We start from the raw sequence: 72,089 nt of genomic DNA on the forward strand, positions 1-72,089 counted from the left end.
ATAAGCAAATTTAACCCTAGAAATTGTAGCCAAACGGCCAGACACAATGCTGACACTCATATTAGCATATTCAATACACTTAGAGTCGTAGGCTAACCAACAGACCCCATTTGACCTTGAGCAAGCTAAACGATGTAGCATATACCCTAGAGACTAGAGGAAATGGCCAAGAATTGAGTTTAGAGCCCCATTAGGTCAAGAATTGAGACAAGAGTGCGAGAGCTACAATTGTCACTTTATATTCACACCCACAGTGCTTTTCAACACTTGAAGTGCACTTTAAGAAAAGCTGAATGCCTAATTTTGCACAATGCACAGAAGAGAGCATGCACGCACACACACTGAGTGAGTTTAATTGAGGACTGTTTATAAATAATAAGGAACTTGCTCATACCTAACAATCAGAACAAACCCACTGGTAGGAGAAGACCCTAAAACATAGTTAGGTGATAGGAAACCCCAAGTATAAGACCAAGCACGGACGCGACCCAAGAGTCAGATGCTGCAAGGGCTGACACCATTGGAGGAGTGGATCCACTCGACTTGATCAATCTCATTGACAACTTGGCGGAGCACGAGACCGCAAATATGGCAGAGTCAAGCACCAACCACAGACATGGCGAAGAGCTTGACCTAGGCGGTTTCCCAGACAGAAATCTAGTGGCTAGTCACCAATTATGACCTACAGACCTGGACATAGCACCATGGTAGGATGTCCGAGGATATCATAGTAGACCTCAAAGAGGAGAGGAGACTAGCGTAGGAAGCTTTGAAGGGTAGCATAGCGATCTACAATCAAGAACATCAAGCCAAAAACTTGCAACAAAACATAGAAATGCGCGAGATTCAGTGAGTGTTAGCCCTAGCAAGCAGAAATAGGATAGGCCCTAATGTAGAGAGGGAAAGTGCACTAGAAGGTGATCTCACATTGAGCAAGCTTCTTACAAAGTGAATGCTAGAGAACTCGTTAGCAGAGCAGAGCGCCACCGCAATAATGGTAACCTCATTGCTTGCAGGTTTAGGTGTCAACCAGGGTTCTAAGAGCAAATCAAGAATCCCTATTGTGGCTAAGCAGCTAAACGAAGGACCCATATAGTTTCATAGAGTAGTTCGAGCAAGTCTACGAGGCCAATGGCCTCACTAATCTTACTTTGCACTCACAAGCTTTCGATCCATGCTTAGGAGATAAGGGTAGGACTTGGTATAGAGTCTAGATGCTACTAAGTGGTTTGGCTTCAACAACCTCAAGAGTCTCTTCATTAAGAGATTCTCCAAGCTTGGGTAATATGAAAACCTTCTAGTGCGGCTGATGAACGTTAAGCAGAAGGAAAAGGAGGACATAAGAGACTACGTCACCCACGTACAGAGTCTCTTCAAGAGGATCCCAACCGGTGAGTGACCCACCGAAAGAGCGGTCTCTACAATCTTCATCAATGGGATAAGGAGCGAGGAACTCTACAAGGCCTTGGCAGACAATTCAAGTTTGCAATGAGATGCGCTAGCTAGGGTCTTTGACGAGACGATTAGAGTGGACGACTAGCTCAAAGAGAGAAGCTCCAAGAGCTCGAACCGAGAGGAGACAAATGCTAGAAACTCTAAGAGAGTTTCAATGTCAAGTGAAAGATCAAGCCCAAGTACTCAAAATAAAGGGAGGGGCATGGATGCAAGTCAAGAGCTAGCGGAGATGAAGACGGAGCTAGCCAAATTATAGAAAATGATGAGACGACCAACATGCCCTCACATTCAATGCGTATATTGTGGCGAAAACCACATATCGGCCGAGTGTCAAGACTTGAGGTCTCGACCTTGTGCCAACTGTGGTAGGTTTGGTCATGATGTCATGCACACTGTAGACTATCGAGGAGACTCCCGTACTCGCAACCATATGGATAGCCTTACCTAGCGATTAGGCTGTGAAACTTTTTTGGGAGAGGAGACCCATTGACTCTCTCAGCACCTAGCAACATCAAACCAGTCATTCCTAGAATGGAGATAAACCCCACAGGCATACCTAGACCACCTGGACCCTACGTGACCCATCCATCGAGCGACGCTCTGGTCCATTATGTGGAGGAGCCAAACAACAAAGAGCCTTATGTACACCCCTACATATCGTATGACGAAGAGAGCAATGCAATCCTTATGGATTACCCACCTGTATCGGTGATGGCATAAGGTAGAGGTAGAGGTAGAGGCTTTGGAGGGCAGACCCAAGAACCAAGGACTTGTGGACACCCAAGACATATCTCCTCACGGTGCCCTGAATGGGAGCAGGCTAATCGGGAAAAGGCTGGGAAAAGGCCAATCTTAGATGCCCAGAGTGTGGAATCACTCACATGTTTGTTGAATGCCCTAGACGAAGACCACCCTCTAGTGTAGCAAATGAGCCATATGTACCATTGGGGTTGTTTAGAGTCGAGACATTTAACAGAGAGGACGCACCCATCCCTTTGCATGTCATGACTTGCACGCAGAAAAAGTAGGCCGACATATCATCACCAAGGCCCAACAACTTAGATGTAGCCTCAATTGAAAAGAAAAATCCGTAGGCAAAGGAGAAAGAAAGCTAACGATAAGGTCACACTAAAAATCGAAAGTGCCACGACGCTACCTATAAAAAAAAAGTGAAGGATACAAAAGCAGAAATGTCAGCTCCAAAGATGACCAAGAAGGGGAGTGCAAAGGTCGAGGAGTACCCAACTCAAAGTGCCAACTCAAAGCCATCAAAAAGGTCAAGGAGTGGGTGAAATAAGCCCAAGAGCACCTGAAGGATGATGAGTCCATATTGGAAGATGAGATTGATGATATCTCAAGTGTAAGCACACTAGTCTCACCTCCACGACCAAAGTCAAGAGGCGTGGCTGCACCACAAGCAGTGCCGCTTAAACAACAGAGCCTACACGCTACAGACTAGCAAACCAGTCAGGGGCCATTAGCCACGAAATGTAGAATTAGGAGAGAGGCAAGCAGCCAATGACCTCCTCACCATGCCAATGACCACCCCAATGACTCTAAGTCTAGGAGATCTACTTAGGTAACATCTGATGCTATGGCAAGAACTAAAGCAGTGGATTGAAGGACCAATGGAGCAAGGGGCAATTAATCTACATGATCGTGACGCGGTGACTCTTAGATACCCAGTCCTTGCATGTCAATGCTTTTTGGGAAGGCACTGAATGCAATCTTATCAGTCCTAGCTTTGGGAGACATCACAAGAAAGGGAATCGTAGATATGAGAGCAGGAGTTAGTGTATTGAGCCATGCAATACTCCAGGATTGGGGTAGCCCTCCTATTGAGAATGCTAGGTTCAATGTCACCCTGGCCAATGGAAACAAAGTGCGGCCATTTGGAGTGTTAAAGAACTTGCCGTTGAAGATTTTAGGAATCCAATTCTCTATTTACTTTATAGTCATGAAGGGAGTGGACTATGACATCCTGTTAGGCCGGCCATGGATGCGCAATGCACGGGTTGTAGAAGACTAGGGAAATGGTTTGATCTTCTTAGAAAATACAACAAAGGAAGTAAGAGTAGAGATGGATACATGGAAGACCACACCAATCGACCTGGATGCCATCTCCACCATGCTGGAAGGGGATGCACAGATTAGGAAATCATGCGAGCCACTCACCAAGTATATCCCTTATCCTAAGGATGAGTGAGATTGGATGCACGTGCTAGCCATGATCAATCTGCCATCTCAGATGATGAGGAGTACGAGCAAGCCATTAAGGCAATTGATAAGCCTAGTGGCATGCCCTTAGTACCAGTTTGCATGATGGTTAGGAGCTCAAATGGACAACCTAACCCTGTCAATGTACGAGTGGCCACTATCACGGAAATTGAAGATGAAGACGGGGAAGCCGTAGCTCCGGCTTACCTGCCCATGATTGTCACTACCAAGCAAACATTTTCCATTGATGCATTGATTGATGAGGGTGCTGACTTAAATAACTTGACTCACTATCATTAGACTCAAATTGGCATACCATAGTTACATCCCACTAACGCCAAACTTAGCCCGTTTGGGGGCCGACCATATGCACTTCTGGGAAAGTGTAAGGTTGCAGTCTCTATCAAGTATGAAAGCATACCAATGATCTTTTATGTGTTGTCGTGAATGTGATGGATGTAAGTATGGAGTTGTTGTTAGGACGTATGTTTAAAAATCAAACACTTTACAACGTCGACTACGACTCGCAGTGTATTCACCTTGCTATTGGTAATGTACAAATAGTCACCACTTTCACTAAGGGCAGCATGGCTCCATCAAAGCATGCAAAGCCACTGGTAGAGCAACCCACCACCTAAGGAGGGGGGTTGTAACTTATCACAACCTGCCAAAGCTCAAAGCCAAAAAACTGCTGGAATCAAAGCCAAGGCCCATGCATCATTGTTCAAATGGATGCCTAAACATCAAGGGCCACCACCCAAAAGTGCACAATCACGACTTGGCAAGGCTAGGAACTCGTATTTGAAACCTAGGAGGTAGAGAAGGAACTATAGGCATTGACGAATGGTCAAGCAACGATGGGTCCCCAAGATCTTATTGCAAGTGCAAGGTCATTGCGGGAGGAATGCCTAGATATGGGTACTTAAAGCCAAGATGACCAAGGGCACTACTCAAATGCTACCCGCAACCTTGACAACACTAAGCCACGTGACAAAAAACACCCCAGTGCCATAAATGACTTAGGCTGTGAAGCCCATAGAACCTCAAACGCATTAGACAGCAGAGACTCAACAAGTCTATCGATCAAAGCCACAACTTTCCATAGAGTCTAGTAGTGTGGCATCCCCGACTCTAATCAAGCCCATCACACAAGGTGCCCAACCACACTCTTAGGAACAACCAAAGCCGCAACCATTAGTTTCCACCCATGCACTAGCAGGTCTTAAAACATCCTACGAATGACGATTGATCCTCACATTGGCTAAAGATCCGGTCGAGAACATAGGGGATGACCTGATCACCTACATCAAGCGCTTGGATGCCACGTTCACTCTACTCGCTAAGAGCTATGAGTGTTTGGACCTAGGCCTACTTGATCGATCCTTAGCATTGGATGTCCGCTCCATGCCATGCACTTGGGAGAAATACGAATTCATGACGTTAAAAACTCCCATGATCATAGAGGAATTGATCGCCAATGCCAAGATATCTCGAGACCAAGCCCTCAAACAATGGCTGATCACCTCCTATAGCAAGAGAATGATTACTGCCATGAGCCAAAATTTGGACTTCACAAGCTAGCTGATAATGACTCATCCTTCATACGCAAGTGGTATGCTCTCAGACTCTAGTGGGAACAAGAAGGTTGCCAAATCAAGACCAACACTAAGCAACGACGTGCCATTAAGACCTCCAAGTATGATCCCACATATGTAGCTGCAACTTCCTATAGGGTGTTGACCACCATTCGTAACCGAACCTTGTAAGAGCACATCATGATCCACCCATACTTAGATCAAATTTTGACTAAGGAAGAGTTATACATTGCTAGCAGGATCGGCTCCGGTGACTTCCTCATGGATGTTCTCACCTACATAACTCAAGTAGGCATCCATCCTTTTAACATGGACCGCTATGCTATCTCAAATACAATCTGAACTTCTATGATTGGCTCATGCAAAAGTGAAACACCGCAAGGCAGTGCTAAATGACCTTGAATCCTCAAACCTTAATGCTAGAAAGGATTTTGGGGCAAGGTGGAATCAAACATGTGAACAGGTAAGGTGAATGAAACGCACGAATGAAACCTCCATCAGTGAGACCAGGAGTAGAAGAGAGTGGATAAAAAACAACTCGTGACTAATGAAAAGTTGTAATATCTTTGGAATGAATGGACTGCTTGAAGGAAAAAATGCTATTCTTTGTAATTAAGCATGTTATTCTTCTCTAGAAAGCATTATCAATTCTTGTGCTCACCTTTCTGCAAGAAATTACTTTGCGGACACTAATGGTGACCTATGGCATTATGACATGTACCCACTATGGCAATTCAAGACAAAAGTAGAAAACTTCCATTCTTGGAGGAGGAGAAAGCAAAATATGGCCTCTTGTTGGAGATGAGGGCTTATAATCAATTCAAATTTAGGTATATCTTGAATCTAGAAGACATAGTCGTGGAAGAACCATCCATTTAGCAACTGGTAAAGCAGTGTAAGCTTCGAAAGTACATGGAGGCAGTCAACCAAGCCATTGAGGACTATGAGAAGTGTGCCGAGTTCCTTCGGGTCTTCAACTGAAACTGGGGCACTATCACGGTGCACCTAGAAAATGAAGCTCGCCAACAAGTAGAAATCAAGCTAAGCCCTGAACTCGTATAGAAAGCACTGGCTTACAAAAAAAAGTGGAAAAACGGCCAAAGTGATATGTGTATGACATGCTGAGGGATGGAAAAAGTGATAGTCCATACAAACAATGGCATCAGCCTAGCCGACATCCCCAACCCCGAGGTTCAAATCCAGGCCAAAATGGTGCATGCCCTGTTCTCCAATCAACAATATAATGCATTAATGAATCGAATCAACATACAATGTTGGAGAGAATTGATGCACGGTCCTTTGACGAAGTAGACCTCAATGGCTTTGTGAGGAAGACAATAGAGAAATCAGCAAAAGCATTAGCCATTGGCGAAAGACCTGCTGGGGGAGAGTCCCTGACCTACAAAGCTAGGAAATCGTCATCCTTAAAAACCTCCACCATTGGCTTCGGAGGAATCTTAACAGCCATCATAAGAGAAGCACTAGGGAAAACAGGTCCCTTCCGCACCAAGGACAGGAGTAGTCCAGTGAAAGGACAGAGTGAGGACAAAGGAGAGCAAGAAGCAGAATTTGGCCAAGGGAGGGCCAAGAAGTCAAAGAAAGAGACTCCGCAGAAGAAGGCCAAAGAAGAGAGGGAGAATAAGGATAAAACAAACCTACACAAACCACAAAGTGAGTCCAAAAGCACAAAAGAACAATGAAGGAAAGCAGAAAGGGATGAAGCAAAGAGAAGGAATCCAGAAGAGCTGAGGACAAAAGAAAGAGAAGAGTTGAGGAGGAAGAGGCAGAGCTCAAGAAGGAGGAAGAAGACATAGCTCTGGCTATCCGCCTCTCAATGGAGCAACCTTCAAGACAAGAAGAGTTGGCAGCCATGAGCCCACCCTGACACGAAGGTCCAAGCACTAAATGAACCCAAAGACCTATTGCCCCTAGTGAGACTGAGGGAAAGAGCAAGGGTTTAATCCACCCTATCCCAACCATTTGACTACCTGCCACCCTGGTCACTGCACCCACCTCCTCTACCACTATAGACGCTAGTAATATTGTGGCATGGGTGCAATTCCTAGTCAACGAGGAAACTCAAGGTGCAAGTGTAGGAGCCCTTGTGATGGGAGCAAGAAGACATGCAGCTTCTTGCTGTAGACGCATAATCCAAACGGGACCTCAAAAGACCAAAGATTGAAGCATCTACAAACATTCATCCCTTTGCACTACCCTTGTCCACAACCTACAATGCCTACGTGTAGGAACTCCTTTCACAGTTAAAACAAGAGAAGGAAGACAAAAATATTGTTGTGCTGAGCTCGAGGCCAAAAGGGAGACAATGGTAGCCTCTCAGTTGGAAAGAACCCGTCAAGTGGCCCTCTATCAAAGAGAGAACAAGGAGCTACAAGAGAAGCTCGAGGCCAAAAAAGGAGAAGATGAGAGATGGCAAGCAAAACTCATGGCGGAAACACATAGCCTCATGAGTCTACAATGCAATTTTGATGAGATGGTGACGCTGTACAAGGATTTGCAAAAAGAAAATGAAAAAATTTGAGAGGCCATAGAGCAGCTACTAGTAGTAGTAGAAGAAGAAAGAAGCCAACAACACCTAAAGCATATAGCAAATCTGGAACAAAGACTGGCCTTAGAGCTTGAAGAAAAACAATACTTGGAAAGAGAAATCGAAGAAGAGAAGAAACGGCAAGGGCGTTAGCCTGCAGAGTAGACACAACAAAAGCCTGTAAGACATGATAAAGAAACAGATGACTGGGTCAATAAAAGAGAAGAAAGAGTGAGCGCCTTAGCAGGCTGACTAGCCCTCACTGAAGGCAACAAAGTGCTAGTAGAGAACAGGGCAGAGGCCACACAAATGACATTGGAAGCCCAACAACAAGCCTTCCTCCACACTCTCTTGGATGCCACACACTTTGACGAAGAGGAGGTTGTTGAGTCCTTAAAGAAAAAGATGGAGATCACCCATAGGGATCTAAGGCATGGGCTACACGTTCAAACACGAATTGCAGGGTCCACAGAAGCAAATTCACCACAGCATAGGATAGAAGAGAAGTGAGGGCCCCGACCAAAGACGCAAAACCAATTTTTGAAAGGGGGCAACAAGCAGCGGCTCCTTAAAGGGAGGTTTTTACAAAAAGGATGCCCCCACTACTCTTGTTGACCTCCAATGCCAGCCAAGATATCTATTCTATGGCTAGATCAATGTGGCAAAAAAAAAAAAAAGCATGAAGGTCACAGTCACTACACCTAGGGGTTCTCAAGTTAGCAACGTCCAATGGCTTCGGTCGGCCAGCTCCGTCTCTAACCCCCTAGCCCACTTTAATTCCCCACATCACACTTAGGGCACATCAAGGGTAGGACACACTCACCTATGGTTAGACATGTATCCCTTAGCCATGCATTGCACCTCCAATGATGCACAAACTGGGTCCTCAAGTGTGGGACCCCACCCATGCCCCAACCAACTCCCAGTTCCACTAGCACAAGCACAATGCACCACACAAAAAGGTAGACACACCCCCAGGTAGTGCACCTTCTTTTCTTTTCAAGTACAAAAAAATATTGGAACCCACCAACTTCGAAGGCCCCATCATCCATGCAATACATTCTTGGCTCCCACCACCTCAACCAGTTAATCAACCTCTCCCCAAAACCAATCCCCACAAGGCCCATCATCATTGACTCACAACACGACCACCCTTTTCAATCACAAAATCTTCATCAGCTCAACACCGCAAGTTTCATGGAATTGGCACCCGTCTAGGAGGGGGGTAATCCTATACTATCTGTCACCATGCAACCGAAACAAAGCATAGGTAGACCAAGGAAGCCCCAATCAAAAAGTGAATGAAGAAGCTCATTCGGAATAGTGCAAGAGATGGTAACCTCAGAAACAATGTGGGGGATCTCCAACTACTTTGGCAAGGTCTTCTCAAGGATGAGGGAGGTCCTGAAAGAATTGAAGAGAGAGAAAGAGAGCAAGAAGAAGAGAAAGGAAGACTAGAAGAGGAGACAGAAAGATAGAAAATAGAGGAGAAAGAAGGAGGAAGCCATGGAAGCCGAAGATGAAGGTGAAGATTATGTTCTTGATAATAACTGGTTGCCCTAAACTAGGACTCTTACACCTTATATACCTTGGCGGTCAGTGTGACTGGGTGTCTAACCCCTAGTTTCTATGTAGCCCGCTCGTTACACCAATGTACTAAGATATGTAACTCAGTATTTGAGTTGTGAGCAAGTCATACATACAAAACCCTGAATCCCTTTTGGACGGTTGTCATGAGAACGTGAAAATTTGATGCTTTGCTTATGTTTAATTGACATTTGATTAAATGATTAATCAAATGTGCAATTAAAGGATGCACATGTGTTGCACATGTGAGGTGCAAGCTACTTTTTCACAGTTGAAGGCCGAAGGACCCTGTGAAAAAGATGGGTGTCAAAGGAAAAATTTGTAACAAGTTACACTTGTTAGATTCTAGGTGAATTTTGGTGTTAGTTTACCCCTAGGACCATTAATTGGCCATTAAGTGTCAGTGGTGACACTAGGGACTAGGCATTAATTAATGGATTAATGCTTGTCTAAGGGTCAATTAATGCATGGGACCACTTTGGGTTGCAAATAGCCTAGCCAATTAATTTTTGGATGGGCAAGGTCGATTTTCTGGGCATGGATTAAGGGCTGAATTAATTTTCAAAATTAATTAATTCTAAAAATTAATTAAGTGGCTGGAAATTGTTGAAAATGGATTAAGAAAACTGCCACTTGGTAAAACTTTCCCATGCAAGTGGGGGAAAGGCTAAATAGGGAGGAACGGAGAGGGAAATCTTGTTTTTTCATTTTGGAGCTGTTGAAAAGAGGTGTTGGACTGTTGCTGCCAGCTTTTGGGGCCATTTCCCAACCATTGGAGACTGTTTTGGTGATGGAGATTGCATATTCTTGACCTTGGAAAGTTGGCAATCGTTGCTGATGCACTTTCTCCTGAAGATCATAGTCTTTGATGCTCCTATTGTTATTGGTGCATCTATTTGGGGTTGGTATAGCAGGGCAACAACTGATTTTGATCAGTTATTTGTGACAAATCTCAAAATTTTCTCTCTCTACAGCATTCTCTCATCTCCTTCAGCCTATTCTCACCCGTTCTCAGCAATTCTTAGCCATTTGGAGGAGATTTCAGCCATTTTTTGGGCTAGTTTGTAATTTCTGTAGTAAACCCTAATTTACATAAGAAATTAGGGTTTAGCAACCACCTTGGGATCCATGCCAGAGATTGAAGGCTCAAGGGACTGAAATAAACAACAGTTGATAATTGAAGATTATCAAGGGATTTCAGGAGCCAGCCCATCCGAATTTACTTGGGGCAGCATTTGGCCAACCAAGGGTCAAATTGGAGAAGAAGTCCTGGGTGAATCAAGGGGCAAATGGCCCAAAAGACTTGCTAGTCATTTATGACAGCAAGAGCAATTGGTTAGTAGGAGGAGATTGAAGAATCTCAAGTTGTACTCCTTCCAATTGAATGAAAGCTAAAGAAATACCGCAAGGGGCGCCAATTTTGGGGCCAATAGGGTGTCTACTATCCAATAATATTATGGTAAAGTGTGTATTTCATTTTATGTGCATTTATTCATTGTTGTAATTAACTCTTAAATCAGGTTATCACCACCCATTCCAAGAAGGAAGGCTGGTTTCAGCGGTCATCCCCTTATCCCCTTTTTACATGGCCGACTCTTTGCTAAGGAGAAGAAATGCTCTTCCATTTAGCCTGAAATGAAATATTTGGGATATATTGTCAGTGAAAAATGGATCTAGGCTGAAGGTGAGTGTATTAAATATTGGCCAACACCTACTACCACTACTTCACTTAGAGGATTTCTTGGTCTATCTTCATTTTATTGCTGATTCGTCAAGCATTATGCAGCTATTGTTGCTCCTTTGACTGATAGGTTGAAGAAGGAAGCTTTCTTTTGGAATGCTCTTGCAGATAGTAGCTTCAACCAGTTAAAGGAACTCCTTACTTTTGCTCCTATTCCAGTATGCCCAAATTTTTTGAAGGAGTTTACCATCAACATAAAAATGGCCTCATCTGGTTAAATGGCAAGATTGTCATTCCCTCTAGTTCTTCTTTTACATGAAAATTTATGGGGGAGTTGCATTCTTCGGACACCTTGTAATTTTCAAAACCTATAATAGGATCAACAAAAGCTTCTATTGGAAAGAGATGTGGAAAGATGTCAAAGACTTCGTCATGAAGTGTATGCCTTGTCAACAGAATAAGGATAGCGCACATAAGCTAGGTGGTTTGTTGTAGCCATTACCCATTCCTATAGGCAAATGGACGCACATTACCATGGAATTCATTACTCACTTGATTACTACCAAAAAGGGATGAAATATTATATATGTGGTGGTGGATAGAATCACCAAGGTAGCCCATTTCATTCCAACCAAGACCTAGTTTATTGCTTCTCAAAAGTGGCCAGTCAGTTCATGGAGCAAATTTTTAGACTACATGGATTACCACAGGTGATTGTTCATGATAGAGATTCAAAGTTCATGAGTAACTTTTGGTAGGTAGTATTCACATCCATGGGCACTAAATTGATTCCCTCTACGGCCTATCATCCACACACTGATGGACAGATAGAAAGGGTAAATAAGTGGTTGGAGACTTATCTTAGTCATTTCTATTATGATGTCTCGAATTCATGTGATTCTTGGTTACACTTAGCTGAGTTTGCCTACAATAACTCCACAATTTTTCCCTTTGAGGCTACGTATGGCTATAAGGTGCCCTTACCCACAATCATATTTAATGAAAGAATCAATCCTCATGGGAAAGAAGAATTGGAAAGAATGCAGACCCTTCCTCAGGTAGGGTAAGATGAATCTTAGGAAAGCTCAAGACCAAATAAAGATGTATACATATGGGAAGAAGTGACCTTTAGAGTTCCAGGAAGGAGAATTGGTTTTGTTGAAGGTGCCCAAGTCTAGGTATTCTACTTTGAAAGAGGGATCCAGTAACAAGCTTGCTCACAGATTTTATGGCCCCTATCAGATCCTGAAGCACATCGGAGACTTGGCATATAGATTGGAGCTACCCTCTTCTACTAAGATTCATAATGTATTCCATGTTAGTCAACTCAAGCCTTTCTATGGTGATCTTGTTGATACAGTTGATTAGCTACTATCTATTGATGAAGAATGTCTTATTCAGTACATCCTAGAGGCCGTCATAGGTCAATGTGAGAAGAAGCTTCGATCTCATTCCATCATTGAATATTTGATCAAATGGAGAGGTCTACCACCTGAGGAAGCTTCTTGGAGTCCTAATTACATATTTGATGAGTTTTCCTTCCTAAGGGACACATTGGTGGCGGCTGAAGCTTATTGACTATGGACCCAATTATGGTGCAAACAGGGACCTGACAACAGACTATTTTAGAATAGTTTTTATTCTGCCTAATTTTCAGAATTATACAATCTACATAGGTCAAAGTACTCTTTAAAAGCTATGTTTTGACATGTGGCACACCTCATTTGGATACTTCTACTAGAAGTTAAGACAGATTTGGTTCAGCAAGGTCTGTTTATACAACAAGATGTCTACTTCATTTTGAGCTCATTACTTGAAGACTTTAAGGCTCTAAGTACCTTTGAAGCATTCTTGATCATGTATATAGTTGAGGCCTACTCTTATTCTTCCATTTCAGTCCATATGTCTTGTATATTTCATTCATTTTTCCATTTGTAAAGCTAAAACATAGTATCACTCTGTTCTATCCATCCTTTTTCAGTCTTTATACGTTTGTTTTTTAGGAAAAAACCTTTGGGATGGGATGGATTGTAAGAAGCTAGGAAGAATAAGGATTTAGTGTGTAAATAATATTGATGCCATGTCACACTGACATTGGTATAAAAGGAGGGGACATGTAAATTTTCTCATCTTTTGACACATTAATACATTAATGTCCTTCTTCTCATTACCTTACTCTCAGCTTCAATGGGTTCTTTCTCTTTCATGTCTTTCTCTCTCGTATTCTAGTATTTCTCTCTCCTCATTTCTCTTTCTCTTACTTTTGCACTTCTTCTTCTCTCTCTTTTGCATTCTTCTCTCTCGTCTTTATCTCTCCAATTCACTTTTGCGCACACACACACACACACACACACACACACACACACACACACACACACACACAGAAGGGGACCATGGAGAGAGAGGGAGGGGGAGATATGTGTTTAAACAAATAGTGGAAGCTAAGAAATGTACGTATAGCAAAACATGCAAGCCCCTTATAGATGACATCTAAAATTTAAATGCAAGGATATGGTAATAATAAGAATACAATTGGATTGGCTTAGTGTTCAATTTCATAAATGTGCCTTACAAGTTCCAACACCATAGTGCATATTTAAGTATAGCACTTTATCAACAGGGATAAGCCGGTGGACACCTGTTCGAGGAATCATGCATGTGACAAATAAGCTTGATGCTAGATTGTAGCTACATCCCATGCCAATATGTCTAAACCCCCTCTTGTATGTTTACCATAAATTGGAGACTGAGGAATTTGTGCTAAATTTTAGCTAAACTACACTATTTATGTAGAGATTTGTAAGAATACCTAGAAGACCTAACAAGTGATGTTCCTCCCCATAATCTATATGAGAGAGCACACATTTAAAATGCCAAATCTCCCATGGTGCTTATAGTTTGGTCACACGTTTAGTCACTACTTGCATTTGAAAGTAAAGATGACTATAATTTTAGTAAGTAGGATAGAAAAAAAGCATGTCATATGATAGAAAATAGGCATATTTAGCCTCTCAAATGTCGAGTAGGTCTACATGTGGTTGCACTCTTAGATTGTTGCATTTGAAAGTAAAGGTGACTATAATTCTAGTAACTAGGAGAGAAAAAAACCATGTCACACGATAGATGTTAGTATTTACACAAGTTACTTCTGTGGAATCACTATCAACCCTCAAACGTCCAATAGGTTTACACATGGTTGCACTCTATTGTTAGTATTCACGCAAGTTACTTTTATGGAATCAATATCAACTCTATTCCTGGGAAGGGTGAGACAAGTTCACTCAAGTGGAGAGATTTTGCCACCATTCACCCCAAGTTTAGTGTTAATTTCCCTCTTTGGGAAAATAATAAAGAGAGTGTTTAGAGCATCACTCAAAAGACACATTAACTAATTATAGGAAATTAACACTTGGTTACAGATTTCAGATCTGTAAGTTCAAAGGTGTTTACCAGCGAGTAAACACAAGGTTTATCTGCAAACTGGTTGCAGATTGCATGTATTGTTGAGCAGACAGTGAAAAAGGTTGTCTGGTGTATTGCTGTGCACTACAGGTCAAGAGTTGCAGAAAATTTTCTTGCTGTTGGTATTAATTTTGTGATAATGGTAGAGAACAGTGGAAGCCCCATCATTGAGAAGCTCGACAAGAACAACTACCCTTCATGGAAGTTCCGTGTCACGAACTTCCTTATTGGAAAAGGCCTCTACGAGTTTGTTTCAGGTGAAGAAAAGGAGCCGGAGGTGAGTGATCCTCCAACTGCAGAAGAGACAAAGGCACGGAAGGAATGGAATGCTAAAGATAAAAAGGTCATGTATTGGTTGTCTGCAGTAATTGACAATAATATGCTGGGACATATTAGAAATGCAGAGAATTCATATGTAGCTTGGACCATACTTGAAAGTATGTTTTCTGTAAATATAAAGGCACGAAAGATTCAACTCAAGCAAGAGTTGAATATATTGAAGAAAGGGAAGATGTCTATCAATGAGTATGCACTGAAGGTTAGGAGCATTGTAGATGCATTGGCAGCGATTGATGCAATGCCCGATGATGATGATTTGCTGTCATCTACCTTGGGTGGACTTAACAATGAAAAGGCTTGGAAGTCTTTTGTAACTTCCGTATATGTCAGAAAGCCATTTCCAGATTTCGATGAGTTGGTCTCCCTTATGATCACTGAAGAGATCAACATGCAGAGTGAGACATCTGAAAGAAGTGGTGAACAGGTCCAGGCTTTCTACTCTAGTTCAGGAAGGGGACGTGGCAGGTTCTCCTCAAGAGGTCGTGGTACAGGACGTGGTAGTGACAACCAGCAAAACAGATTGAATCAGTAATTTGGAGATATGCAGGTTTCAGGAGGTCGTGGTAACTTTAGAGGCAGGGGAAGCTTTAGAGGAAGAGGTGGATGGCAGAACAGAGGTTCTAATAGCTTTGGTATTGTGTGTCACTACTGTGGCAAAACAGGTCATATTGCAGCCCAATGTTATGCTAAGAAAGATGATATTCACAGTGGTAAGTTGCAGCAAGGAAACTATGCATCGTCTTCACGACAGAATGAAGACAAAAATGAACGTCTGTTTGTTATGCAGCATATGCTGAATGCTGTTACAGGAAAGGGAACACATGATGATGTTTGGTATGTTGATTCAGGTGCATCCAATCATACGACCATCCATGCAGAATGGTTTGGAGAGATGCAGGATTTGCAAAATGCAGGTTATGTGCAGATGGGTGATGATTCATGCCACCCAATTTCACATGTTGGAAAAGTTTCCTTGTCCTTGCATGATGGTAAGACAAATAGTCTTTTAGATGTATTACATGTGCCATCTATTACAAAGAACTTAGCGTCAGTCGGTCAGATGGTAGAGCAAGGGCTGCAAGTCAGATTTAATGCAAAGGGTTGCTTTGTAGAAGACTTCAATGACAAGTGCAGGTTAGTTGCAAAGGGAAGTAGAGTTGGACGTATGTTTACTTTGGATGCTGGAATTCCTACTATGAATGCTGCTATGTATGCTAAAGAAAAAGGTGTTGTTGCAGACATTGAAATTTGGCACAAACTCATTGGACATGCAAATGTACAAAGGCTGAAATTAATGCAGTTCAAAGGGTTGGTTACGAGTCTGCCTACATTTAGAGTTGCAGAATTTCATAAGGTATGCGAAGCATGTCAGTTTGGTAAGCAGGCAAGAAAACCCTTTTCACATGACAGAGATGTAAGCATAAATATCCTTGATATTGTGCATACAGACATTTGGGGGCCTACACAAAATGTATCTCTTGGAGGTAGTTCATACTTTGTCACATTCATTGATGATTGTTCTAGAAAGCTGTGGGTATATTTTATGAAGGAAAAGAGTGAAGCGTTTGAGCACTTTAGAACTTTCAAGACTGCAGTTGAAAGAGAAACAGGCTTGAAAGTAAAGTGCTTGAGGTCATATGGAGGGGGAGAGTACATCTCGAATGACTTCAGTGATTTTTTTAGGTCTCATGGGATAAAGAGACAGTTCATATGCAGGTATACCCCACAGCAAAATGGGGTTGCAGAAACGAAAAATAGACATATTGCAGAAGTTGCACGTGCCTTGATGGCTGAAAAGAATATGCCTAAGCATTTTTGGTCTGAGGCTGTTCATACTGTTGTTTATATTATGAACAGAACTCCCACAACTGCAGTTCATGGTATGACTCCTGAAGAATGCTTTACTGGCAAGAAGCCTGATGTATCGCACTTAAAAGTGTTTGGCTGCATTGCGTATGTTCATGTGCCAGATGAGTTGTGGAAAAAACTGGATCCAAAGGCTGAAAAGTGTGTCTTTATTGGATACTCTTTAGAGTAGAAAGGGTATCGCTGTTATAACCCTGTCACATGTAAGTTCAGAGTGAGCATGGATGTCATCTTTGATGAAATGAGCAGTTGGTATGAATCTAGTGGTGATGCATTGGATGATGATGATGATGATGATCATGACACTCATGTACAGGCTAAAAAGTAAGAATCACGGACTCTTAGTGGACCAGAGACATCATCTGGTAGTCCTTGGTCTGGGAGACTAAGGAGTAGCTCTACATCTTCAGGTGCATCTATTAACACTACAGGTAAAGACAAAGGAAAGAATAAAGTGTCAGATGGCATTGATGCAGTTCTTGATAGAGACTCCAGTGGCTCAGAGAGATTGGATGATGAGCTTGGCATTCCTTCAGTGAGGACTCTAGGTGTGCAGAGAGCACGCGTCAATGCAAAGACTCCATTGAGTGATCCAGTGGTACGCAGGTCTAGCAGGGTGAGATACCCTGTTAAAAGATTTGGTTTTGAAGGTTATGCAGCTCACCATTATGCTTATATGGTGAAACTAGTTGAGGATGTTGAGCCCACTTGTTTTAAGGATGCTGTTGGTCATACTCATTGGGATGCAGCAATGGATGAGGAGATGGCTGCATTAGAGGCCAATAAGACTTGGGATCTAGTATCATTGCCGAAAGGCAAGAAAGCTATTGGATGTAAGTGGGTTTATAAGATTAAGCACCATGCATATGGTTATATTAGTAGGTACAAAGCTAGGCTGGTTGCAAAAGGCTATGCCCAGACATATGGCATAGATTATGATGAAACCTTCAGTCCAGTTGCTAGGATGACAACTGTCAGATATGTGATTGCTTTGGCAGTAGCCAAAGGTTGGAGGTTGCAGCAAATGGATGTGAAGAATGCCTTCTTGCATGGTGATTTGCAGGAAGAAGTGTATATGGATCAGCCAACAGGTTATGAAGATTTAAAGCATCCCACATATGTGTGTAGGTTGAAGAAGGCGCTCTATGGACTCAAGCAAGCACCTAGAGCATGGTCTGACAAGATCAGAGAGTATCTTGTCAATATTGGCTTTTATGTTTCTGATGCTGATCACTCACTTTATGTGAGAAAGGGAGATGCAGGTTTGGTCATCATAGTCATCTATGTGGATGACTTGATTATTACAGGTGATAGTGATAGTGGGATTGCTGAAGTCAAGGACTCTTTGAAGAAGAAGTTTGAGATGTAGAATTTAGGTGAGCTAAGATACTTCCTTGGCATTGAGGTGATCAGATGTGATGATGGTATATGGCTGTCCCAAAGACAGTATGGCTTGGATATGTTGTCCAAGTATGGTATGACAGCATGCAAACCACTTTCAGTCCTGTTGGAGCAGAATGTAAAGTTGAGTGCTGATGTTGGGGATGAGATAGAAGACCCTACTATGTTTAGGAGAATAGTGGGGAGTTTGATCTACATGACCATTACAAGGCCAGACTTGAGCTATGATGTTGGTCTTGTGAGTCAGTTTATGCAAGTACCTAGAAAGCCACATTTGGATGCAGTTAGACTCATATTGAGATATGTGAAGTCCACAATACATTATGGACTTTTCTATGAGGCAGGTATAGATGTACAGGTGTTTGGATACACAGATGCAGCTTGGGCTGGTAGTATGTCTGATCGAAGATCTACCAGCGGATACATGTTCTCTCTTGGTAGTGCAGCAGTTGCTTGGAGTAGCAAAAAGCAATCTACAATTGCTTTGTTGAGTACAGAGGCCGAGTATAGAGGTGCTGCTGTTGCAGCATGTGAGGTAGTATGGCTGCAAAAGTTATTGGCTGACTTAGATGTACAGGTGGAAGGTGCAGTTGTCATTTCTTGTGACAACATGAGCAGTATACAGTTGGCTAGGAACCCTGTGTTCCATGCGAGGACAAAACATATTGAGGTACACTACCACTTTGTGAGAGAGAAGGTACTAGCAGGTGAGATTGACTTGGTGTATGTCAGCACACAGGATCAGATAGCTGACATCTTCACGAAGGCATTGGGTACAGAGAAGCTTCAAAAGTTTCGAAGCTTACTTGGAGTTGCAGAGATGCAGTTGAGCTTGAGGGGAAGTGTTGAGATGACAAGCTCAACACATGCGGACATTGATGATGGACCGCCTGGTTAGATGGGTCCACACGTCTACACTTAGCACGTTGGTGGTCATTATGACTCTCACATGGCCACTGACTCATTACTTATTATATTCAGATTGTTACACCTATTTACAGTTGGCATAGTTATAGCGCCAGTCGACTAGTGTAGTTGGTTATGCATTGTTTGACTTAGTAGGCCACTTTCCTTTATGTTGTATCTTATCTATACTTTGTGTACATTGAAAAGAGTGTGGAAGAAGAAGAAGAAACCAGCAAGAAAACGTTTTGGCCTCCATCTCTCTTCTTGTCTCTTGAGTGAGCTTCTCCTTGTGCATTCTGTGTGTGTTCGGTGCAGCATCTTGAGCAAGTCCCCCCACCACGTGATTCTTGACAACAAATCATTATAAAACAGGTTGAAAGGTCAGCTTGTTGTGCCGGACAGAAAGGTTATAAGTGCATCTAATGAGATTGGGGACTTTTAGTTCCAATAGTGTTACTCTCTCAATGGGTTCATCCATGGTGATTGCCCAGTGTTACACTCTCTTAGGGTTCATCAATGGTGATTGCTCAAAAGAGAGAGCAAAAGAAAGTCAATTTATGTTAATCTTAAGGGAAAACTTGTCACTTGAGGAGGCATTTCTGGCACAATTTGATAACTTGCAATGCTGCAAGATGCCTTATGTTTTCTCCACCTTTTGTCTTTTTAAGATCTTGGATCTACCAGAAACAGAATATGCTTGGCTCTACCACAATGTGTTAGAGGCTTGGTAGAGGGTGTAAACATATATGGATAAATTATAATGGGCCAAATAGAGTGCATGTGATTTAATTAGATGGGTTATTTTTGTGCAATTAGAGTAAAGTAGATAGTTTTTTCCCTTTGAAAATATCTTCCCAAATTGAGATTATTCTCATGATAATAGACAATCATTCAACATCTTCTAGAGCATTGTAATGTCTCGTGAAATACTTTGAGATTGCCAAATCTCAAGACACTTTCCTATGCACAATGGATTTCTTTATATTATTAGCCAATGGAAACTTCTATTTTTAACATCATTTCATCTGTGAAAGCACCAATCCCCACAAAAATGGAATGCTATAGCCTAGAAAGACTAAATGCTCTAGCCTCCCCCCAAGGCATGCCAAAAATAAAAAGTCGGCATATGTGAATGATGGAAACATTGTGTAAAATGTGAACAAACAAATTAAATCATGCATTTTGGATAGGTGATCGTGTAGAGAGAATGAGTGTATGTGTATATACATAAAGAGAGAAGGGGGCATGAGGGGGAGGGGTTTTGTGGAGGCAAGTAGAAAGCTTGATTAAGAAGCTTGCAACTTCCTAGGAGTGTAGAGTGAGATTGCGAGGACTTGGTAGAAACACTTGAGAAAGGACAACACGTCTTGTTGGATACTTGCATGGCTTGCATGCAGGCCAAATGGATGGGTGAAGATCCTAGTGCTGAAAAAATAGCACATGCCAAGGTGTAGAAAGGTGATACAAATGGAGAGACGGATGTGAAAACCTATGCCACACAATCAAAACATAAGCAACCCGATGTTTAAACCATTGTGGAAGCCTTCTCCTAGGATATTCCCAAGATCTCAAATTCGAGGAAAAAAACAATACTTTAAACATTGAAGCATGTTCACAATGCGGAAATGGAGCTCCCAACAAAGCAGATGTGCAAGAGATATTATGCCTTTTTTGTGGTCAGGTTGTATTTCTATTTTATGGGAAAAGTCCCTATTGATGATATTTTCCAAATGGTTTTGCAATACTTATCAGACTCATTATAGCTTGCACTATTATCACTTTGTGAATAAGGGATTCTATCAAGTTTTGGTTGGTTCATAATGGAGAGGAATTGGATATTGTCTTGTTTGATGGGCTACAAATGAAACTTCATGCATAGCCTTTCCTAGTATGCAACCTGTTTCAGCAGATAAAGTACTTCTTTTGGAGTGTTCTATGTGGCTTTCATTACCAAATCTATATATATAGTGTCGAGAGACTTGTTGCATATGGCTAGAAGAGATCGAGTCTCAGATAGAGACAGTTTCGCTTAGGAAAATTTCAATTTTCAAGGTAGAAAGAGGAAGAGAGAAAACAAGAGTTCAATGATTGGTTATAGGGAAATATATAAGTTCGAAGCATCACTATAGCATCATTGTATCCCATAAAAGCATGCAACCAACAGATACTCAATTTTGAGACTTTCCAACATCATTAACTTTACTATGATCATCTTTGAATGTAGACAAGAAATCATACATGAATATAGATAGCAAATAATGCTTTTATGGAGCAAAATCTGTTTCATGTAGTAGTAGAATAGCCCTCGACCTATTCAATCCATACACTCATGCAATACCATGCACTAGATCAAGATTAAGACTTCTTGATCAGGCCAATACATCAAACTTTTAATTTGGGACAATAGTGGTCCAACATTGCTTCAAAACAATCCATAAACTCTTATTTTTTGGACAATAGTGAATACATGACAACAAAGAGTTTCAAGCCTGCATCGAAATTTCAATTTGCATAACTTTAGAATATATTGCTCATAGAGTTTTCATACTCTATTCCACAAACCATATGGAATCCACCCCCTTTAAACCTACACATCCTTTGGCATGTGCCATCTCTTTTAATCTTCGACATATTCAAGCTTTTCTTCTCCATTGTATTATTTATCTTCTAAGTTGTCATAAACATGATTATGGTCATTTCCTTCTTCTTCATAGGCACTAGCATCCCTTCTTTTTGTATTATAAAATGTGTAAAAGCAAGCTCGATCCCCATCCTTGGGAAGAATTCTCTAACTTCATCTAAATCCAATTCTCCTCTATTTGTAGTCACTTTCCCCACACACCCATACCACATCTTCTAGAAGAAATTTACATACCACAACAATGGTATTCACTCTCAAAGCTAAACCTTGTACTTGATTTGATGTTCTCTTACGAGTGCAATGTACTACATTTGCCAAAGACCCACATGCATAGTCATTGAGGCAATTACCCACTTATAGCATTGCAAGTCGATATGTAGGATGTAGCCCATCATGATAGTGCACTAATGAATACATTTGGCAAGTGGTACAAGTCTCCACAGCCTGTAATACATCTTTGTACATACATTTCCACCAATAAATTTCTTTGATTTTAGCAAATTGAGAGCAAATGTGGCCCAAACATCTCTATGTATAGCCCATAGACATTCATGAAATTCTTTCATAATCTACTGTTGAATTTCTTTATTGCATATTACCTTAGTGAAGTACCATTCCTCAGCTTCCGATGCCCACAAATACCCATTCTTCAAGAAATATCCATATGCCTTCCTTCAAATCCACTTGAAATCTTGATCAATCCATCCTTTTTGCCTTGATAATGTGCTTAAGTAATCACCAACTAGTAGCCATTTGCCATCATACATGTCCTCTAAAAAAGACTCAATAGAAGAAACCTAGCACATATGATCAAGTGCAGTAATTGTATTCCCAACTTCTCCTCCCTTAGAAACCATATCTTCTTCATCTTCATACATGGCTCTAGATAACATATTTGCAACTAGGTTATCTTTGTATGCAATATGATGAAACTTTAGGTTGGGTTTAAAGTATTGATGTAAATAATCCATTGAAGCATAGAAACATTCAGAGTAGAACAACTAGTAACCATGCCAAGTAGAGGAAAGCAATCTATCTTGACAATCTTTATCATACTTTAATGATGTAACCACTTTCCATAACTCTGTTTTGATCTATGGGTACTTTCTTTGATGTTAATTTAGCAACTTGGGATCAAAACTTACAACATACTTGTATCCTTATGTATAATCTTGATCAATAGCCCATCGAATCCCTATAACAATAGCATCAAATGTAACAATGATAGGCCTTCCACTTTTATAATCAAAGTTTCATGGTGTTGGTGCTACTTGCAATAAATATTTTAGATTCTTTATTTCTTTTGCATGTATTTTAGCCCATTAAGACCTTTGATCTTTCCTCAATAATTGGCAAAGTGCATCTACAATAAGCAAAGTGAAAAATTCAAATAAGGTAGAAGCCACAAGCGCCCAAGAATCTACATACTGCTGAAATAGTAGGGAATTCCTCTTTCATCTTCCCAATTGCATCCACCTTAGCTAGACATGGTTTTCTTGCATATAGTCCACACATATGGCCCATAATCAAGACTTCCTAGACTCCAAAAGTTGAATTTAATCTTGAAAGAGTTAGATTTACCTCTTTCAACCGAGTTAAGGTCTTTTCAAAACTACCTATATGATCTTCAACAAACTTTTGAGTTGAGGCATAAAATCCCACAAGACTACATTCATAACATTCACAACATGTGCAACTGAATTAGTTGCCCTATGTGGTAAGGTACATATCCTCCCTGATCCCAAAGGTGTTTTCATTGCTGTTAAATCCTTGCTTTCAATAGCCTATTGGAATTAATCATACCCAAAGTAAAGATCACCCAAGGAGTAGATTGCCCTTCCAGCAAAGGCTCTTGCAAACTCATCCACAATTGCACCAAACCCAATATTTCTGATGGTTACCTAATTCGATGGCTACATATTTTGTACAAACCGTAGATTTGGTACAATGAAACACCTATTTGAATATGGAGTAGAAGATGGCTCCAAAAGACCCATACTTATCTTTTCATTTATCAACTCAAGCAATTTGGATGAGTGAGCATTTGGAACTGGAATAGGTTGCAAATTTCCAAGGCATGTGTGGCACAATAAAGATGACCCTTGGAGCAACAATACTAGGATCCATGCAACCAATGTCATGTGGCTAAAAAGCAAATGCTCTAATATACTTTCATAGCGTCTCCACAAAACATTGCTTCTCTGCATGAGTCAGATAATCCACAAAACCAATTTTCAACTCTTTTAAAGTTTTTGTAATGAATTTGTGCCCAATTTTCTTTGGATCCTAGAGATTTGGCTTTCGAGAAGCTTGCTCTCTCTTTTCCCTACTATTAGCAGATAATGGTAAAGAAATAGGTTTTACTTTCTTTTCCATAGTTTTGCACTTAGTCTCAAACAATGAACTTATGCTATTTCATCTATACATGTACATTCCTGTCTTTCAAAATCTTCAATCACCCTATAAATGTCAAAGGAGCATATTATGATAATTTCATTCCTAAATTTCAATCTAGAACAAGTCAAGGCTACAAGTTATCCCATAGTGTCAATGTAAGATACCCATAAAAAACACGTGTTACATTCATCAGACTCAAGTAAACCATCCTTCTTCAAATCCTTTTGAGCATTGCAAACGTATTGTTTTTCATATCTATGCATATATTCAAGCTTTTGAAATCAAATTGAACCATTTGTTGTAAATGTTGTACATCTTGTAGAAAAAGCATCTATACCTACTAAAGGAGGTGAGAACCTTTGTTTTTCATTACCGTCATAGTACTTCTTTATAATGGCATCTAATGGAAACACATCCTATCTTTGAGGTTATTTGAATTGTTTAGAATTCAAGGGTAAAGGGTCTTATGAAGATTTCCAGGATTTATTTCATGATTGAGACATATAGTGAGAAACTAGACATCACGATTCCCATCATGGTTTCTAATCTTGGTATAGGTAGAACCATCCAAACCGCATCCAACAAATTAGTTTCCATATGAACTGTAATGATATAGAGTTGCAGAAGAATCATGGGGTAAGTCTGTGAATCTTGCACAAAGAAATGTTGCTCATCTTGAACATGGGCCTATGGTGACCTTTACATTTGGACATGCAACATACACTTCTCCTTGTGCATTATTTATAGTTCACATTCTCAAACCATAATTTATATCAAATCGATCATCTAACATTTCAATAAAGACTCCTTGTTACTATATTTATCTTAGATCCATGATCGATCAATGCAATACATGGTTCCTCACAACATCCACTTTGACTAGATTCTCTATAGTAGCTCTGGTCCAATGATGCCTTGAAGAATGACTCTTAGGTATAATTGTAGCTACTTCATCTTCATTGAGTTTGAACATGTCTTAGACCTTGAGTACTTTGGCTACAAATGATTACATTTTCAGTATCTTCCTCTTCTTGTACACCCTATATTCCACATGAAACCTATTCTTCTTCTCCCTACAAAGTAGCATTAATTGATTCTCCCACAATTTGATGTTTTCTCTTGATAATATCTATGATTTCTTCATGAAACTCCCACTTAACAATCCCAAGAATTCCTCCTAAAGTAAATTTAACCTTGTTATTCAAAATTCTTTCTTCTAATACTTTCTTTAAATATGTGGCTATTTCAATGTCAGAGTACAATTTATATGCTAGATTTTTTAGCCTTACTTTTTATTTGGTCCCGTTGCTTTCCCTTTGATGCATTTTCCATGGATACATCAGGTGCAAGATTTACATGAGTTATGCTACACGAAATTAGGCTTTCCACTTCCCTTGCTTGCCCTTTTTAAAGTTCCTTCATTTCCATAATGTGTTTGTGCCTCTCTTCAACAACAACCTCATTATTTTGACTTTTAACAATGTATGTATGTATGGAAAAAGAATCTATAGGATCCTTCCCTACTCGTCATTTTTCAAATGTAATTACCTACATTAGTCAATTCATCCTTGGAAATCTTCCCTCTTTCAACAATCTAAATTACAAAGGACCAAATCTCATTCTTCTTACCAACTGAACCTTCTCTTGTATTAGCCCTCTTTGTAACATTTTCAAGCTGCAAACCATAAATAGTAGCCTCAACATTAGCAAAAGCATGACTAACATACATATCTTCCACTAGTTTTCTCATATTGCCTTTTCCAAAGTTGGTACCAAGCGGCAACCTTGTTTCATGTAAAAGAATCCTACCATCTTTGAAAAAAATAAGATATTTGCTCAAGGTATCCTCATAAGTATCCTAACCTTTCTTAGCATCCTCTATGCTGCCACACTAAATACATATGTACATAAAGTCTTTGTGGTTTGGAGGCTTAAACCCTTCATGGTTTGGAGGTTTAGATCCAAAAGATCCTAGAAAACGGCTTTTCTTCTCTTGCAAACTTACTTGCAAATTTTGCATAGCTATGGTGATAGAAGTTATTTGGTCATTTAGGAATGAGACGGTTCATGGGAGAGCCAGACATGTCAAAGGAATGCGAGCTACTCTTCCTACTGGAATGCGAGCTACTCTTCCTACTGCTTCGAGGTTTTTGTTCTAGCACAAGCTCTAGTTTTAATAGTTATTGTGATACAAGCTGTTTGGTCATTTAGGAACGAGTCGGTTCGTGGAAGAGCTAGACATGTCAAAGGAATGGTAGCTAGTTGCTTCTATTGAGAGGATTTTGTGCTAGCACAAGCTGTACTCACAGTAAAATGAATGCCAAGGAAGAGGCTTCTAAGCTTGGCTTGAAAGTGCCTAAAATTATGTGAACTTGCAATTTTTACCCATGCATGCGAGATGCGTACATTATTTTTTAAATAATACAATATACTCGCATTATCCAAAAAGTAAATTCCTAGGAGTGAAATTTGAATAAGGGGGATACTCCGAGTACGTAGGGCCTTGAGATCCCTTGGAGTCCCTTTAGGAGGGTTGGCTCTGGCGTCACCCGCCGAGGAGGAGTGGGGAAGAAGCCAACGCGTTGAGGGGGCCGTTACTTGAGAGGTCTCCAAAACCTGTTTTTACCATGCAAATTTTTTAATTATAAAATCCGAAAAGAAAATTAGAGAAAAACTTCAAACACAATTTTAAATATAAAAAAACTTGAAATACAATTTTAAAAATAAAAAACGGACGCAGAGATTCCGAGTGAAGAAGAGATTTCTCGCCATGCCTCGCAGCTTCTTCTCTCTCTCTCTCTCTCTCTTTCTCTGTGTCTGTCTATCCGTCTCTCTATGTTTATCTGTCTGTCTGTGTGTGCGCCTGTCCCGCTCTCTACATCCGCCATCCGCCATAGCTCTTTCATGAATGGACGCCGTTTGGAAGGGTCTCCTGACTGGATGGTGGCCGAATCTATTCATCGGCTTAGAAGTCTGTCTGCTGGTTTACTGCGCGTTCCGTGTCGAAGAAGATAGATCCAGCAGCCTCTGGAGCATAGGGCTCGTGGTAACATTCGCCCTGTTGCTGGCGGCAGTACTCGTCCTGAGGAGGAGGAGGAAGAAGGAACTGCAGGCCATGGCTGCGGCGGCCGCGAAGGCAGCACGAAGGAAGGAGGAAGAGGAGCGGGTCCTCCAGGATCTGGAGGCGCGCCTGCCGAGGAGGTTTACCCTAGAGGAGCTGCAGGTGGCGACGGCGGGGTTCAGCAGGAAGCTAGGGCATGGCGGCTTCGGGTCTGTGTATGACGGAACCCTAACGGACGGCAGCCGGGCCGCCGTCAAGCGCCTGGAGAGGCGGGCAGACGGCCGCTCCGACAAGCAGTTCTATGCGGAGGTGGCCGTCATCTCGCGCATCCACCATGTGAACCTGGTGTCCCTCATCGGCTTCTGCGCCGAGGACGACGAGAGGCTCCTCGTCTACGAGTTTATGGAGAACAACTCTCTCGACAGGTGGCTCTTTCCTAAAAGAGGATCGCCCCACGATGACGTGGCCCCCTTGGCCGCAGCCCACGTGTCGCCCCTCGATTGGCCCGTCCGCTTCCGCGTCGCCCTCGAGACCGCCCGCGGCCTCTGTTACCTCCATGAGGAGTGTAAGGAGAAGATCCTCCACCTCGACGTCAAGCCCGAGAACATCCTCCTCGACCGTCATTTCCATGCCAAGGTCAGTCAGTTGTCATGTGAAAGGAACATGTTTTTTAGATTTGATACTAAAACCCTCACCTTAAACATTCAAAAATGCAACTCTAGGAACCTTAAAGTTTAAATGTCAAAACCTGTGTAACAATTCTAATAACAACATAGCTACCATGAGACAATCTTAATTGTTTTCTTTTGGAAAGTTAGGAGTTCCTATTCATAAAAACATATGAACCACTCAAATGGGCTTTATCAAGAGTTTCTAATTGTTTTCTTTTGGAAAGTTAGGAGTTCCTATTCATAAAAACATAAATGAACCACTCAAATGGGCTTTATCAAGTCTTAGAAACTCTAGAGGTTTGTTTTTCTAATTTTGACTACAAAATCTAAATAAACATCACTAAAATAAACATCTCTTCTTGGACTTAAAAACCTTTAACCTTTAGGGACTTCTTTTTCCAATTTGGCAATTTATTTTATATTGAATTCATAAATGTTATCTTCAAAAGTCTACTCATCTCCCTCAAAGGGATGAACTTTCATGTCACTAAATGTTTGTTTTTTGTGAACACTGGCCTAGGTGGCCGACTTCGGTCTTTGTCGGAGTATTGGCCGAGATGCCCCTAACAGCCTTGTTGTCACCACACTTAGGGGCACCCCTGGTTACCTTGCCCCCGAATGGCTTCGTGGGCTTGGTGTGGATAGTAAAGCCGATGTCTATGGCTTTGGTATGGTTGCCTTGGAGTTGGTGAGTGGACGCCGCGTTGTTGACCACTCACACTCTACCTCTGAATATTGGCATTTGCCCACCTTGGCCTTCAAGAAGCTTCGCGAAGGTTCTCCCCATGATATCATCAATCCTGACTTGTGTAATCAACTTGATCGCTTAGCTTTAGAGCAAGTCATTCTCCTCATCAAGGTGGCCCTTTGGTGCATCCAAGAAAACCCATCCTTAAGGCCTTCTATGAGCAATGTGGTGCAAATGCTAGAGTATAATCTCAATGTCACTGAACCCCCTACAAGTTTACATAACGAAGTACCTAAGAGTGATGAGTATCAAGCATTAATCTCCTTTTGCATAGATTCTAAAATCCCAACCATGCCTCGATAAGATGATTCTCGACTTCAATTGGCATATCACACAACACATGGATTGTTAAGCAAATAGAAATCCATGAATTCAAATATGTAAGTCACATTACTTTATGCATAGTTTTGTATGTGCATAACTTTGTAGAGGGGAAGGCATTGGTATTGTATCTTTTAGACTTGAAGAGTCTCTCATCGCTTGAAAAAATCCCTAATCATAGGTTGACACTCACGATGTTCACAAAAACAATGCAAAAAAGATTCCTTGTCTCTCACACTCTCACATAGACATAGCTTGGGTTTTGGCTTCTGTGCAAGCAGTCAACTCAAGTGTTTCTTTAAATAAATAAAATCATATATCTTAATTTGAATTTGAAGCAATCTAGCAATGCAATATTGTAATGTAAAATGCTAGCAAGACATAGATAACATTGACCCATTTTGGTTATGCCCCCTACAAAAAATTTGACTACAATGGTTATCGACACGGAATGCTAAAATAAGTTGTCTCTCTCTATATCTTATTTGGATACTTCTTTTTGCAATCTTTACATGCTTCTTTCGCAATGCTTCAAAATAATGGCACTATGAGTTTTGTTGCTACATGGCTTGGCCAAGTTGAATCATTATTGGAAATACAAACAATCCTAATGTGATGTGGAATGCAAGCTAACATGTGCAAAACCATATATAGCAATGCACATAAGTAATTAATAATAATAATAATAATAATAATAATAATAATAATGCAAAGACATTATTTTGGCTTATGTAGTGAATTCACATGATGCAGAAGTCTTGGGTAATTCACTATATGTATACCCTCTATATCACATGCATTCAAGGCCTATTTATAAATATCTTTATTTGTGAATTTTCATAAATAAAGCATAGCCCTTTTCTATTCAATCTATAAGTAACCCTTTTATATGGGATCCTTTTGTATGTAAAAAATGTGTAAAAGTGGTATTTTAAAAATCCCTTATGTTGATTCCACGTGATACATACATATATTTATGACTGACCTCCCTGGGGCAAAAGGCCATATACACAAATGAAATTTTGGAAATGAGATTTAAACCATACACATAAGGAAACATGGTCATAGCTTTATATTCTTGTAAGACCAATGGCCCTATCAATTTCATTGGTACAATGCTTTGTTATGTTGAATGATTATAAGAAATGTAAACTATCATAATGTTATCCAAAATGCAACTTACCATCAACTCAAAGCTTTATAACAATACAGAGTTTGGTATGCAATTGACATTGTGCAGAATCCTAGCATAGTAATTGTGTGTGTGTGTGTGTTGAACTATGCACCTAAGAGAAAGTTGGCATATGTTCTATCTTCATCAGTTCTGCATCTTGCTTCTGTTGTAATATTAATAAAAAAATTTCCATCTAACATGAAACAAAAATCAATACAACTAAAATAGCTATATCATTCTATAACATAAAGGCTATTTTGCTAATTATATTTAGCTATATGACCTAGACGAAGATCACCAAATTGGAATGTGAGTGCTTTGTTTGAGGTTGTTTCTATCAAGTGCATTGATTGAACCCTCATGAAGTGATATAATTATAAAAAATGCACCTATAGTGTGCCTAGTGATATTTAACATGTATTGGAAAAACATGTTTTGTGGATGCGCATGAATATGATGATGATGTCCATGAAATAAAAGCAGATGGCCTACCATCACAACATATCATTGCATTTTAGTGCATGCAACACACCACTCTATATGCGTGCACCATGTCGATTTTCAGGATAGTGCAAAAAGTGGGCATGGCAAGACATGCCAGGTTTCCACAATCAGATTACTATATGTGAAGGCTCAATCTTTTGATGGGTAGAATTTGTACATATGTGTGACAATAGGTAATGATGCATGCTTTGGAGATTTTTTTGGGTTCGCAATAATCCTTTTTTTGTAGCTATCAAACTTGTTGCACAACCATATGAAGCAAGTAAATATTCTATTCTCTCTAAGAACTATTTATGGAAGAGCGATCATTGTTGAAAAGGTGGTGGCCATTTCTATTCTCCTCTCACAAGCATAACGTGATACATTGAAAGCAATGAACATTTTAGAGTGGAAAAGCTCACTACATCAAATTGTTGGTGACATATTGATGCACAAACCTTGCTTCATGTACTAGATAAGAGATACAAAGAGTACTAGGTAAAAGCACAAACCTTGCTTCATGCACTGGCTAAGAGATATAGAGAGTACTTGGTAAATGCAGGTATTGATAGGGCAACAGTGGTGCAGTTCCAACTCCTACACCCACAATGACTACCACCCCTTGAACAGGACACCACATCAAGGCCATTGTAGTAAAGATGCGTGTATCAATAGGGTGGCAATGGTGTAGTTCCAACTCCTACACCCACAATGACTACCACCTCTTCAATATAGGACACTACATCAAGGCCACTGTAGCAAAGATGCATTCCACCACAGTATGGAGTGCCAAGGAGCTGGCATTAGTCTCAAAGAGGTAATGTTAACCCCTGGTAGTAGTAGAAGAAGAAAGAGCAAGGAGAAAGCACGACACCCAAAGTCAATAAATGAGATTTTTGGAAATACCACTCCACCTAACAATAAACAATTAATTAGTTTCGTAATGTGATTCATTGTAAAATTCATTCTTAGAGAGGTAGACTCAATCCCATGTGAACTATAAAAGGCATTTCATAGAAAATTAAACAAGACTATTTGTAGCCTATGAAAGCAAGTGCTTAAATGCAAAAGAGCCAGCTCAAGGGCATAGTTACAATTATGGGTGCCCAATGTAGAAGGATGCCTAAGGGAAAGAAGAGAGGAAGAAAGTCGTGTATAAAAAGCTTAAATTAAAGTAATAGAGATCATTCTTGTGTGTGTCAATTTCTTCTTGCTCACATTTCCTTCCTTGCTTGCTTCCATTGAGAGAAAGAGACAAAGAGAGCAAGAGAGTGTGTATGTAGTTTGGAACAACTACTTTGCTTGAACTAAATGGATGAGTGCACATTGGTTCATGCACTCTCAATCATTCACTCATGATCTCTCACCCTAGGAGCTTCCTAGCCATTGCAAAGCCTTGTTTACTTGGAGAAGCTACTCTCCTTTCAAGATCAATAATTAAAACTACTAGAAAGAAAGATAGATGGACAAAGGAATCTCACATTGTTGTAGTTTCAGATGTTGTCAATGAGTTCCATGCTTCGTCAGTTCCAGTTGTCGCTCCTCTTTGTAGATCTATGCTTCTTGATTCCACATTCCTCATGCACTCTTAAGATATCAATCTCCTCTGCTTGTCTCTCCAAGTTGAAGCAATCTCACCTCTCTCACTCTCCCTCCCTTTCTATTCTACCTTAGCAATTGAGAGCTAGATTCCCTCTTGTGCAACTTGTACACAATTTTAATTGGCACCATAATGTAGAATGTGCACAAATCAATTTACACAGTAGGAATAAGGCTTAAGTGCATACAAATGAGGAAAGACTAATCATATAACTACAGTGGATTGGATATCTAAGGGGAAGGTGGACACCCTAATTTAAAAACTTATATATAAATGATGAAAAGGAAAGAAACAAAATTTTCATGTGTGTGCACACTTTTGCTTACTATCTTCTTGCTGCTCTATTGTCTATGTGTGAGGATGAAGGAGAGGAAGAGAGAGGGTGTGTGGAGTAAGGGACATGGTGTTGTGAAGCTCTTATAGTTACTTACCAAACTGTACAATCATTAACCAATTCATATATTTGATCAACAAAAAGGACAATTAACATGCTATCAATTCATAAATATACTGTCAACTTTCTTTTGCATAAGTAAAGCTTTAGATTATCAAACAAAAATTAATATCCACATGATAATCTTGTATGAACATATATGAAAAGTAAACTTTTCAAATCCTACTATGAGTCAGTAAATCTATAAGTATCATTTAGTATGATACACAATTAAAGAGATAATTATATTTTCTGATTTAAAAACACATGTAGAAACTATAATTTCCAAATGCAAACTATTGAATATACTAGTATGAGCTAGTATATTTTGGTGAATGCTTAATTGCAATAGACAAAATAGTATGACAAATTGAGAGACCTCATTTCAAGAAAAGTGGAAATTGTTTTCATCTACAAAACTTATAGTGATCTAATACATAAATAGCTTGTCTTAAACATCCATAGCTCTTGTTCATCTTCAAGGTATTGCTCCTACTCTTTGACCTTTTTTCCATCATCACTATAATTATCATCATCATCTTCTTATTCCTTCTCCTCAATTACTTCAACAATTTCAATATCAGCAAGCTCTACAAGTTCTCCTAGTTCATTAGATAGAGGAGAACATGGGCTCCTTAGATGCAGGCATAACCTTCTCAATATCAGCCATGACCTTTGCACCTACTTCTCAATCCTCATCAGACAATTCATGGACACCCTAAATTCACAGATTAATAAATACCACTTGAAGGTCATCTTTCTCCATAGCAATTCAATGTCTTCCTTTCTGAATAGCACACACGATTGTTGTTCCTATTGATGTTATAAAATTTTAATATATTATTTAATTATTGTGGGCTATATATATTTTCAATGTTATTTAGATATTTTTTCTTAGTAGAATAACTATATACACACTTGTTCATGAAAATAAATCAAGCACACAATCATCTTGTATTGAAAATAAGTCAAGCAAGTTATTGATCAACCTTTGTGGCTTTTGATATGAGTTCACCACCATAGACTTGTTGCCATCCACGTGCTTTAGTTTTCTTGTGACAGATGGATACTTAAAGATGTTCTTTGTATTTGTTTTAGTTGCATGTGCTTTGACTCTTTTAGTATCCTATGGTGATTATCTCAAAGCAACTCTTGAATCAGAATTGAGGTGTGTGGTCAATATTGCTCTTCTCTTTACATAAAAAGATACTTAAATTTAGCGTATAAAAAACATCAACATATAAAATAATATAAATTCTTTTGGGTAGAGAGCAAAGAAATGATACCAAATGAAAGATTTTACTCCATGTAATTCATTTTTGAAAGCAAGTGCCACACTACCAGCTTAGACGTATGTATTGTGGAAGACAACAAATCTTAACAATGGAGAATTTGTTATTTTCTTGAAGTTCTTTATCATTTGCAAGACTTATTTGAATGTGAAAGCCTTATCATTAGTAGATCTCGACATGTTAAATCCATATGGTATATCTGCAATTACAAGGGTGAAGTAATGTGGATCTACCAATTTATCTAAGTCATTCACATCACCATGAATAACTTTGTAACTATCTCCTATAGTGGATGATAGAAAGAACGTATCTCCACATCATCAGGTTGTGCTATATGTTGCTCCTTCAGTAGTTTGTGTGATCCCTCTTGTTTTGCTCTCTCCAAATGGATCAAGAACTGTGAAGGACAATCATCACCCTGCAATTTGGCTTGTCTTTTTCTATTTCTTTTAGCTTTGGCTAGTTTCTTTAATAGAAAAAGAAAACCATTATCTCTATACACTACAAATAAGTTAAAATTCAAGACAAGATAAGAAGCATCAATACTTACCCAATCCTTGAATGCTAGGAAGAAATCTTTTAGCACATTCATAGAGCTAGATTCTGGATGAGATGAAACTATATCTGAAAACCTTATGTTATTTTATATATCCCCTAAACATATTTTGTTCTGAAGTTAAGATACACGATTTAAGCTCCCCACATGCCATTATGAGTTCCTCTCCATTAATAGTTGACTCGTCCTTGAACTCCTTGGAATTAGCACTAGTAGTTGGCTCAAGTGTGACTTGTTTCTTAGATTTCTTTTATGGTCTTTTCCTTGATGGAGGTATTGGCCTTGGTGGACTCCTCTTCTTTTGTATAAGGCTACTACCTTCTCTCCCACGAGTCTTGATTTCTATAGGATGAGAGACCTCTTTGGCTTGAATAGACTTTTGAGATGCAGGTACAACATGTGATAGTACATTACCTTGGAAAAAAGAAGAGAGTGCCACAATAAGGTTTTCTTTTTGCTGAACTTCATCTCTCAAAGGCCCTACACTACACTGAGTTTTAACTAATTTTGTTTCATCCAAGCCAAAATCTTGGACCATTGAACCATTAGAAAATTGTCAAGTAAACCATGGAGCTATCTAGATCTACGTAATTACATGACATAATCTTTCCACATTGCTTTGGCTTGTCAATTGATAGCATCTTTAACCCAAGATTTCTTGCAAGGCACAAAATTAGATTTCCTTGGGAAGGATATAATGAATACTATATAGTGCACAAAATTATATGCTACATCCTTGGCAAGAAGAGGTACCCCAACTTTATCACAACTTCTTAATAAATCGAATAGCTTGCTTTGTCTGAGGATGCATTGGCTCCTCCTCAGTACTAGAACTATAATCTAATGTCAAAGAGTCAGATCTAGACTCTACAATTTTATGTATTTGTGGCTCCTCTTCAGGTTTTCACTTTATATATGAGGAATTTGATGGTAGAGGAGGTTATTGTTGAACACCCAAGGGTCAGTCCTCACATCCTTCATTATTCTTGTGTCCTGATGCTTGTGTGGACTTACTTTATTCAGTAGAAGCACCACCTGGAAATAGTACTCTCTTGCTAGGGGTCTAATACTTTAGTTGCTTACCCAAGTTGCCACCATGATCTCTCTTACCACCTTTCTCAACTTGAACTTTGCTACTCTTCTTCGCTATAGTAGTGGGGGAAGGAAAATCAAATGGATTGGAGCTATCCTCTTCAAGAGTATACTCCCACATCTTCTTGGACTTCTTACTACTCTCTTCCTGAGTCCTATCCATGACAACAATGATAAAAAGATAAAAAAGGTGATACACAACATGAAGTTAGTGAAACATGTGGAAAATCAGAGTGGAAGCAAGGATTGAAGTGTGCACAAGAGGGAGAGAAGAGCTCACAAGTACAAGAACAAGTCTTGCTTATTCAGTTGCTCATGAAAGTACAACTTGGGTCACTCTCACTCAAAAGTTGATGTAGACCCCTAGGCTATTTATATAGCCCCAACTGGCTAGGGTTAGGGTTTCCCCTTCCCCTCAAGACCATTCACACCTGCCTGCCCTTATCCACCCCTATATAAGGAGGGTTCATATGCCTATACTCTCAACACCCCCCTCTATGATGCCAAGTGGCATTGGAATACAATTCATAGGAGAATGCCCCACCTCCCCCCCCCAACCCAAATTGGATGCCTTTATAAAACACGCTTACAAGGATGGTTATAGGCAGAAGGGATACAAGACTCAGAAGAGTCGATTGTCTGTGGATTGGGAGGCAAAATTGGCCTCCAATTCCTTAGGTACTTTGGGAACACTGGGACGCTTATTGGTGATATGCCCAGTCTTTTTGCATTTATTGCACTTCATTTTTTCGGGATACTTCTTCTAGCAATTACTTACAATATGTCATTTTTTATGACAAAAGGAGCACTTTGTAGAAGCTGTATGGACTAACACTTGCTCAGGGGAAGTAAATATTGAAGAGCCTTCAGTATGGTCCCTCTTCTCTTCACCTAGGCATGACTGAATGGTACTTGCCAAAGTTGGGTTCGGGATATTAGTAAGGGTAGTAACAAGGGTTGGAAATACCTTCTTTACAGACTTAAGAAGGATGGCAATGGCATCTTCATCATGATTTGGTGCTTGAACGGAGGCCAAAAGTGCCATGAGCCCCTTTATATGTGAAATAAACTTACTTAAATCTTCTCCCTGTTTATACTCCAAGCTAAAAAACTCAATCTTTAGAAAAATCTTGGAGTTCTTCCCTATAGTGCCATAGAGCCTTTCAAGCTCATCCCACTTCTCCTTGGTAGTGGAGAGTTGGTCGATATGATGAATTAAAGATTCATCCAAATGAAGCATGATGATGGCTTAAGCTCTTTCATCGTCTTCTACATTAAGGGGATTTGATGGGTCAATAACTTTGGTCCCTTTTATGAAGGGCTAGTAGCCCCGTTCCATCATTTTATATTTTACCAGGACCTGCCAGGGATGGAAATATTTTCCATTGAACTTGCGGATTTGAGGCCTTACATCTGTATAGGCCATGGCCATTATAGGAAGGTCTTACCTGTTGCCTTAGGCAATGGCAATGTCTAGTCCTTTACAGGTGGCCAAGTACAAACCAAATAATAGAATTGATAGCCCTACAAATAATAACCAATTTTAAAGCTCTAAGGATGAAAAAGGTTGGAAATCATACATATGTAATATCTTGAGGTAAAATTTTGGCGGTCCTATCCTTTGAACAACCCTTGATTTAAGTTTCATTGTTTTCCTAAGTTTCAATGAGGTGAACTTTGACTGGACTTTTGGCTCCTCCCCACCTTGTGGTTTAGTGTATGAGCATTTGGTTGAGCAAGGTCGATAAATGACTTCGACACTTGGTGAAGAGTCCGAGGAGATTTCAATCACATCAATATTTATGTTCTGACATAGGGCAGCAGTACTGATGTCACTAAATGCATTTTCAGTTCTTAGAAGCACTCATCTCAAGATTGAGATGTTTAGGTATTTACCTTGTCAAGCTTGGTGAGACACTTGACTCGTTACCGATGTTGAGAGCACGCTTCTCAGTGAACTTATGATGTCCCCCGAGTGTTGGAGCTACTCACACATTAGGAACACACTTCAAAGCATATGCTTCAATGATTAGAATCACTGTTAATGATTCCAGATTATTGAAGAAAGTGAAAAAATAGAAAGCTTGAAGCTTCTTGGCTATGGCTGCCAACAAACCCACAGTTAAGGTTTTCCTCACAGCAGCCCAGCAGAGAAGGAATTTCTTCAAACTCTCTTAGAGGGAGATGGGTCACTGGGGGGGCTAACAAAGCCCCATGGTAGCTGGGAGGATTGTGATGTCTACAAGTCACGTTGAGCTTTGGGACAAGTTGCTTGCAGATCTGTGTCGATTTCTGTGCTTTTTGCAATGCTGCCCTTCATGTCACCCAATGTCAGTGAGAGATGTGCCATGTTGAATCGCCATAGCTGAGGAGAACATCTCTACAGGAAATCAAGAGCTGAAATGCTCTCCCCAGGTCCTCCAAGAGAGGTGGATCAAGCTGGCTATGGTGGAAAGGAAGATAAATGAGAGGGCAAGAGTTCTTCTTGTGCACTTAGGTGTGTAAAGAGGCTAAGGGAAGCTAAAGGATCAGAGATGGCTCTAATACCATGTGGAAAATTAGAATGGAAGCAAGGATTAAAGTGTGTACAAGAGGGAGAGAAGAGCTCACAAGTACAAGAACAAGTCTTGCTTATTCAGTTGCTCATGAAAGTACAACTTGGGTCGCTCTCACTCAAAAGTTGATGTAGACCCTTGGGCTATTTATATAGCCCCAACTGGCTAGGGTTAGGGTTTCCCCTTCCCCTCAAGACCATTCACACCTGCCTACTCTTATCCACTCCTGCATAAGGAGGGTTCATATGCCTATACTCTCAAAAAACATTATGCTGAAAGTTTGTGCTAATTTGCTAAATCTCGACAACAAGATGTAAAAATTATTACGTAAGATACAGTAAACATGATGCATTCAATAGAAACTTGAAGAAACATGTAACAAACTTAATGTGTTGCATCAAGTACCTGAGTGTCATAAATTAAAATATAAACTCATAGGAAAGAGGATAACTTCTATATAGAAATAGGAGCATAGAAGTCAACTATTTGATTCAATGCATAAATTATTATTGGAAAATGCCATAGTATCAAATGTCAATTTATTCATGCTTCGAAGTTCAAGGTAAGTACTTTCATTTAAGCTAGCAACTTGATGCACTATATAAAGTTGAAAAAAAAGAAATTATACAAAGTTTACTCAAAATATTTATAAACTTGATGCAGTGCTTCAAGTGGATGATGAAAGTGTCAAAATTTTCCACAGAGCTTGATGCACTGTATGCAATCAACACAATATTTGTAACTACTCAATGCATTATATCAAATGAAGAATAAAATTGTAGAAAAATAAAATGGAACTTGGTATAATGCATCAAGTTAATAGAGTATTTACTCAAAATCCAAACCAAATTGATAAAATGAATCAATTAAAGAATAAAATTATCACTACATACAAGAGAATTAATATGTCATGCCAAGTAGGTACTAAAAACATACTAAAAAGTCTAACAAACCATAAAAAAGAAGAAGGGTGAGAGTTGATGATGACCATAATCATATTGATGAATGTAGAAATGATTATAATTATTTCATTCTAGATGCTTAATAAATCTAGAAGCACTCAGATTACAAGTGGACCATAGATAGCAAAGACATGATAGAAGCGATACACAATAATACCAAGGTGGAGAAATAAAGTCTACCTATAATATTGCAAGTATATTCATCTCCATAGCATCTAACAACTTGAACGTGATAATGACATATCCAGAGCAGGATCCATCACGAACAAAGTGAGAAACTCCATGGGTAGTCCACAAGCAAGGTGATGGCTCTTCTAACTTAGCATGAAAGAACAATGTGTGGATCAATGTAATATATTTGAGAAATGTCATGGCATTTACAGTAAAATTGTGATGCATTCCAAAGCTATCATGATCATTGAAATGATGGTGTCAATAGCTACAAACTAGTATTGATTGTGGCTAGAGTTGGACATAATCATCTTAACACTATATTGGGGAATATGGGAATTTCCCATAAGTTTGGGATACATGGTCAAATCTTTGGATTTGTTATAACTTGAACACTATAACTCCAAGTCGAGCGCTCTATAGCTCTATATACTCCATTTTTCAAGCCCTTTCCAATGATAGGTCACATCATATGGTTTTGAGAAACTTATGGGCATGTTATCGAGGTGCCACCTTTTTTAGTATTCATAAAATGGGAATTGGGAGATTCCCAAACTCACTAATATTGTGTTTCTTGATGAATTTGAGCATGACTATCTCAATAATGACACAAAAGAATCGTGAAACCTTACTCCTTAGGTAACGAATAACCAAACGCGTAAGAAAGAGAACTTGATGCACTACATCAACTCACTTGAAAAAACTTGCACCTTTGGAGACTTTTCCAAAAACCTTACCTTAGCAATGCAAACTTAATACACTGCATCAAGTTGGTTGGAAAAAATACTAGATTTGCCACTTTTCGAACTTGGTGACAAAAAAGCAAGAAAGCACAATGAAAAAGCAAGCAAGCAAGATGGAAAAGAAAATAAAAAAGGGTCTATTTTCAAAAAATCACATCAACATCATTAAATTTCAACCAAATTTGGTTTCGGGGTGCTACCCTTGAACCCCTACCGAGGGAAGCTTCAAAAATTATTTCCCCCCTCTTTCCCCCCCCCCTCTCGACCCCATGGCAGCAATAGTTATTAAAAAAATTAAAAAAGAAAAACTTGATGAACTAATTTTGGCCTCTGCTACTAGACATTTTATGTATTAAGAAAAATTTAGAGAATGTAATTAAACTAATTCAATGTAATTTTGTGTACTACAATCAAGTTGTTAGAATGGAAGGAAACTTTCTAGGAAACTTGATGTGTTGCATCAAGCTTACTATAAACTTGATACATTTCATCAAGTGTGGCAAATTGAAACGATCCAAATCTAAATTGAACTTGATGTACTAGATCAAAACTTGATGAAATACATCAATCTAGTTGAAAAGGTAATAAGATTTCAATGAGACTTGATGCATTGCATCAAGTAAGAAAAAATAATTATATTGAAATTTAAGTTAACTTGATGCACTGCATCAATTCAATAAAAAATTTGGCAAAGTTTATTAGAAACTTGATGCATTGCATCAACTTGGTAAAAAAATTAACAAAATTTCTAAGAAAGTTAATGCAATGCATCAACTTGGCTAGAAAATTAGCAAACTCTCTAATAAACTTGATGCAATGTATCAAACAAGACAAAAAATGATATAAATGTCAAGTGAACTTGATGCAATGCATCAATTCATCCAAAAGATTAGCTACAACTCTAGGAAAGTTGATGCACTACATTAACTTAGTCAAAAATGTAACTAACTTTCTAAGCAACTTGATGCACAATATAACCCTAGAAACAATTTAATAAAGTTTTTTTGAAACTAGATGCAATATATCAATTAAGACCCAAAACTAATACAAAGAGTGAGTAAAATTGATGCATTGCATATTCAAATGAAAATTTGGGAAATTTGCTAGGCAACTTGATGCATTGCATCAAGTTAGCTACAACATTTAACAAAATTATGAGGAAATTTAATTTTTTGAGGGTTCCTATCTTGATATTTTGTGTTTGAACTTGATTCTATTCCTCTCTTTTTTAATACTTTATGGTCTTAAATCTATGTACCCTTAACCTCATCATAACCCCCACGGTTAAGGCCTTTGATAGTATATGCTCGGACAATGCCATGCACTAGCCCCAGCCTTGCCTATTAATGAGTATGAACTAGTGCACTAAGCACACCCTCTTGCATTGTACACTAGTGCATTGCACCTTAGGGCAATGTACCCTAGTGCATTACACCATAGTGCACTAACCCCAAGGGGTTCATCTTATAGAACATGTATAATACAATGTGAGTTCAAAAAAAAGGGTAGTTTATTTAGTAAAATAAACAAGATTATATTTATATAAGGGGTTTTTGAATTACAATTTAGAAAAAAATTGTAAGTTTAGTAAAGTAAAAGGGATCATTTTATGGCCTTATAGCATGTAAAGAAAGGGTATTTCTTAATACCCTTTGAATGCATATTATATAGATGGTTTCTTATAGGTGCATGCCAGAGGCACTTAACCCTAGTGCACTAGTCTCCTGATTGTGCAACACCAATGTACTAACCACTAGTGCACGTATCATTGTCACTCACATACCTTTGCACCTTAGTGCACATGCATCAACACACCCTCATGCCCTTGCCCCTAGGTGTACACACCTCATTGCTAAGTTAGCCTTACACCTTGCATCCACCTTAGTGCATTGCGCACTAGTGCATGTGCATGGTGCACCCACCCTACACTAGTGTATCCCAGTACACACATACCATGCACACCATCCTTGCACATAGCCCGACACGCATCACAATCCCTACTCTAAAACTTTAGTGCACATAACTCATCCTTGCATATTTCCCTTGTGCATTAGTGCACTCAGTTAAACCTCATTACACAATGCACATAAGTGCACATGCACTAGTGTATACATGTACTAGTTCATCCGCCCCACACACAACCTAGTGCACATATGCTTGTACACAACACCCTGCACTCCATCCTTTCACAACACTTCACCTAGACATCATAACCTTAAACCCACTCATACATAAGGAGCCTTGCATTGCATTGCATGCAGTTTCTAACACCTAGACCTTTGTGAACATGTCCCTCCCAAAGGAGTTTTGTATGTAGAGACTGGTATTGTAGTACACTCACAGTAGGTGTCAAGATTACTTTCAAGAACACCTCATCTTATAACCCATGTATAGTAATACACTCACAGTAGGAGTTAGGATTACTTTCAAGAACACCTCATCTTATCACCCATACATCACCTCATCTTATCACCCATACACTAGTACATGCGTGCACCCTTAGTCCCCATCCTAGTGCACATGCACACTACAACCATACTTTGTGCTAATACTAGCTTAGTGCATTGCACCTTAATACACTACCCTAGTGTGCATAGGTGTAGTAGTGCACTCACCTTTCACCTCAACTCGTGCACGCATCCATTAGGACATATTATACCATTACACATACTTGCACTCACTCTTAGTACATCACCACAACCCCTAGTGCACTTACCTTGGCACTATCCTAGTGCACACATTCTAATGTACATCCCTATGCACAATCTACCTAGAAATCTAGCATACTCCTAGTGTGTGTACTAGTGTGAGCTCACTATGCACTATCATAGTGGACTCACCCTTGATCTGCCCCTTTTATAGTGCATATTATAGACACCCTATCCATATCTCTTGGCACATAGGGCACACAAATTCATCCTACTACACACTAACCCACCCCTATACACATAAGTGCACTAGAACACCCACTAGTGCACTTATCTTGCACTATCCTAGTGCACACATTCTAGTGTACATCCATGTGCACAATCTATCTAGAAATCTAGCATACTCCTAGTACATGCATCCCCAAACTAGAGTGTAATGTATATACTTGCACCCATGCGCCTTGCATACCCACCCACCCACAATAATGCATGTGTGCACACACATGTAGTGGTGTACCACCCTACACTTAATTTGATGTTCATGCCTTCACACTAGTATAATTCAATCCATATAATTGCACTCTATAATACACCTATACACTTGACCACATCACAACCCTCATTTCATTGCACACTGTTGTGCCCTAGTGTACTACTATGCCCTTAATGCATTAGTCCCCCTTGCACACATGCACTGGTCCCCCATACATGTGCACACACCTTGTGAACTAATCGACCATTTCCACATACAATCCTATGTACTCCTCCCGATAGACATAGTCCACACTATCCTCACACCATATGCACTAGTGCACTAAAATCCCCGTGCACTTACCGCAATAATGCATACTCCTCTACATGCAACTATTGTGTATTGACCCTTTCATATTACCTCATAACACACATATAGTCACACTTGAGTCATGCATCCAATGCCATCTAGCCATCTAGTCTAGTGTATGAGCACTAGTGCACCATGCGCACTAACTTGAGAATAACGCCTCGAGCATAAAACCTCTTCTACACAAAGCATTTAGCACAATACAACCAACACATTAACACACTTCATGTAGCACACAAGTCCTACATACACACCTAGTGCATACAACTTCCATAAAACTAGGTTATTGAACTAGTCAACTTAGAGACCATGGCCACCATACTTAGCATGATGGAAAGAATCAAAAACTCAAGAGGATCCTTGAACAACTTCCAATCTACCATTGGTAGTTTCTAGCATTGCTGTTGACTTTGATGTCTTAAAATTGACCCTCGAGGCTATGGAATGAAAGCTCATAGAGTTGCAAGGCCAAGGTTTAGACACTCTTAATTGGTTGATGGACATCAACAACAATACAAGATAATAGCTTGCATCCATGAAATAAGAAATGGATAGCACCCAAAGGATATTATTAAATGTTGGAGTTGCAATATCCTCACAAGATTCGTTATTGGATCTTGTGTAATGATGTCTATTTGGCCACATAGAAATGCTTCAATTAGGAATTCATATTATTCAACCCTTTGGACTAGGATGAAAACACGCCAGGAACTAAGGACCAAGAAAAGAACCCTCTTGTGGTCAAGAAATTGGGCAAATATTGAGATGGACCACATCACAATCATGTGGTCAAGCAATTGGACAAATATTGAGATGGACCACATCACAATCTTGGGGCACATCAAGGATAGGATATCCCAAGATCTCTCAAATGACTTGTCCCCCTAAGACCTACATAACACAACATAACTTCACACCAACTCAGTCCTCAAGCATGGGACAACATTTAGAATTTACTCAAAATTCGACCCAACTCTACATTGGCACATGCATTAGTCAGTGCACAAGTAAGGTAGACACACCCTTTAGGAAGAGCATAAGTGAACTTATAGATATGATGGACTCCATGAAGATCCCTCAACATTGGTGGCCCCACATCATTCATGATCAATGTCCCTTCATCCATCATGCAACCATCACCCTTCCATGTATCCCTACTCATTACCAATAGAATACAAGCCATCTTCATTTAGCATTGATTTTTACCACTTTTATATAGTTAGTGTACTTTTGGGTAGTCACTTTTTTTAAAGGCCAAGTTTTTACTTTAGCATTGTGCACCCATTGCTTTTTTACTCTTTTGTCACCCACCCAAATTTTTCTCTTTACTTTTGTAGCCACATTGTGGAAAAGGGTTAACATTAGCCCCTCCTAAACAAGTGACATTTAGTTAGCACTCAACATCAAAGATCGTATACTTTAGCTTGCACTATAAATAGAGAATTTTGGGAATATGGATAGTGGAAAGGAGCAATTTTCGGTGTTGATTGTTCTTGCTATATGCACTATAGATGGTATCTCATAAAGAAAAAGAATCCCTATGTTGTCCCAAACTCTTCATAAAACCATGCACTCTTAATTTAATAGCATTTTTTAATTCCTAAAGCATGAGATTCATGGAGGAGAGGCCTACAAAGACTGTGGAACACCTTGATAAACCTTTGTTACAAGAGATACCATGTTGGTTACAGTTATTATAACTGTAAAAAATGCAAGCCTTTTCTCCTCCAATCCTTTATAAAACCATGTATTCTTATTCTAGCAATGATCTAATAGCAGTAGAGTATCATATACATAAAGGAGATGCCCTAAAAGACTTAGAATCACCCTATGAATGCTTTATGATAGTAGATATCCTATTGGCTACTATTATTATAGCATCATACACTATCCAACATCCAACTTCTAAGCGTCAAGCGACTCCCAAGATGTCATTGGATCCACTCCCATTCAGTTTCTCCCTTGTTTCAACTTTCTCATGAGCTATGATGGCCTCTCTAAGAGCTCAAAAACTCAATCACATTTCTTTTTTTGTAGTTGCCCTTGTTTTCTTTTCCCTAGTTATTTCTCCTTTTCAAGCCTCACATTCCCCTCCCTAAAGTTTTGGCATGAGAAGCCTTAAAACAAGTCACTTACTTCATTAACTTAGATGATATACACACAAACTTCCTCTTCCTGACTTGTGTGACTCGACTTGACATCCCACCTAATCTCGACCTCTTCATATTCACCACCTGTCTTTTCATGCATTCCACCTAATCTCGACCTTTTCATGCTCACCGCCTGTCTTTTCATGCATTGGCAAGTAATTGCAGTGAGGAAATAATTGGCAAATCCCACCTTTTACTATCTCGTATGTAAATCATGGAAGAATTTAATATACAACTTGTCAGATGCTTTCATGATATAGAAAAAAAATCCTCTGACATCTTTTCCTCCAAACCTGCACATCCTCTAGCATGTGCTAGAGTCTCCATCATTTGCAGATTTAGACCCTTCACCATCCATCAAAATGTCCTCCTCTTTCACACTATCACGTGTAATACCTAAATCCAGCTCATGTAGCTCGTATATAGTAGACTCTCGCCTCTTAAAGAGCTTGATTTTCTTCCAAGCTATAGGAATCTTTAATGTTGTCCCCTCCAATTCATCAACTTTGGGACTGTGAGAGCTTATTTTAAGAGTGAATTTAAAGCCCAAAAGTGGCATGGAAGCTATAAAGTGATAGTTTTGTAAAAAAATGTATCGATCAAAAATTGAGGAGCTAGAGGTTTCCTAGGTACATTTCAACACCTAGAATCCAATGCAAGTGTTCCTTTGTCGATCGAAGTCCATTTGACCCTCCATTTAATGGCTGCATGATGGTGTTATAAAGTAGCTACATAATTCAAAAGCTAGAAATAGCGTCCAAGAGGCTAAGGTAGTAGTTTTCGATGCCAAGAAGGCATCTATGTTTTCAATTTGAAATTCGAGTTCATTTGGGCCTTCAATTTTAAGCAAACCACTTGCCAACAATGTAAACACAAAGGACATGGACCAATTTTTTGAGTAATTAAGCTTAAGAAGCTTAAAATAACTAAAAAGTTGTGATTTCGGAGAGAAGAGGTGCACTTTTTGGGATTTCAAACAATTTCAGATGGATCTACAAGGCACTTGTGGGAAAAAATGAAGATTTTAGAGTCCAAAGTGGTTTGTTCTTGTTCTTTAATTTCTTCTTTTCTTGTTTCTAGTAGTAATAGTACAAGTAGTAGTAGTAGTAGTAGTAGTCGTAGTGGTGGTGGTGGTGGTGGTGGTGGTGGTGGTGGTGGTGGTGGTGGTGGTGGTGGTGGTGGTGGTGGTGGTGGTGGTCGTAGTAGCAGTAGCAGTAGCAGTAGCAGTAGCAGTAGCAGTAGCAGTAGCAGTAGCAGTAGCAGTAGCAGTAGCAGTAGCAGTAGTAGTAGTCGTGGTGGTGGTGGTGGTGTATCCGTTGAATCCATCCAAGAGGGAATAGAGCTCATGGCTTGCCACTGTGTCCAATAGTTGATTTGTAAAAGGGATAGGAAATAAGTTTCCTGTTCTTCTTGGGTAGGACCACAATGGGTGAAACCCATTCATTGTTAGCCACTGGAAAATCAAACACTAGTCCGATTGTCAAAATTGGACACTGGTAAATTGGACACATACCAAGAAGGAAAATCTGGGGATTTGATGAACCCCGGCTAATGAGAAACGTGGCCCGCACCGAAACAACCCATCGAATGTCTTACAAGTAGTTACAGGCCTAGAAATTGTGGCCGGACAGCCTGGAAGGGTGTCTGGCGCTATGGGCTAGTTGCACGACCCCAACGGACCGAGAGCCGAATGAGATAGTGCATCAAAAAACCCTAGAAGCCGGCAAGAACAATTAGGAACCAAACACACGACCCTATTAAGCCAACTCATAGACAACAACGTTGGAGCTACATGCACTTTGTTTTTTACTCACTCTGATTTCCATCACTCGAAGCACAATTAAGAAAAGCTAAAAGCCTGATTTTGCATAGTGCACATAAAAGAGTACACACATGTGCACATGCACAGAGTGAGGGTAAGTTGAGGACTAGTTGTAAGTAACAAGGAACACACTTGGACTTAAGAACTTGAAGGAACCCACGAGTAAGAGAAGACCCAAAGACGTAGAAGGGAGATTGAATCCCCAAAAGTAGGACCAAGCGACAAACACGGCCCAAAAATTTGAATGCAACAAGGACAAAAAATACTACAGAAGTGGATCTACCCGGCCTTATCAACTAGATTGACAACTTGGCAGAAAAGGAAGGCCTCGACATGGAAGAAGCCAGCTCAGGTCATAAAAGCAATGAGGAGCTTAATCTAGGAAACTTTCATGAGGTTGTCCAATAGTTAGTGTACAAATACGACACTCAATCCCAACTAGAACACCGCGGTAGGCTAGTCGAGGACATCATAGCAAACCTAGAGGACAATCTAGACTACCCAGTGAGCTTTGCTAGTAGACAACTCACTGAGACCAAAATGAATTACTCAACAATGGAGAGAGAGGGCTTGGCCATGGTTTTTTCCGTAAAGAATGTTGTACATGGTTAACAAACTATGCGCTACAGGACGCATTGCTAGATGGCTTCTTTTGCTTTTGAGTTTGATTTCTCCATGACGGTACGTAAGGGAAAACAACATTACATGGCTGACCATTTATCTCGCATCCCCACGGGAGAAGCGACTGGACAAGGCATTGTGGAACTGCTAGACGCGCATCTATTCCACTTATCTAGTGAAAAAGATTTGTTTAGAGCTGGCATGAGCCATATTGGGTAGATGACATAGTTCAAGTGCTTGAACATGGACTACCGGAATGACCAATAGAAAAGGCCTGACTTAGGCAACTTATCTTGAAAATCCAACCCTATTAGGTGATAGCTGGCCAACTTTACAGGCTGGGACAAGACAAGTTACTACATAGATGCATGTGTGAGTATGAGATGCATGATGACAGAGGCACATGGCAGAATCACAGGAGGACATTTCAGTAGAGATGCGACAGCTCGCAAAGTGCTGCAACCGTAGTTGTGGTGGCCTACCCTCTTCCGAGATGCGATGTGATTTGTGAAGCATTGTGATGAGTGCCAACGAACTAAAGTCCCTATCCGTAAAGATTGCATGGAGTTAACCCCAATTATCACATGACAACCTTTCGAGAAATGGGGGATTGACTTCATCAAACCCATTAGTCCTGCAGCACAATATTCACAAGCTAAATACATCATTGTGGCCACCGACTATCCAACCAAATGGGCAAAAGCATGAGCTATGAGAAAGAATGATGCTAGGACCACTGTTAAGTTCCTATGGGAGCAAGTGATCTCATGATTCGGATGCCCCATTGAACTAGTCAACAAGCAAAGCACACACTTCATCAACGAAGTAATAGCTCACCTCCTATCCTCCTTCCTAATCATCCATTGAAAATCCTCACCTTATTACCCATAGGCAAACGGTCAAGCTAAATTGGCAAATAAAATCCTAGTAAACGTCCTGACCAAGGTCGTCTCTACTTCACTTAGTGATTGGGATAGCAAATTGATGGCAGCCTTGTGGGCCTACTGCACGGCTTACAAGATGGTTGCAGGACACACCCCCTTTAGATTGACATATGGTACAAAGGCAATCCTTCCCTTGGAATTCTTCGTACCAAGCCTCAAGATTTCCCTTCAAGAAAGATGGGATGGGAAGGGGGATGGACGAAATGCTTGATTGAACTTGAACACTTAATGGAAACCTAGCTTCTAGCCACCCATGCACTCATATGCGAGAAGGAAAGATGCAAAAGCTGGATTAACAAGCATGTCAAGTAGTGCAGCTTCAAACAGGGTGACTTAGTATTGCTATACTCAGTCAAAGGACATAAGCAAAAATTGAAGTTTCAAGGGCTAGGACCTTTTAAGGTTTGAACCATCAGCCGAAATAGCAACGTCAAACTAGAAACCCTAGAGGGTGAGGGCATGTGGCAGCCACATAAAGAAGTATTTCCCTCCCACGCACCCATTGCATGAGTCCCCCAATGCTAGCACCCCATGTCCACGTACGAGTAGGCACTATCACTGAGGTGGACAGTGAGGATGAGGAAGCAGTACCACCAGCTTACCTATGCATGACAGTCACTGCTAAACACACATGTACCATCAATGCATTGATCGACGAGGGAGCTTATTTTAATATCTTGACTCATGACCATTGGGCCCAAATTGGCAAACCGCTGTTGCAGCCCACTAATGCTTATCTCACCCCTTATGGAGGCCAACCCTACACACTGTTAGGAAAGTGCAAGGTTGTAGTTTCTATCAAGTCTAAAAGCATGCCGATAATCTTCTATGAGTTGCCCAATACTAAGAATGCATGCATGGAATCACTGTTAGGACGAACTTTCAAGAAGCAAACTATTTGCAACGTCGACTATCAGTCGCAGAGTGTATCCACCTAGCCATGGGCAACATTCCCAATGTTATAGCTTTCAGCAAGGGCGGCGCAACTCTTCCCAAGACCGTGAAGCCACCAATAGAGGAACCCACTATCAAGACTAAGGAGGGAGGTCATGACTAGTCACAATCTACCAAGCCTTGATGCCAACAACAATGGAACCAACGCTCATGCCCATGAACCCCAATTCAAATGGGTACCTAAACAGAGAGCGTAACCTAGGAATAGAAACCCACGGCCTCGCCATGTTAATGATCCACACTCGAAACCTAGGAAGCCAAGATGAAACTGTTAGATATGATCAATGCCCCACCCTCATTAGGTGCCACCAATGATCCATGGTGCTCAAAGTTGTAAGGCCCCCATTATGAGGAGAAGCCAAATGTGAGCCCGGACATTGGTTGAGTCTTGACTTGTACATCAGATGAGGTCTATGTGATCGGATGGCAAAAAGGTGACCGTTGTGGGTCTAATCTTTGGGTTAGACGGAGTGGTTAAGTTGGTAGCAACTCGAGGCATATTGCATCGAGTTGCGGGGTAAGGGAGTTAAAAGGGACCCCTATTGTGGGGTCCGGGGGCCGCAGAAGTGGCCCCTGGCTAGGGGGTCCCAGGGGGCCAGCGGCCCCCCTGGTGGGGGTCTGGGGGCAGCGCCCTCGGCCCGATGGTAAAGGGAATATTCCCTGGCCGACTAGTGGAGGCTCATATGGTAGGTCAAGGCCGGCCTAACGACCTTCACGGGCTATAAAAGATAAACCCCTTCATAGCCATCGATCACTCATCTTTCACGCAGTCAGAGTTGTTGTTCCAGCTAGCCTTAAGCTCTTCACCTATCTTCTGTCTAGATCGCCATCTAAGCTTCACACAGTGGAAGCACACGGGTGGACAGAGCCATCTTTGTATCAGTTGTTTGGAGTTAAAGAATTTACTGATTCTCCTCTTATCGATTGTGTACTCTCTATCTCTTTCTCAAATTCTGTTCGCTGCGCCGTGTAATATTTTACAGAAACTATAAACATCAATGTATAGTCAAGCCACGATGGGTCCCCAAGGCCTTATTGCACATGCAAGGCTACTATGCGGGTAACACCTGAATTTGGCTGCCTAAGCCAAAACAACCAAATGCTCTACTCAAATGTCACCCTCAAGCTTGACCACATGAAACATCATGCCAGAGATACAACACAAGAGAATCAGGTCGCTAAGTCCATAGAACCTCAAAATTCTAACTTGGTAGGGCCTAAATCAATCCATCGTCCATAATCACAGCCTACTACTAGCAAAATGCCTAGCTCCAGCATTGATGATACCACTCAGATCTCAAGTGCATCTAGTAGCACAACAACCGCAACTACCTCCAAATCCATTGAATGTGAAACCAAGCTCCAAACTAAAGAGCAACCCAAACTGCGACTATTAGCTGCTGAACTCTCTAGTCATGTTAAGCCTCAACCATCCACAAGCCTTCGACCCTATTATGAGCAACAATCAATTCTCACCTTGGCCGTGGACTTAGCTGAAAATATTGGGGATGACTTGGTTGCTTGTGTCCGACACTTGGACGCTACCTTCATGACATTGACTAAAAGCTATGATCTACTAGACTTAGGCCTCTTGCAAGAACCTATAGCAATGGAAGTACGAACACTCCCTTGCTCTTGGGAGCATTCAGAATTCATATTCGTTAAAGCTTCTGAAGCAGCTGAGGAATTGATTGCAACCGAGTTATCCAAGGAAAAAGAAATCAAACAACATCTCATTACGTCGTATAGCAAGAACACGATCAAGGCCACACACCAAGAAATTGAGAACTTGCAACAGCTTGCTGACAACAACTCCCCCCTCTTACGAAAATGGTACGCTCTACAACTAGAGTGGGAGCTAGACGGATGCCAAATAATGACAAACGATGAGCAACGACATGCAATCAAGGCATCAAAGTACGATCCCACCTATGTAGCCCCAACTTCATATAGAATATTGACCACCCTCTGTAATCGACCCCTCGAACAACACATTATAGAACATCCTTATTTAGATCACATCGTCACTGAGGAGGAGTTACATGTTGCTAGCCGAATGGACTCTGGTGACTTCTTACTTGATATCCTCACTTACATTACACATGTAGGCATCTGCCCTTCCGATTTAGATGGCTATGCTAATTTAGAATATAATCCGAATTTCTATACTTGTCTCATGCAGAAGTAGAACACTAAGATGATTTGTTGAAGGCCTTTCATCCTCTAACCCTTTAATCCTAGGAATGATTCTTCTTATTTCAGGGGGGAAAGGGTAAGGTGAATCAAACCAAACACATAAGGAAAATAATTTATTTATTTTTTAAAGCACACATTGCAATAGTTGGATGAAATAACTTGTGGTTGAGGAAAATGTCAATAAAAGTGAAAACAATAGACCACAGGGAGGAAAAAGTTTACTTCTGCCCTCAAACATTTCAATTCGGCAAGTATGTAGCCTTTTATCATTGCTTGTAATTATTATGAAAAACACCAATGGTGAATATGGCTTCATGACAAGTACCCATCATGGCAGGCCAAGAAAAGGCCGGCAAGCTGCCTTTTTTAGAGAAAGAACAAGCAAAATACGGGCTTTCGGTGGAAACACGAGCCTTCAACCTGTTCAAATTCCAGCATATCTTCAACCTAGAAGACGTGGCCATTGAAGAACGAGCTGTGAGGCAGATCATTGAGCAATGCAATCTAAAAAAATACGTGGAAGTAGTGAGTCAAGGGGTGGACTACTTCCACTGTGCAGAGTTCTTGAGGACTTTCCACAGAAACCACGGCACCATAACTATGCATGAGGGAGAGAAAAATCGCCAAGTGTAGATTGAATTGACCCCAGAGCTCGTGGAAAAGGCATTGGGCATGGCAAAAAAAGTAGAAAGGAAGTCAAAAAGAGACATATATGCCTTGCTAGGGATGGACAAGTTAAAAATCCACACCAATGATGGCATCAGCTTGGCCGATATTCCTGACCCTGAAATCCAATTCCAATCCAAGATGGTACACATGCTATTTTCTAGCCAAAGATACAACTCCATAATGAGCTGCATCAACGTCCCCTTGCTAGAGAGTGTCGCAGCAAGGTCACTGAATGAGGTGAACCTCAACGAGTTTGTGAGGAAGACCATTGAGACCTTAGCAAAAGTCTTGACAACAAGAGGACAGTCTGTTGGAGGAGAATCTCCCACCACCAAAGCTAAAAGGAAATCTTCGTCTTCAAAGGCTACAACCATTGGATTCGATGGGGTCCTCACCGCGATCATTAGGGAAGCCTTGGGATAGGAGCAGGAAAAAGGAGGAGAAGGGGTGGATGAAACACCAAGCAGGTTGCCACCTCACCAGGAACGGGAGGCACAATCTAGCAAAAGGAAGGTGAGTGAAGAAGAAGAAGGCAAGGAACAAGAAGAGCAAACTAGCCAGGAAGAGGCTAGGAAGACAAAGAAGAAAATTGCACAAGAACAGCAAGAGGAGGAGAGGAGGAAACAAGAAAAGGCAGACTTGCAAAAGGCCCACAGGGAGTGCAAAAAGTCCAAGGAGGAAAGGAAGAAAAACAAGAAGAGGAGAAGGAGGAGCTAAGGAAAAAAGAGGAGGAAGACATGGCCCTCGCCACGCGCAGGTCCATTGAATAGCAGTCCGGGTACGATGAGCCGGAACACATGAGCCCCATCAGAAATGAAGGGCCGAGCTCAAGTGTCTATGTGCCTGAGTTCATGCTACCTACAGTGAAAGAAGGCAAGGGCAACGCTCCGATCACCCCCATTCCTATCCTCCTAACACCTGCTACCACCACCGCCATCTCCACTCCCAGTTCTATGACCTAGGTAGATGCCAGCAACCTAATGGCTTGGGTCCAGTACTTTGTGAATAAAGCAATGGGCCAAGGAGCAAGAGAAGGAACCCCCTTGGTAGGAACCAAAAGGTCGATTGTAGCAGATGCGAAGTCGAGGCGAGAACTGCAGTATAGCAGAGCTATAAGCTGAAAAGGAGGCCATGGCTACATTCCAGTTGGAGAGAACACGCCAAATGGCCATTGCCCAAAGGGAAGTCAAGAATCTAAAAGAGCAGCTACAAGCTAAGGAGGAGATAGAAGATGAATGGCAGGTGCACTTGAATGAAGAAGCCAAGTCCACACGATGCCTATAGCAACACAATAAAGAGATTGTGGCACTCTACGAAAATCTACAAGCTCAAATGGAGAAAATCACTAAAGCCACGAAAGAGCTAGAGGAGCTGAGGGAGGAAAGAGCTCACAGGTATGAAAGAGAGGTGGAGAGACTAACCCAAGAGGCTACCTCGGCACATGAAGAGTAGCAAAAGCTAAGGGTAGAAATGGAATACTAAGAACGAAGGCTGACAGTGCTAGCCTAGAGGCAGGGGAAAGCATCGTAGACATAAACAAGAGGGTGGAAGAATGGGCCAATCAGAACGAAAAAAGAGTCAAAGCCTTGGCACGTCACATTGCTCAAGCTGAAAAAGAAAAGTACTCATCAAAAGTAGAGTGGAGGCCACCCAAGTGAGATTCCATACCCAACAATGCACCTTTCTAGAAACCCTATTGGACGTCACCCAGGTAGAGGAGGGAGAGTCCATGGAGACAATGAAAAAGAAACTGGGAATGGCTCATACAGCACTGAAGGCCGGACTACAGATGCCGCCACAACCTAGTGGAGTTGGCCCAAGCTTGGAAGAACAACACCATTATCTCCTATTAGCAAGCCTAACCTCATAGGAAGTGGATGCACTCGGGTTCCTTGAAGAAGAGTAGCAAGATCCAAGCTGGCAGAGAGAGGTGGACGTGAACTTTGAAATGGGACCACATGGAGAAGATCTTGTCCCATCGCCTCCTTCCCCGAGGCCTCAAGAGCAACAAATGCAGACACCTCCATAGAAAGAAAGGCGTCACTGAGAGAAAGAAGGAAACAAATGGTGGAGGAGACAAGGAGAAAATGGAATGCCAGGGGAGGGAGGGCACCCCAAGAACCTATCCCACCATGTGCGGACGACACCCCAGCAAGCTTCCATGCTGACTTTGTAATTTGGGAGAGGCAAGAAATGGCCAAGAGCCCCTTCAACCTTAACTTCCAATTCCCTGCCACCTTGCGCAGGGTTTTACCCATCAAGGTTGTGGAGGAGGTGATTAACATCGGAGGTAGGCTTGGGCAGAAGTGGCTCGAGGAGAGAGCACAGAACCCCACTTTATGGACCACTAAAGATGCGGAATTTTGGCAAAATAAAATTTTTGAAGTGCCAAGGTTCGTGCCCGGCTACAAATGCCAACCTACCTAGAGAAGAAGGGTATGTGACACCAACCTGGACACTTGGATAGCCTTTTGCAACACTCAACCCTCCGAGCGGAATGACCCAACTTCATGCCCTACCCTCAAAGGGTCAGAGTGGATTTTGACTCCAATGTCCACGGCCACTACGACTTCCCTATAATCTATAACCCTCATTGTACTATGTATGAAGATGCCCTTGTCTTCACATCAGAAAACTTGTATGATACCCTAATCCAATTCACGAATGAATTCTCTTCATGCCCTGATCCTGCCTTTATTACTACTTTTAACTACCTTAGATTTCTTAGGATGCTCCTTAGGAAAGATCCCACCCCACAAGAGCATGGCCTCCCAGTACTCCATTTTGATCCTAACGCTATGGATAGTTGCGCGATGGCTCGACCAAATGATGCGAGCTGCTCTATTGCCTTCATTTTGCTTAGCTCTTCTAGAGGACATGAATGATACCCATTTCATCCACTGCAATCATCCATTCCTCTCCACCACCACCCTTCAAGTCCGCCTAAACCTCAAGGGGTATCTCCAAAGTCGTCGATTCCTTAATAAATCTATTTAGCCCCCTTCTCCACCTCACCCCAATGATGAAGATTAAACTTTTGTCACAATTATGTAAGTTTATTATTATTTATAAAGAAGAAACAAAGAGGAGAAAGCAATGGAAAAGAAAATGAAAAAGATATCACACATCGCCACTACAAGTTGCACATCCACCACAATCACTGCACCTAGGGGTCCTCAAGTTAGATGCATCTGATGGCCCCAGTCAGCCAGCTCCATTCCTAACCCCCTAGCCTCATTTTGATCCCCCACTTCCCACTTAGGGCACATCAAGGGCATGACACACCTAGGGAGATAACACTCGTCTATGGTTAGATGTGTCACCCTAAGCTACACACACCACACTTCCCTTATGCACAAACTAAGTCCTCACGTAAGTGGCAATGCCCAGGCTTGCTCCGAGTCCCACTAGCATGCACACAATGCACCACACAACAATGGAACACACCCCCATGTAGTGCACCTTCTTTTCTTTCTTGGTACAAACAAAGGCCCCAACCACCAACCCCGGACACCCCATCATCCATGCAATGCACTCCCCATCTTATGCAACAATGTCACCATTCCAGCGAAACAAAGCACAAGCACACTGAGGCCCAATCAAAAAGTGAATGAAGAAGCTTATTTGGAACAGCGCAAGAGAAGGCAACTGCGGAGGGCCAGGAGACAAATCCATCTAGCACCATATTAAATTTTAAAGATGGATCCGCCCAGTAGCCTCTCACCAAGATCCATCCAATGCTATCATCAATTTCAAAGGCATAGATCCCTCCAGTGCACACCTTCCCCCAGGGCTTGTATACGGGCCTTCCAAGTCCATAAATCCCTCCAACACCACGGATCATATCCAACGCAAGGGCCTTTTAGTTCCAAAAATCCCTCCAATAGATCCATAAATCCCTCCAACACTAGGGATCATATCCAACACAAGGGCCTTTCAGTTCCAAAAATCCCTCCAATAGGTCCATAAATCCCTCCAACACTAGGGATCATATCCAATGCAAGGGCCTTTCAGTTCCATAAATCCCTCCAATAGGTCCATAAATCCCTCCAAGACCAGGGCTCATTCCACACTCAAGGGCCTTCAAGCTCCATAAATCCCTCCAACATACCTCCCAACACGGCTTGTACACAAACTCAAAAAGCCACTTGGTTACTCCAACATCAAAGTCCGACTCTATTAACCCTCAAACAAACAAGGTGGAAAATCTAGAAAATCTAAAGTAGAAGACAAGGCTAAGGCAAAAGCGGAATGAAGGATGAAGGTAAGCCAAGAAAAATTGGGAAACACAAGAAGTGTGAAAAATCCCTAAATCAAGGAGAGGTGCACAAGGAAAAGTGCAAGTCAAAACTTTTGTAAAAGAGCACAAGGTGCACCATGATTTATTTTAAAAGCGTCGGTCTTTGACATGCAAATTGTAAAGGTAGATGGGCAGTATGAAAGAAGCTAGGAAGACAAGAGAACAATGGGAAAAATGGCCTAGACCATGTAAAAAAGGGAATAAGGGGATGACCGCCCAAAAGGGATTTAGGGTTTTGTATATAAAGTTTAAAAACTGAATGAGAGCTCATTCTTTTGGTGTGTGGCAACAATAGACTCACCTTCTTCTCTTCTCTTGCTTGCTTGTGTGTGCTTGAGGGAGGAAGTGTGAGAGTGTGAGGGAGTGAGTGCGTGAGAGTGAGGGATCAAGGAGATGAAGCTCTCCATCATCTCCTCTCCTCTCCTCTCCTCTCCTCTCTTCTCTTCTCTTCTCTTCTCTTCTCTTGCATGCGGCTATGGAGGATGGAGCTTGGAGGTGGAGGCTTGAGGATGCTTAAGCTTGCATCAAGAATCGTGGAGCTATCGAAGCACTTATTAAGAGAGGAAGTAACTCGATCAGGCATCAAGGTAAGCTCACTACACTCGTAGAGAAGGATAGCATGTAGGATATGTGAGAGGTAGCTATTAGTGCTTGCTTGAAAAGCTTGAACAATAAGCGGTCCGTGGGTCTTGGCGATTGAGCTTGTGCTCGCCTCTACAATTTCAATTGCATAAGTCTATTTTTTTATTTGTAATCCTTTCTACTAAGCAAACAGTTATATAGCTTCATACATCTCCAAATAACATACTAAAATTACCCTATTTTCAGCCTCATTTTTAGCATGTACAACTATTGAAATTTCAGCTTGTCAAGAATCACATGGTGGGGGGACTTGCTTGAGCTGCGGTGCCAACCACACACTGTATACACAAGAGGAAGCTCACTCAAGAACACAAGAAGAGAGATGGAGGCCAAAACGTTTTCTTGCTGGTTTTTTTCTTCTTTTTTCACACACTATACAATGTACACAAAGTATAGATAAGATACAACATAAAGGAAAGTGGCCTACTAAGTCAAACAGTGCATAACCGACTATACTAATCGACTGGCGCTATGTCTTTGCCAGCTGTAGGTAGGTGTAACAAACTAAATATAATAAGTGATAATTCAGTGGCCATGTGAGTATTATAATGACCACCAACATGCTAAGTGTAGATGTTCGAACCCATCTAGCCAAGCGGTCCGTCATCAATGTCCGCACATGTTGATCTTGCCATCTCAACACTCCCCCTCAAGCTCAACTCTATCTCTGCAACTCCAAGTAATCTTCGAAACTTTTGAAGCTTCTCTGCACCCAATGCCTTTGTGAAAATGTCAGCTATCTGATCATGTGTGCTGACATATACCAAGTCAATCTCTCCTGCAAGTACCTTCTCTCTCACAAAGTGGTAGTGCACCTAAATGTGTTTTGTCCTAGCATGGAACACTGGATTCCTAGCTAGCTGTATGTTGCTCATGTTGTCACAATGAATGACAAAACTGGACCATCTCCCTACACGTCCAAATCATCTTATAACTTTTGCAGCCATACCACTTCACATGCTGCCATAGCAGCACCTCTATACTCAGCCTCTGTACTCGATAAAGCAACTGTAGGTTGTTTTTTGCTGCTCCATGTAGCTACTGCACTACCAAGGGAAAATATGAATCCACTTGTAGATCTTCTGTCTGACATGCTACCGGCCCAATCTGGATCTGTGTATCCAAAGACCTATATGTCCTTATGTGCCTCATAAAAAAGTCCATAATGTAAAGTGGACTTCACATACCTCAATATATATCTAACTACATCCAAATGAGGCTTTCTAGGGATTTGCATAAACTGATTGACAAGGCCAACATCATAGCTTAAGTCTGGCCTTGTGATAGTCATGTAAATCAAACTCCCTACTATCCTCCTGAACATAGTAGGGTCTTCTATCACATCCCCAACATCATCACTCAACTTTACATTTTGCTCCAATGGTACTGAAAGGGGCTTACATGCTGTTATACCATACTTGGATAACATATCCAAGCCATACTGCCTTTGGGATAGCCATATACCATCATCACATCTGATCACCTCAATACCAAGAAAGTATCTTAGCTCACCCAAATCTTTCATCTCAAACTTCTTCTTCAAGAAGTCCTTAACTTCAACAATCCCATTGTCACTGTCACCTATAATAATCAAGTCATCCACATAGATGACTATGATGACCAACCCTGCATCTCCCTTTCTCACATAAAGTGAGTAATCAGTATCAGAAATACAAAATTCAATATTGACAAGATACTCTCCAATCTTGTCAGACCATGCTCTAGGTGCTTGCTTTAGCCCATAGAGCGCCTTCTTTAACCATAGAGCAATTGGATTGAATGTCTCTTCATAATCTATGCCATATGTTTGAGCATAGCCTTTTGCAACCAACTAGCTTTATACCTGCTAACTGAACCATCTGCATTATGCTTGACTTTGTAAACCCACTTACAACCAATAACTTTCTTACCCTTACGTAAGGGTACCAAATCCCAAGTCTTCTTGGCTTCTAATGCAGCCATCTCCTCATCCATTGCTGCATCCCGATGAGCATGACCAACAGCACCCTCAAAACAAGTGGGCTCAACATCCTCAACTAATTTCACCATATAAGCATAATGGTGAGCTGCATAACCTTCAAAACCAAATCTTTTAACAGGGTATCTGACCCTGCTAGATCTGCGTACCACCGGATCACTCAATGGATCCTTTACATTACTATGAGCTCTCTGTACACCTGGTGTCCTGATAGAAGGAATACCAAGCTCATCGTCCAAGCTCTCCGAACCACTAGAATCTCCATCCAATCCCAAATGACTGGTAGATGCATCATTACCATCCAACACTTTCTTCTTTCCTTTGTCCTTCCCTGCAACACTTATGAATCCACCTGAAGATGTGGAGCTACTCCTTAGTCTCCAAGACCAAGGGCTCACTGTAAGTGTAGTACCAGATGATGTTTCTGGTCCAATAAGACTCCGTGATTCTTGTTTATCTTTTTGCACATAGCTATCATGATCATTATCATCATCCAAAACATCACGAGCAGGTGTAATCCAACTTCCCATCTCATCAAAGATAACATCCCTGCTCACTCTGAACTCACCTGTGACATGGTTATAACAGCGATACCCTTTCTTCTCTAAAGAGTATCCAATAAAAATAAATTTTTCTACCTTTGGATCAAGCTTCTTCTGTAGCTCATAAGGCACATGAACGTATGCAACACAGCCAAATACATTCAAGTGCGATACATCAGGCTTCTTGCTAGTAAAGCATTCTTCAGGAGTCATCCCATGAACTGCAGCTGTGGAGTTATGTTCATAATGTAAACAGCAGTATGGACAGTCTCAGACCAAAAATGTTTGGGCATATTCTTTTCAGCCATTAATGCCCGTGCAACTTTTGCAATATGCTTGTTTTTTCTTTCTGCAACACCATTTTGCTGTGGGGTATACCTACAAGTAAATTGCCTCTTTATCCCATGAGTCCTCAAGAAGCCACTGAACTCATTAGAGAGGTACTCTCCCCCTCTATCTAATCTCAAGCACTTTACTTTTAAGGCAGTGTCTATTTCAACAACTGCCTTAAAAGATTTAAAGTGCTCAAACACGTCACTTTTTTCCTTCATGAAGTATACCCATAACTTCCTTGAACAGTCATCAATAAATGTGACAAAGTATTTGCTACCACCAAGAGATACATTCTATGTAGGCCCCCAAACATCTGTATGCACTACATCAAGTATTTTTCTACTCACTTCTCTATCATGTGAGAAGGGTTGTCTTGCCTGCTTACCAAACTGGCATGCTTCACAGACTTTATGCAATTCTGCAACTCTAAAAGAAGGCAATCCTATAACCAATCCTCTGGACTGCATTAATTTCAGCCTTTGCGCATTTGCATGTCCAATACATTTATCCCATATTTCAATATCTGCAACTACTCCTTTTCCTTTAGCATACATAGTAGCATCCATTGCAGGAATTCCAGCATCCAAAGTGAACATTCGGCCAACTCTACTTCCTTTTGTGACCAACCTGCACTTATCATTAAAGTCTTCTACAAAACAACCTTTTGCATTGAATTGGACCTGCAACCCCTGCTCTACCATTTGGCCAACAGATACTAGATTCTTTGTAATTGATAGTACATGTAATACATCTGTCAGACTCTTTGTCTGGCCATCATACAAGGACAAGGGAACCTTTCTAATGTGTGAAATTGGGTGGCATGAATCATCACCCGTCTCTACATAACCTGGGTTTTGTAAGTCCTGCATCTCTCCAAACCATTCAACATGACTGGTCATATTATTAGATACACCTGAATTGACATACCATACATCATCATGTGTCCCCTTTTCTGTAATTGCATTCATCATATGCTGCATAACAAACAGACGCTCATTTTTTTCTTCATTCTGTCGTGAGACAATGCATAGTTTCCTTGCTGCAATTTACCACTGTGAATATCATCCTTCTTTGCATAGCAATGGGCTGCAATATGGCCTTTTTTGCCACAATAATGGCAAACAATAGCAGAACTTCCAGAACCTCTATTCTGCCATCCACCTCTTCCTCTAGAGCTCCCCCTGCCTCTAAAGTTTCCTCTGCCTCCAGAAACCTGCATTTCACCAAACTGTTGATTGAACCTGTTTTGCTGGTTATCGCTAGAATGTCCCATAGCACGGCCTCTCGAAGAGGGTCTACCACGTCCCCTTCCTGAACTCGAGTAAAATGCTTGGACCTATTCACCATTTCTTTCAGATGAATCACCCTGCATATTGATCGCTTTAGTAATCATGAGAGAGATCAGCTCATCAAAATCTAGAAATGGCTTCCGTACATATATTGAAGTAAAAAATGATTTCCCTGCCTTCTCATTATTAAGGCCACTTAGAGTGGATGAAACCAAATCATCATCATCCAGCATTGCATCAATCGCTGCTAAAGCATCTGCAATTCTCCTTACCTTCAACACATACTCATTGACAGACATTTTCCCTTTCTTCAAGGCATTCAACTCTTGCTTGAGTTGAATCTTTCGTGCCTTTGTATTTACTGAAAACATGCTCTCAAAAATTGTCCAAGCTGCATGTGAAGTTTCTGCATTCTTGATATGTCCCAGCATAGTATTATCAATGACTGTAGATAACTAGTACATCACCTTTTTATATTTCGCATTCCACTCTTTCCATGCTTTTAATTCATCTGCAGTCGGAGGGATACCTAGCTCTGGCTCCTTTTCTTCACCTGAGACAAACTCATAAAGGTCCTTTCCAATGAGGAAGTTCGTCACACGGAACTTCCATGAAGGGTAGTTGTTCTTGTCGAGCTTCTCAATAATGGGATTTCCACTGTTCTCTGCCATTATAAACAAGGATACATCACAGCAAGCTAGTCTTCTGCAGTCTTTCACAACACGTGCACAACACTACGCCAAGCAACCTTTTTTGACTGATTGCTCAATAGTACATGTAATCTGCAATCTGTTTGCAAATAAACCTTATGTTTGCTTCCTGCAAACACCTCAAAAAGTATAGATTCACAATTTGTAACCTGCACACCACTTTCAGTCAATATAGCCGAAATCACAGTGTACATTGAAACTTGTGTCCACAACCTTGCGACTCTAAAACGGGGCCTGAAACGGTCTTAGACGCCCAAAATAACTGCGATAAGCCCTAAAGAGCTTATTTGCAGAATATACAGTGATCTGCTCGCACACCAAATCTCACAGCAATCTGAGATTTTTGCTCAACCCTGCTTCCGGTGCCTCCATAGGCACTATCTAAGAGAGAGAGCGGAAAAATGGGAGAGCTTCTTACCTGTGGCTTGCTTGCTCAAACCTTTCTTCTTCTCCTTCACTTCAGTCTTCGAAATCATCCTCTCTCAGTGGCACAGCTTTGATACCATGTCAAGAATTGCATGGTGGGGGGACTTGCTTGAGCTGCGGCGCCAAACACACTGTATACACAAGAGGAAGCTCACTCAAGAACACAAGAAGAGAGATGGAGGCCAAAACATTTTCTTGCTAGTTTTTCTCTTCTTCTTCCACACACTATACAATGTACACAAAGTATAGATAAGATACAACATAAAGGAAAGTGGCCTACTAAGTCAAACAGTGCATAACCGACTACAATAATCGACTAGCATTGTCTTTGCCAGCTGTAGATAGATGTAACAAATTAAATATAATAAGTGATAAGTCAATGGCCATGTGAGTATCATAATGACCACCAACATGCTAAGTGTAGATGTGCGAACCCATCTAGCCAGGCGGTCCATCATCAGTGTCCGCACATGTTGAGCTTGCCATCTCAACACAGCCATTGTATTAGTAGAATTTAGCCCCTCAAATAGGCCCATAATATAATCATTTATAGCCAAAACCCCATACCATTTTAGCTCTTTTTCAACCCTCTTAGCATATTTCTTTACAGCCCTATTCATGCTATCAATTCTCTTTAATAACCCAAAACTACTTGCTCTCCAAACCTGAAAGCCAACACTAAAAACAAATTTCCCTTTACTAGGAGGCAAGATCTTTCCGACATCGCCTCCCCCTATGGAAACACCATCTAAAAACCCTTGAACTCTTTAACATTTGATGACATGAGATTATCTCTAAGCATATCCTAGTTGCATAGATGATTGACACTCACTATAAAAAACTAAACCTTTCTTCCATTTCTACTCCTTACAGAGCATCCTATCATGTTCTATTCCATAGTTTTACCTAGCACATGATAGATCAGTCATAGGTGTTTTTCCCTTTTTTGCCCTCGTGACCACACATCTAATTTTGGAACAACAATAACCTCAACTGGGACTTCCTCTATCTAGAAGCCAAAAATAGATGCATGGATTTCTAAAAGTGCATTCCTGACAATCGAATCTTCCACCAATTTTCACAAATATCCGTATCCAAAACTCAAGGCAAGAGGCATACCCATTTCTCAAGCATGAATTTTATTATTTTTCTAATAAATTATCTTTTTATCCAAAGCTTCACGATACGGCTCACAATGTAGCCACTCATGATGCAAGCTATCATGCCACATACACTATCCGACAAAACCCTCCCTAAGTGCCTTACAACCTATTGAACAACTAGATTTTTCAAGATATGCATACTTAAGATGCAAGTCACACAAAGATTTTGTTCTCTTGTCAGTAACATAATCTCTAAATGAAGCAACATGAGGCATAGCCAATGACTACCTCAAAATAGGCTCTGTCTTAGCAATAGGATCATCCACATGATAATGGGCTCGGTCTACAAAGGACTAGAAATAGTACTAGGTGTAATTAGCATTTTTTTTCTTTTTTGTGTATTGATCAACTTTGTCACTATGGCTTGTACATCATTCCAATTAGTTTTCAACCCCCACATTGTAGTATCATCTTCCAAAAACTTTTCTAACTTACCATGCAATGGTGGGTGTGCTACCCACAAGAATAAGATAATACTTCATGTTTCCAAATACTACTTCTCAACAGTATCCAGTTCAAATTCCCTCAACAACTCATGAGCAATATGCCCCTTTGCAAGCTTTGCAACCCATTCCAAAAAAGTCATCTTTGTAACCTTGTCTATATCCTCAATACAATGTTTGTCCTTTAACACTTGCCTAAAAGCGGCCCAAGAATGCCCATGGCTTGCATGAATTGCATTTATTCATGTGCAAATTTTAGGAACCACAACCTTATAAAAATACTAATGCATCTTGTCTTTAAGTACATTTTCCCATTCAAATTTCTCTACATAGACCTTTAGGTACCAAAAAATATTCATACCATTAAATTTCTGTAACTTTGCAACCACACTTTGCAAAGTCTTAATAACTTTCTTTTCCCTCTTCTGTATGTCATAAGTTTGCACAAACTCTTTGAATCCTGAATCAAGAGTATCATCTACATGGTCTCCCATCATCCTACAACCTTCCGACGACCTTCACATCAGGTTCACCATTGTCAAAGCGTATACTATCAAAGGCCTTAATCGCAAGGGTTATGACAAGAAGGGTACAATGATTTAGGACCAAAAAGAATAAGAAAAGAGAGGAACAAAATCAAGTTCAGATATAGAATATCAAGATAGAAACCCTCAAAAAATAATTTGATTTGATCTTTCTATGACAGAGTTTGTCAAATCGAATCATTGCAAGATAGGAACCCTCAAAAAATAATTTGATTCAATCTTTGTATGACACAGTACAAGCACATAACCCAAGCTCTGAAACTTTGACTCAAAGATCACCTTGTTCACTGACATAACCTTGCATTGCAGGAGATGCCATGCTGGTTATAGTTATTACAGTAGTGAAAATATAAGCTTTTTCTCCTCCAATCCTTTAACCATGGATTCTTATTCTACCAACGATCTAATAACAGTAGAGCATCTTGTACATAAAGTTGATGCCTTGGAAGACTTAGAATCACCTACAAATGCTTTATGATAGTAGATACCTTGCCGGTTACTAATGATTACAGTAGCATACATTGTCCAAGATCTAACTTCTAAGCATCAAGCAACTCCCAGGATGTCATCAAGCAATTTCATTGAGTTTCTCCCTTGTTTCAAGTTTCTCATGAGAGCTATGATGGCCTCTCCAAGAGCTCCAAAACTTAGTCACTTTTTTTTTCTTTCCTTGTTTTCTTTTCCCTACTTCTTTTCCTTTTTCTAACCTCACCTTCCCCTCCCTAAATTTTTGGCATGAGAAGCCTTAAAACAAGTCACTTACTTCATCAACTTAGGCCATATGCACACAAAGTTCTTCTTGCCTACTTGTGTGACTCAACTTGGTTCATTGACGTCCTTTAGAAGATGAAAAAAATGAGGTAAGTATGACTTCTTCTAGTCCATACCATCAATGACAAGTCCAATATATATTTCTAGTACAACAAAACACTTATGCCTATGGTGCATGGCCTTTTTTCTCTTTGTTTGTTGATTGCTCTTCCCAATGAATTTGTAGTGCTTCCTTTGCCATTGCAAGCTCCCCATCATCTCTTACATTCTTTCATTGAGCTTTTAAATTTGCATAGATGCTACATACTCCCATTCTAACTTTCATTGGGATTGACACATTGTTGAAGAAGGACTTCTACAATCTAGTGAAATGTGAATAGCTAACAAACTTGCCTACATTTTGAAGCATAGCTTGCTTGTAGATGGAATATACTTGAGCCATAGTAAATTTATCTGTAAGATGCAACCTCCCAATTGTTGGCATAACTTCACAATGTGCCTCAAAGTATATTTTCATCTAAGAAATGGCAACCTTGCCTAGAGGAACAATGGTAACATTTGGTTCAAGTCTATATCCATCATACTTAGACATTTTGCATTTGACTCCCTCAAGACAAGTATTGCCTAGGCTCAAGCCTATTTTAAATGATGTCTTGCAAACCACTATGTAATAAAAACAATACTCAAAGTTTCCGCATACCCATGGTATCAACATTGATGAAAGAAAAGTATCATGTTGACTATACTTCAAAGAAAAACAATGTTGTTGGAGTGCCTTCAATTTTTGATAACCATACGTAGCAAGATATTTATTATGACAACAATCACATTGCAATGCATACTTGATTTGTGCATTATTTACAAGTAACCTAGCATGCTCCATACCATAATTTCTTCTATTCTTTTGAAAATGCATAATTATTTTACCACCATATCTTTCTTGCATGCATGAAACATCTTCAAACGATTTGTGATGCTGATAGAATGAGTGATTTACATGCTTCAATGATTGTGATGTTGATAGTATGAGTGATTTACATGCTTCAATGATTGCACCTTTGTATCATTTCAGGAATCTCTAATGTCTTACAAAGTATTGGGATCCAATGAATCAAACGACAACTATTTTAGTTCTTTGATCAAATGAATCAAAGGACAATTGTTCTTGTTCTTTGACAATATCCACATCATTTTTCTATGTAATTTGGATTGGACTACATGCACTTGATAGGATCTCCATGTCAAAGGATTCAAATGATAGAGCATTAGATCCATCATAGGAATCAAAAGACAAATTATCCATTCATATAAGAGAAAAGATATGGTGTGGATTCTAGCAAGAGAATTAGAAGAAATGATTGAGGATAATACTATAACTCACTAACAATAGCAAAGTGGAATAATAGGCTCGATGGTCTTTTATGAGGAGAGTAGTTGAGGTAAGGGTTAGGTTTAGGGTTAGGGTTAGGGTTAGGGTTAGAGTTAGGATTAGGTCAGGCATAGGGTTTTGTGTAAAGATACCCTAGGGTTAAGGACTAGCTAAGCTAGGGAGTTTTTGTTCGTAAGAAGGGATGCATACATCATTCCTCTCATTTGCAAGCAAAAGATCAACAAGCTAGAGCAGAGGAGCATTGTAGAAGGAGCAAGACGAACCCACTCAAATCTAGCGTAATAACTTTGTAACAACAATCAAAAATGCCAACATAAGTGATTTCTAAGTAGTGTTAAAAGGTTCTACAAAGATTCTTTTTATTGACATGATAATTTATTAAAAAATTTCAAGAAAGAAATTGAGTTGTAAGAGGTATAAATGGTTGGATTGTATAGGCCTTTTATTTAGGTAATGACTTGATTAAGAAAAATGATTCATAAAAGTAGGTCAACTTGATGCAATGCATCAAGTTATAGTGAATATAATAAACATATTTGATTACTCAAGAAAGAAATTGTCCTGAGACTATAGAAAACTTGATATACTACATCAAAGTTCTAAGAAACTTCTACCTTCTTAACGACAAGTTGATGGATTGAACTTTTGTCAATATCTCTCCAATTTGCTGCAATGCATCAAGTTTGAGTAGAGATATGTTGTAATATCTAGTTTCACTTGATTTAATGCAACAAGGTTCTTAGAAATTATGTTAATAGGTTAGTGTACTTGATATAATGCATCAATCTCACACAAATATTGTACCAAGTTTTTCTCCTACTTGATGCATTGGCGACAAGACTAGTAAAGGATTGGTACTATGCATTGAAATTTGTGTTTGTTGGATATAGCTTGATGTAGAAAGAGAATGATCAAATATAACAATAGGTGGGAGATTCATTCTAGAGTAGAAGTTATAGTTCTCTACATGTTCTTTTACCTAGAAAGGAAAGCCTCACATACATTCTCTTCCTGGGGTAGTTCTAGTTTGCTTTTGCATGCATAGGACATTTTGTTGGGTTGGAAGATAGACCGAAATCAAAGTAATCCTAGAGTGTTGTCCCACGATTGAAGACCCATTCCATGTATAGGTTATGGTGCAATCATTATGCAAGTGTATGCACTTACATAGTTAGAAGACAAATCCATGGTTTCTTCTTGTCAATAATTAGATAAATCAAGATGTGTGTTGGTGGATGAAGATGGAAAGCGATATCATTGTTGAATGAAAATCACTTTTTGGAGAAGAAACATGAAGAGAATTGTAAGATGTGATGGATATGGCCGGCCCCATAGGTTATATGGGCAAGGTTCTCAATGATGTGATAACTTAATAAAAGCTGCAAAACTTGGTAACTCTTTGTTAAAATGCATTTTTTATCTTGCATTCATGATGGTTGTCTTGCCACTAAGTGAAGTAGGAAGGGAAGAAGGGGATAGTGCAAGTGACCCAATGAGATAGATCTAACCATAACCATAGGTAAGTCGAGACTCATTAGTCATATTCTACTTTTGATGATCCCTAAGAAAGTGGGGATGTATGGAAAGGGGATAGAGTGTCGCGGATGGAGTAGACCAGGTACATGTGGATTCATATTTTTCTTTTCTTTTAATTTCTATGTTTTCTATTTGGGTAAATAGATTAGCCTCTTAAGCTTATACACTGGTGGCATAATGGCGAATAAATCTCCTATAAAAGGAAAAAAGACCAAGAAAACCGCGCAAGGAGGTAGTGGTAGTGGGGGTGGGCCACTCTCGGACACATTGCACTTTTTTAGGATCAGCTTGGATGCCTTTTTCACTAACGATGTGTCCTAAGTACTCAACCTCCGTTTGCATAAAGACACACTTGCTTTCTTTGGCAAAGAGACGGTGCTCTCTCAGTACATCAAAAATCTGTCTAACATGCTTCAAGTGCTCATGCATTGACTTGTTGTAAATGAGTATATCATCAAAGAATACCAACACAAACTTGAAAAGCCATGGCTGCAATATCTTGTTCATTAAGCTCTGAAAGGTGGTGGGGGCATTTGTGAGCCCAAATGGCATGACAAGAAAATGATACAAGCCACGGTCAATCCGAAAGGCCATTTTGACTTCATCACCCGCCCGCATTCTAATTTGGTGGTAACCGGATCGCAAATCAATCTTAGTGAAGTAGCGTGCACCCTTGAGTTCATCAAGCAAGTCATCAATTCGAGGGATGGGGTATCTATTTTTGACGGTGATCTTATTGAGATGACGGTAGTCAATGCACAACCGGAAAGATCCATCCTTTTTCTTAACCAATAGGACTGGGAGGCATAAGGGAAAGAGCTAGGCTCTATGGATCCCATCTCAGTGAGCTCCTTGACTTGCTTTGCTACTTCCTCTCTCTCACATTTAGAGAGTCTGTATTGGGGTTTATTGATGGGCTTGGCATGGGGCTCCAAGTCGATCGGGTGATCCACCAATCTTTTAGGGGGAAGGGTAGTGGGAGGCTGAAATAGGTCCTCATACTCAGCCAGAAGTGCTTTTAGTGCTGCATTTTGCTTCCCCAAGGTGTGTTGGTCATCATTATCCTTATGCAAATGCAAGACAAAGATTTGGGAGCGCTTCTTGAATTCCTTTTTGAGTTGTCTTGCTATTATAAGCTGAAAATTTGCATTTTCTTTGATTCCCTCCAAGTGTACAAGCTGCCCATGTATTACAAACTCCATGTACAGCTGAGAGAAGTCCATAGAGATTTTTCCCAACTGCTGAAGCCAATCACATCCCAATACAACATCCACGGGCCCCATATCAAGGGTAATCAAGTCCACCTTTGATGTGTAATTTTCAGCCAGCATGAGAGACACTTGTGTGCATACATGGGAGCTCACTTCCTCATTTCCATTGGCCACTTAAACCCGAAGGGGTTGCTGTAATTCAGTGGGAACACATGCCAAACGGCTAAGAGTTGATTTATTTACAAAGCTGTGTGTGATGCCACTATCTATGAGGATGTATACACTCTTGCCATCAATGTTACCATGCACCCGTAAGGTGTTCGGACTCCTAGAGCCGATCCATGCATCCATGGACATTGAGCAGGCTGATATAATGGTGAATGAGGGGTGCCAAGGGTCATTCCCAAACATGTTATCAACGGGGCAACCACCGGGGTCAAAAGGGAACCCGTCCGGTGAGTCATAAAACTGATCGGAATCAATATCCTCCTCATATTCAGCATTTTCAGCAAGTGTCATTATTTGAGAGCTGTCATGCATGTCCTCTTCCAGCTTGTCACTATCTTCCAGCACATACATGCTATTAAACTTGACAGTGGCATTCTTAAAGGGGTATTTGGATGCATGATCAGTCGTGTACTTATCCCCGCATTTGAAGCACAAGCCTTTGGCTTTTCTATCCTTGACAACTTCAGGAGGAATGAATTTTTGACCGTTGGGACCGAAGCCATTCCTGGCCTTATTTTCAGCATACTTTGGGTCACTTTTGAAGGGTGGTGCTATCCCAAAAATGCCATATTTCCTTTCAGCATTAAAAGTGGGGTAAGTAGGAATTTTGGGGCTGCCATTCCCTGCATTATTGTTGTGATAATTAGCAGCATATGGGGGTTGCCTACTAGAGTATTTTTGATGTCCGGCAATGGGCTGCGTGCTCTCATTGCGGCAGTACTTTCGATCATAGCGTTCGGCCAATTCTATGGCTGCAAACAGGGTGGCTGGCTTTTGAGCCATTACATCAGCTGAGAGATACGCATCCAGCCCATAAATGTATTTATGCAATTTGGCCTCATCACTAACTGCCTCAACATACATGGATAAGTTCATAAACTGGTTGGTGTACTCCCTCACGGTGAGATTTCGCTGATCAAACTGATACCATTGCCTAGCCAAGCGTTCTTTTTCCACCAGGGAGACAAAAACTTGGATAATATGCATCTTGAACTCTTCCCAATCACGAAACTGCTGGTTTTCTCGCTGAACAAATTTCCACCATGTGTGGGCAAAACCTTCTAAGTGAAGGGAGGCAAAAATGATCTTTGCTTCATCGGTACGGGGGTAGATGAGAAAGTAGGCTTCCAATTTAGAGGTCCATTCCTCTAGTTCAGCTGGGGATGAGGATTGCCCATTGAATTTTGTAAACACGATCTTGTCACGTAGCTCATTTGGGCCTGGTTACTCATGAATGCCATGTGCTACATGCTGCCTATACATGCCTTGCTGTCCAAAATTCCCATGGGGGCCATGCTGCCCGTGCATTACATGAGGACCAAATTGCCCATTAGGACCTTGCTGTCCAAAATGTCCATGCTGCCCATTACCATATACATGCTGCCCATTGCCATATGCATGCTGCCCATGCACTCCATGCAATCCATGCTGCCCAAGGTTTGCATTGGGGCCATTCCCTTGAGTGTGCAAGTAGCTTCCGTTACGGGGGAGTTGGGGTGCCAATGACGGGCTGGAAGGATTCGTAACGGGGGAGGGAAGGAGGGGCTCATCATGCCGAGCGAAGGGCTCACCCGTCTCATAAGTGCTATGGGAAATGCCATGGGTACCACCAAGACCTTGTGGGGAGCTCTTAAGACTAGGAAGAAGCCTTCCTTTCTCGATGGTGACCCATATTTCATTCAAGTGAACATGAGGGTCAACATCAAGTGATGTGGGACCCCTTAAGCCTAGGGAAAATCCTCCCTTGCTTTTTGTGGTGATCCATATGGCATTCATTACACAA

General features: G+C 40.6%; 1 protein-coding gene across 1 annotated transcript; it reads left to right on the forward strand.

Moving 5' to 3' along the window:
- The first annotated feature begins 27,000 nt into the window (after nt 1-27,000).
- LOC148022021 (G-type lectin S-receptor-like serine/threonine-protein kinase SD2-5) lies at nt 27,001-28,965 on the forward strand. The gene is made up of 2 exons (XM_087697610.1): nt 27,001-27,789; nt 28,345-28,965. The coding sequence occupies exons 1-2, from the start codon at nt 27,001-27,003 to the stop codon at nt 28,873-28,875; spliced, it is 1,320 nt and encodes a 439-aa protein (XP_087553736.1). The 3' UTR covers nt 28,876-28,965.
- The last annotated feature ends 43,124 nt before the right edge of the window (nt 28,966-72,089 follow it).

The sequence above is a fragment of the Lygodium microphyllum genome, chromosome 17 (assembly GCF_053477565.2).
Source record: "Lygodium microphyllum isolate KBCC chromosome 17, Lygodium_microphyllum_v1.1.10, whole genome shotgun sequence".
In the NCBI taxonomy this organism is placed as follows: domain Eukaryota; kingdom Viridiplantae; phylum Streptophyta; class Polypodiopsida; order Schizaeales; family Lygodiaceae; genus Lygodium; species Lygodium microphyllum.

What these genes read in the sequence shown, in the direction of transcription:
- LOC148022021 (XM_087697610.1), top strand. Translation starts at nt 27,001, where the DNA reads ATGGACGCCGTTTGGAAGGGTCTCCTGACTGGATGGTGGCCGAATCTA. An exon ending in ACCGTCATTTCCATGCCAAG is followed by an intron (nt 27,790 to 28,344) that starts GTCAGTCAGTTG and finishes ACACTGGCCTAG; the next exon opens with GTGGCCGACTTCGGTCTTTG.